General features: G+C 45.4%; 3 protein-coding genes across 4 annotated transcripts in view; 2 read left to right on the top strand and 1 right to left on the bottom strand.

The window, feature by feature from the left end:
* LOC143785923 (cytohesin-3) overlaps positions 1-1,189 on the top strand; it is a 118,313-nt gene extending 117,124 nt beyond the window's left edge. The window contains exon 13 of the mRNA XM_077275067.1: positions 1-1,189. This exon is cut by the window's left edge and continues 2,294 nt beyond it. The gene's annotated coding sequence lies outside the window, so the exon portion shown is untranslated.
* An 8,228-nt stretch (positions 1,190-9,417) lies between these two features.
* GDE1 (glycerophosphodiester phosphodiesterase 1) lies at positions 9,418-19,660 on the bottom strand. Its single transcript, XM_077275066.1, has 6 exons — positions 19,291-19,660; positions 18,491-18,666; positions 14,673-14,778; positions 12,470-12,562; positions 11,609-11,820; positions 9,418-11,230 (listed from the first exon to the last, which is right to left on the bottom strand). The coding sequence occupies exons 1-6, from the start codon at positions 19,540-19,542 to the stop codon at positions 11,083-11,085; spliced, it is 987 nt and encodes a 328-aa protein (XP_077131181.1). The 5' UTR covers positions 19,543-19,660; the 3' UTR covers positions 9,418-11,082.
* Positions 19,661-42,725: 23,065 nt separating this feature from the next.
* CCP110 (centriolar coiled-coil protein 110) lies at positions 42,726-71,296 on the top strand. Of its 2 annotated transcripts, none has more exons than XM_077275064.1 (14): positions 42,726-42,922; positions 45,393-45,545; positions 51,776-51,904; positions 57,925-59,485; positions 60,627-60,751; positions 62,341-62,491; positions 62,782-62,924; positions 63,603-63,719; positions 63,824-63,925; positions 65,462-65,578; positions 66,621-66,700; positions 67,710-67,772; positions 68,324-68,383; positions 69,749-71,296. In XM_077275064.1, the coding sequence occupies exons 2-14, from the start codon at positions 45,408-45,410 to the stop codon at positions 69,822-69,824; spliced, it is 2,862 nt and encodes a 953-aa protein (XP_077131179.1). In that variant the 5' UTR covers positions 42,726-42,922; positions 45,393-45,407; the 3' UTR covers positions 69,825-71,296. The 2 variants fall into 2 exon arrangements, with proteins under 2 accessions (XP_077131179.1, XP_077131180.1); XM_077275065.1 differs by lacking the exon at positions 42,726-42,922 and adding an exon at positions 43,261-43,455 and having other exon boundaries at positions 69,749-70,119.
* The last annotated feature ends 793 nt before the right edge of the window (positions 71,297-72,089 follow it).

Below are 72,089 nucleotides of genomic sequence, written 5' to 3'. Positions count from 1 at the left end.
TTCAATAGAAGGTATGGTAACCTGGGCACACATTTCATCCAGTTCTCTGCATGTGTGACGTTACCCTGACACACATAGTGAGCAGCTATAGACGTCCACTGGGAATTTAAAGGGACGCCCTCATTCTGTCGTGAAGTGTCAATGTTATATATTTGGGCACCAGTATATGGTGGGACATAGTCCAGATACTTGTCTGCCGTTCATCCATCTTACACTGAATTATTTGGTCACCAATGCCTGCAGATGCTTCATTAGCCCAATGGATTGGGTTGCGTACGTGTGAAATTATTTTTCATAAACTTTATATAAAGTTGGGCATGGTGTGGAATCTCTTTGCAAGCTCGGTATTAGAGAAGATCGCCATGCTATATATGTCAGTAAATAGGCCGATCAGTCAGCAAAGTGAAAACTAAAGGTGGCCGCACACATTGGCCTAGAGCTCGGCAAAACCAAAATGTTCATTCATTAATGAAACGTAACAATTTAGCCGACCGATGACAAATCGTTATCATCTGCTAAGAAATTATCTCCGTTTCCAGATTTCCATCCAATAATTGCTGGCTATAATTCTGTGAAAGAACAATCCTAGAAAGATCATCCACCAGGTCAGTGAACATATAGGGGCCAACATGGACTGAAATGTGTGCGACTACATCCGCGTAACCATCATTCACCCGAAAATCATATGGTCATTGTTTATTTACCCATCAACCTACTTCTACCTAAGTGTATGTAAGTCGGACGGGGATCGGATCGTAGTGCACGGACTGGCCGGCGGCTATCTCAACTCGCACGTGACCTCTTCATGTATTTCTGTGCAGGTGGGTAGAGCCGCCGGCCAGTCCGTACACTGCGTTCCCATCTCTGTCTGATTTATACGGCCGTCTGACTCTTACCCAGTTCCTTTAAGTGGTTCATATATGACCTCCTTCCCCCCCCCCACAAGGTTTTAGGCCGCAGACTCAACCTATATGTTCAATTATGTATCTAAATGACCAAACTCCATTGTAAGTCCTAGACCCCAATAACGAGGCGGTGTTACTGACGGCAATGTGTGTTACTCTCCCAATTGTTTCCATATACTATAGACATGTACAACACAATAGATCCTCGTTGACGGAGGTCCCGGATTCCTCTCTAGGGACTGTGGAGTTATTACTTGTACTTATAAAAGTAGTTTTAAAATGTTTTTGATTATTTGTACTTGGTGTCCTATGTAAATGGGGCAATTTGCGTTTCCACTTGGTCAATACTATGTGGATTGATGTGTCGGGATATATTCAACAGTAAAAGAAAAAAAAAGAAACTGGAAGGAAACGGGTCTGCCATCCCGAGGGAGGAAGGAAGGAGATCCCAAGTAAAGGGATGTTTGGATTCTAACGGCAGATCACTGATAAAGAAAAGATGATCTACCAAGAAATCACAGCTCCGTTCACTTCTGTGGTGTTAAACTATGGCTATTAGTGGTGTTTGAGGAAAAAGGTTTGCCGTTTAGTTTTTTATTACAACCTGTTAAAGTACTCAACCAAAAATGAGGCTTGGAGAGATGGCATGTTTTATGTTCTAGGCAGTGGGAAAATGAAGGAACAACAGTATTATGCATCCCGAGTGTAAGAGCGGCCGAAATGTGTGGCCTCTGCTCAGTAGGAGGACGTTGCTCTCCGTACACTGTGCCGCCCTCTGTTCTGTACGGTATGTTAGTTGGGTGGTAGTGACAATCTAATGGACTCCCCAACCTGACCCACTTGGTCACCGTAATAGGCGGATGTTCATCGCTTTCCGCTGATGGATCTGAACAATCCAGGTCTGACATTGACCTATGTGAAGGCATCAGCAGATCTGGAAGTGGCAAGTGCCTTCATCATTTGCTGTGAAAAACCCATTATCTGACCAAGCCGATCTGTCCAGGGTTATTGTATCAAAAATGTGGTGGTTTAATGCGGGTACCATATGTAAAGAGTTTCTTACTGAGGCTCACTGCAGATAACTTGCATCTTGCGCCGGCCATAAGATAGGCCTCCGTTATAGGCTTGTCCCGGTCTTTTGACGCCCCGTTGCTTGTGACTTGCTTCCCCAGAGGGGAATATTCCCATCTCTAAGATCCTATCCCAATATGTAGACGATCTAATAATATTAGCAAATGCAGTATAGTTCTTCTGATTCACTATATCGTTTACCCCATTTGTAGGGCATTGCAGTAGCTTAGGTATCCATGGTTACGAGCACAAACAACCAACTGTCACTGTGTGTTGAAGTAACCATGGATGCCTAAGCTGCTTTGCACATGGGGTAAACGACATAGCGAAGCTGAAGAACTATACTAAATTTCTAATTGGAATTATTTGTTAATATTATAATATTATTATTACACCTACTACCTATTGGGGTAGGATCTTGGAGATTGGAATACATCTTTAAGTCTTGGCTGCTACATCTGTGTAAGTGCCCTTGTTGCCTACATGAGTAGTGATTCTTTGAACCCATTTTATGCCATCATAGCTGACTGGACGACCATCACTGGCTTTGTAATCACATATCTAGGTTTTCTAGTACACATTATTGTATTAGGGCCCCTTCAGTGATTTTTCGTGCTCCTACATTTTTCTGTTAAATTGCTTGATGTCCATTCAAGCTGACCATGTAGACCTAGTTCAGGACGGACATTCGCTCCACGTTCAGTAGTTTGTGATATATATATATATATATATATTTGGAATCCAAAGAGGAAGGGTAAAGTTTGCATTTCGGAGAGGGGTGTCTAGCGGACGGTGCCTGCGCCTGCTGTGCATACATATGACCCTACTGTGACTAGTATTTGCAGTGACTTTTGTTACTTTTCTTGCACTGAGCAGCATTTGCTTCACATTTTCATTCCTTCTAAGAGTATACAAATCGCTAAAAAATATAAAGAAATAATAATACAAAAAAAAAAAAAAAATTACATCCAGGATTTAGCTGGCCTAAATCTTGTGTTCAGAAGAAAAATGAAGAACTTTTTTAGGTCGTGGAAGCAATTTGTGCTTTTACAATGCAACATTTATATTTTCCAGAATCATTCTCCGTTTCGGCAAATCCATTTATACGTATATCTACTTGTGCTATGGAGCGGTCTATAGGCCGCTCTTACCCTGGAGTTTATGTTGGGTATTTAGTCTTTTATTTATTTTTTAGTAAATCCAGAATGTTTCTATTTGCATTGAAATTTAATTTTAAAATGTAAATATTGTACAGTTGTATATTCCATAGATTATGTGCAAAAATGTAAACCCGATTCTTTGCATGAAGGATTCTGTATCTTTTCTGAGTATATAACTCAAAATCCAGAATAATTAGGGGGGAGGGGGGAGAATTGCAAATACTGTTACCTTTCTTGGAATATAATTAAAGGCGTATATTGTTCAAACCGGCTTGGTCTTTCTTTTTTTTGTCATTCAGCAACAGTTTCTAATGTTTTGTTTTGCAGAATACAGGCTGCTGTAAATCATGTTTGTACCGACAGTCGTTTAATGGCCTGTTTAGGCAGGCATATGGCATTTACTGTATGCCCAGAACAATCAGTAATAGATCATTGTGTGCACATAGCCGATGTGTTCTCACCAGCACGTGTCCCGTTTACAGCCTTCTCCATACAGGGCAGATACGGACAGTAATACATAGCCGGCATCTGCTTGTAAGAAGCCTTTATCGCTGCTATTTCAGTATTTAAATGCAGCTGTCAATCACTAACTGTGGCTTTGTGCTAATGAAAATCGCTAGTGCGCATGCTCATTGACTCCCCACAACGTGATCGCAGGGAGACTGATGGGTTACAATGACAGCAGGAGGCCCGCTGAAGGCTTTCTCTATTGCTGCCATCTTGCTATTCCTGGGTGATGATCAATTCCAAACATATTTCTTCATTTCTACTCCCAATGAAATTCGCCGCCGATTGTAATCGGAACCGAATTTTGAAAAATTCGCTTAACTCTATTCTTCTCAGATGAGAACAGGTTCGCACATGTGTAGTGTGTGGAGATGCCGTGGAGAATGTTCTGCTGCCTGCAACATCCTACAGCATCACCGGTTTGGCAGTGGGTCAGTAATGGTGTAGGGAGGCATTTCTTGGAGGGCCGCACAGCACTTCATGTGCTAGCCTGACTACCATTAGGGGATGAGATCCTCAGACACATTGTGAGACCATATGCATGTGTACTGGGCCGGGGTTCTTTCTGATTAGTGATGAGCGAGTATACTCGTTGCTCTGGTTTTCTCAAGCATGCTCGGGTGGTCTCCAAGTATTTTGGCGTGCTCAGAGATTGTTTTCCTCGCCTCAGCTGCATGATTTGCGACTGCTAGACAGCTTGAATACATGTGTGGAATGCCTGTTTGTTAGGGAATTCACACATGTATTCAGTCTGTCTACAAGTCGCAAATCATGCAGCTGAGACGACGAAAACTAAATCTCCGAGCATGCCAAAATACTCGGAGATCACCTGAGCATGCTCGGGGAGACCCCAGCAACAATGCTACTCACCCATCAGTACTTCTGATGCATGACAATGCTAGGCCTCGTGGCTGAAGGTTGTCTGCAGTTCCTACATGATTGAGGCATTTATGCTATGGACTAGCCTGTCCATTCCCCAGACCTGAATTCAATGCACCACAGACTGTGCAGGAATTGACTGATGCTTTAATCCAGGTCTGGGAGGAGATCCCTCAGGAGAACATCTGCCCCCTCATCAGGAACATGCCCAGGCGTTGTAGGGAGGTCATACAGGCATGTGGAGGCCACACACACTACTTAGCATCTTTTCCTTTTCTTGAGGCACTTCCATGGAGGTTGGATCCGCCTGTAATTTGATTTTCCATTTTGATTTTGATCAGCATTCCAAATCCAGACCTCCATGGGATATTAATTTTGATTTACATTGATTATTTTTATGTTTTATTCTTTAAGACATTCCACTATGTAATGAATAAAGTTTTGCAACTGGAATATTTAGTTCAGTGATATCTAGGATGTGGGATTTTAGTGTTTCCTTCTTTTTTTTTTTTTAGCAGTGTACAGTGATTCACTCTCTACTTTACCCGGAAAAATTGTTTTAACTTCTAAAAAGAAACAGCTGACCATACTACTGAAATTTGGACTGAACATAGTTTGGTTCAGAAGTGAGCATGCAATAAACCACAGCGATGAGAAAAGTCCTCATGACTAGTGGTCTCGCTGACTTGTCATCTCCACGAGAGAGACTTGCTGCACGTCGGTAGTTTGTGTGGTGCTTGCATTTCACTCTTGTCGAATTCCTTCTTTATTTCACAATCTACAGATGCAGTTTGGAGGAGCGGGCTTTGATCAAGTGAGCTTCTAAAGAAGTTTGGAGGTCGAAATTCACCGTCCAGGTTGTGTATTCTGTCATTGGTGAATAAGCTGGAACGTACAGGAATATTACCAGATAGACATTTTTGGACATCCTCCATCATGCCTGAGGAAACAATTCATTGGACATAATTTCACAATTGATGAGCGAACGTGTTCACATAAGGTGTTTTCTGAGCACACTTGAGTTCTTCGGTGTGCTCGAAAAACGTTAAAAAAAAAATCATTGGAGTTATCAATTTTTATTTTTTGCATACGACGCATGATTTGGAGCAAATCTAAAGTAGCGGGGATGTGCAGCAGTCACTAAACCAGGTGACAGCTGTAGTGATCCGCTCCATGCACACCTTACATTGGGCCTCTGCTGGAGCCAGTAATGGCTGATCGGTGAGGGTGCCAAACATCGAATCCCCGCCGAGCAATCCTGCGGATAGGTTATCAATATCAGTAGTGGAAAACCACATTACTTTTACAGCAATGGTAATAAAACTGCCTCTTATCGAGGGCCGCCTGCATTGGTGTGTAGCACTCGAGGTCAGAGTAGCGAACCAGAGGGGAGTCTCCAGTGGGCAAAGGTTCTAACAAAATAATAGGCCCCAAAGGTCCAGCAGAAGACTGTTCCATTTGGATCTAATTACTTGCCACCAGAGAGATGGGTTGATGCAATCATAAAATACACATGCTGTATAGCATAATTGCCCCTGATGGGAACCTCTGTTCTTTCCGTCTACTTCACAGTCCTAAAACCATATTTCAATATTCCTGTATTAAAGGCGGTTTCACATCTTCAGCACAAACGTACTGCTTCCCAGTCCTTCTGCTGGTCAGGTGTGGTGGGCTCATGCTAGACTGACAGTTTGGACTAGCTGCATCGCTGTTCTCTGCTGGATCAGAGGAGGGCAACCACACTGAAGACGGCCACATCGGGAGTTACCACACTGAAGCCGGCCAGATCGGGGGCTACCACACTGAAGGTGGTCAGATCGGGGGCTACCACACTGAAGTCGGCCAGATCGGGGGGCTACCACACTGAAGCCGGCCAGATCGGGGGGCTACCACACTGAAGCCGGCCAGATCGGGGGGCTACCACACTGAAGCCGGCCAGATCGGGGGGGGCTACCACACTGAAGCCGGCCAGATCGGGGGCTACCACACTGAAGGTGGTCAGATCTGGGGCTACCACACTGAAGCCGGCCAGATCTGGGGCTACCACACTGAAGCCGGCCAGATCGGGGGCTACCACACTGAAGGCGGCCAGATCGGGGGCTACCACACTGAAGGTGGTCAGATCTGGGGCTACCACACTGAAGCCGGCCAGATCGGGGGCTACCAGTGCGATCGGGCTGGATTCAGAGCCTATAGTCTATAAGCATTGCACACATTCGATCTCTGCAACTAGATTGTTCCAGTAGGCAGTAAAGTAATCGGTGAACAGAAATCAATTACGGTAAATGAAAAATCCCTCCGTTCTTCAAATGTGTAATAAAAAGTCAATTGCCAAGTTCTTTGTACTTAGAAGGACTTTACGATCTAAAGGGAACTTGTCCTGTTGTACATGCAGCCCGATCTGTGGACAACGTGGTAAAGAGGAAAAGCTGAGCAGAAGGATATATAGTTTTGTGGGAAAAGAGTCAATTTAAGGTTTATTTTATTTATTGAAATCTCTACTGTTTGTATACATAGGAGTCCAGTGGGCGGTCCTACTGGTGACTGACAGCAATCTACGCATATACAAGCATACAGGTAAGACTCAATCACTGGACTCCTATGCATCCAAACACCAGGGATTTCAATTAATAGAATCCAAGTTTTACTGGAAATTTTCCCACAAAAATGTGATTAATTCTCCCTGCTACGCAACATCCCACCTGCAGATCAGAGACCATTTTCGTCATGAGAGGTTCTCTTAAACTGATAAGCCCTGACTTTGATGCGGGCTCCGAAGCTGAGCCTGCACCTTTCCCCACACATGACAATCAGCTGTCGTGCATTTAACAGCTGTGGGTGGATCGGTGCTCCACCCACGGCTGTTAACCAGTTAAAGTCACTGACAGGCCATAAAAGTGTATCATTCTGGCCGGTCATCAGCACGCCTATCACGTGATCATGGGGCACCGATGGGCTGTCATGACATCCGGGGATCTGCAGAAGACCCCTTGCCTCACATTACGATACTCCTACAAACACCAGCTCGTTGTCAGTGTTCATAGGTCATGATTTCTGCTATACATAGCCTAAGCAATCGCACGGTCACAGCTTCAAGTCTCATAAGGAGACCATGAAATAAAGTAAAAAGTGATTTTTAAAAAAAAAAAATATTAAAAAAACCCGCAAGTTTAAGTCACGCCCCTTCTGCCCAATTTAAAATAATGAGCAACCCACATATTTAATATTGCTGCATTCACAAGTGTCCAGTCTATCAAAATATATAGTAAATTATTTCAATCGGTAAACGGCGTAATAAGGAAAAAAAAATAAAAATGCCAGAATTACGTTTTTTGGTCGCTGCAACATTGCAACAATGGTATCAATAATAACATCAGCTCAGGTCGTTTGAACAAACTGTGAAAAGTAGTCATTGTGCTGTTTGGTATCATGGCGGGTACCACACTGTACATGGAGCAAACAAAGCTAAGGAGAGAGCTGAAAAAGAGAAGAAATAAGTGACCTGAGAACAGGGTTCTTCCATGTCATCCCACAGGACAGGAATTAAATCATTTTATTAGACCGAACTTGGGCCTGTGCGAGTGAATGAAGTGTGACCCCGGCCTGCCCCCTGTTGGTGAATATTAGGTAATCTGAGAAATCATGAGATCAACTCTGGAATTGGCAAATAATTTATTTTAAGATCCAGTTACCTACAACACATATGTAGAAGTAATTGCTTACTTACAAGCACTGTTCAAGACTTCCCCCTCACAGAAGCAGCGCCCCTCTTGTTCACTGGTGGTGTTTGGTATTGCAGCTTAGAGGGGTTGTATAAGCACAGACTATTGATGACCAATCCACAACTGCTCCTATCAAAAGGACGGGACCTGTGCTGCAGCACTGCTACACAATGTCCATTCAAATAAATGGGACTAAACATGGTGTCGGTCCGGTGACACCTGGACATGTCATGGGACAAAATGAACATTGGGTGGGCATATATTGTGTGACCCTTGGCATTTAGTCAGCAACAGGGTTACACGCCGTAGCACAAGACTCATCATGGGAGAACCAGGCAGCACTAATGGTGGAGTAATAACTTTAATTGGGATTATTACGACTAATTTGCTGTAAGTTTAGATATAGACTGCTTGTTTCTGTCATGCTGTTAATAAAGTTTGTTACAAAACAAAAGTCTTGATAATATCATGTGTTTTTTTTCTTAGCTAACTTTATTAACAACATCACCTAGACACTTTTTTTTTTCCTTGTGTAACTTTATTAACAATGTCAATAATGACAGACCTGATAGAAACACTTCAGAATTTCCTTTCAAACTGCTATTCACCGGTCAGATACCTGGACGGGGTTAACTAATGATGCCAAGTTCTCCTTTGGAGGCTCTACACAGAATTATTTTTTTTTTTTAGACACCAAATGCAGCACCAGTCACAGGAAGACATGTCAGTAGAATATTAAAGGGGTATTCTCATCTCCTAGATATGTAGAAGGTGTAATAATATTAGCAAATACCTCCAATAAGAAATGTAGTATAGTTCTTCTGATTCATTATGTCTCTTTCCTCATGTACAGGCATTGCAGGACCTTAGGTATCCATGGTTACGACCACTAGCAGTCACTAGTCAGTGGTTGTAACCAAGGATACCTAAGGTCCTGCAATGCCTGCGCACGAGGAAAGAGACTTAGGGAATCAGAAGAACTATACTACATTTCTTTTTGGAGGTATTTGCTAATAGTATTATTATTACACTTACTATATATTGGGATAGGATCTTAGAGATGAGTGTACCCCTTTAAGTCCAAGCTTATCACACAAGTGAATGGTTTCCTATTCTGCGTACACATGAAATTAATCTGGGATACCTTTTAGACTTAAAGGAACAGGCAACTAGCAAAAGTGACAGATTTATTATAAAGGACAAAAACAGTGCATAAGAAATGAAGGCGGAGTGTGAACTGGCTGCTATGGGGAACATTTCCTAAAATCTTCAGCAGCTGAATGTCACTGGGTTATGCAGCTGGACAATGACCACCAGGATACGTTCCCACACACTGGGGGTCCGCTGTGGATTTTGCAGCGGATTTGTGGAAAGTCCGCATCGGCGGTCACTGATTGGGTGGATTTTCTGCAGGCTGCGCCCTGTGCAATCCATAGGGCGACGTCCATGTTGAAAATTTATGTCACAAAATGACATTCTGCAGATATCAAATCTGCACCCAAGCTGAATTTCCGCACGTGGATTCAATTTCTGGACGGAAAATCGGCAACAAATCTAACCTGGGTGAACGTATGCCTAAAGAGGTTCTGCAACAGCAATGTGAAAGACTGATCACCTCACTTAGGCCCCTTACACACATCAGTTTTTTGCCGTCAGTCATAATCCGTTGGCTCCAAGGATCGACAGATCCGTCGCAGAATGTGAAAAACTGGTGCGACGGATTCGTTTTTTCGACGGATCTGACTAGGGAGCCTGGCTAATTAGATCTGAAAAAAATCGGAGCATGCTCAGCTAAAAAAAACGGAATCCGTCAGTCATTTGATGGATCCAGCACTCATAGGCTTCCATTCTAGCAAACGACGGACGGCGACGTATCTGTCGCTGTCCGTTTTTTCGACGGAGACAAAAAACGTTACTTTGTCCGTCGTCTTCGGCCTCCAGACAAACAATTTTCGACGGATCCGGCGAACGACGGATGAAACGTGAGGCCATCCGTCACTAATACAAGTCTATGAGAAAATAAACGGATCCAGCGGCATCAGTCGCCAGATCCTTTTTTTTTCTTCCAAAATTCGACAGATTGCGACTGATGGCAAAAAACTGATGTGTGAAAGGGGCCTTAGCTGGCCATACACATTAGATAGTAGTGGAATGATCAGCTCTAGTGATGAGCGAACGTGCTTTGATATGGTATTATCTGAGCATGCTCTGGTGCTAAGAGTGTCTTCGGCGTGCTCGAAAAATGTTAACGTCCCCACGGCTGCATGTCTCACGGCTGTTCGACAGAAGCAACACATGCAGGGGTTGTCTAACAACCAGGCAATCCATGCATATCGTGTTCTCCAATTTTGTGATTTCCTAATCCTTTCTATATACATCCATAAAATCCATTCTTAAAATATGATTCTGAGGTTGTAAGACACCGATCCTGAGAGCGATCTACGGTTATGGACGGATCTCATGAAGGAGTGATTCTATGATCATGGCTGATGGAGTCCATAGATCAGATCTCTTGTATTGCACGTCTTTCCTGAGGTATTTCAGCAGATCCCAATATATATCTATTATTTCTGATTAATGGTCATCACATTCATTAACAATAAGTTTCAAGCATCACACATATTGGTGGGATTTTACCTTCTATGCCTTTACGGTGAGTCCACCTTCTCGGCAGCAGAAGGCTCCTAACCAGTGAGGTGGGCTCGGATGGACCACCCTCATAAAATCATCTTTTAAAGGCTTAAGACAAAGTGGTCAACAACATAAAATTACATAATGGATGACCCTAAAATGATTTAATATCCTTATTCTGCTGCGGGCAGCACCTTGGTGGGCGTCTCAGTAGTGAGGGTCACAATCCTCTACTAAGCTGTCACTGATGAAGTTGCTGTGCAGGACGTGGTCGCTGTGAAGCTTCTCCGTGGCTGTATTAACCGTCCACGCCACCACTTCAATGCCTCTCTTGTTCCACTTCTCCACGTAATTTCTGTAAGGTAGAGTGACATTATGTTAGGTCTCCATTCACACCATTAGGTCTCCATTCTGTCAGTCCATGAAGATCGGACCACGCTCGGTTGTCATCCGAGTGCAGTCTGATTTTTTTCATTATCGGAGGCAAATTGTGCTTGACCTCATTGATTTTCTGACGCATTTGATCTGATGGATTACACTTGGGCCAAAACTACGGTCATCTGCACGAACCCGTAGTGGGATGACTAGTCTGGAGAAAACAACAATAACCCCCTCGACTAGTCAACCAATAATTAGCACAGTTAAAAAATTGCCACACCGTGTGAATTTGGCCCTAGGCATCAATGGTCCCCTAAACGTTCACTCCCCATCATGACCAATAAAGTGACCTTACTGTGAAATGTAATTCTTCTGCATTAAGAAGGCCGACACTCCACAGAAATTCCACAGGACGTGGTGCAGCGCCCAGTCCAGCAGGACATCCATCGAGACGTAGAAGTAATGCTTCCAAATGGAGTCGAAGCGAGGCGTACCATCCCCGAGATGGCTGAGGCTCCACGGCCTGTGTGTCAGAGCGGTGACTACATTGACGTCTGCTTGTCTCATCTGCAGATTAAACAACATCGAAAGAATAAAAAGTTTGGAAGGAACAGCAGAAATGGCCATCTCATTTTGTCCTTTCTGTATCCCACAGTATATAAAGTAGAAAATAATCAATGCCGCAAATAGCGATGGGCGACCGCTCAGCTTATACTTTGCTCTAAAGCTCCACTGGTGCAATGACAACTGGTGAGAAGATATGATGATCTTCAGTGATGAAATTAGAGCAATGATCCCTTTAAGGGTAAGTCCAAATGCAGTGGATTTGGTACAAATTTTGCACCACAAATCCATAGCAAATTATAGCACATTGCACAAAGGTGGAGCTTGGATGATGCCATGCACATGATGCAGAAATTGACATGCTTTTTCTGTTACAAAACGTTCATGGACTTTAGCAGCAGCAAAATCCGCAGAAAAATCCCCATGGAATTGCTACGTCTGGACTTAGAATTAATAGACAGATACGGACGCTATTGGAAACATTGCATAAAGCACAGGACAGAATATTTGGGCCCTGTCTTAAACATTGCGCACATACTGTGAAAATGGGCACATTAGAGTGAGGCGCTGTCACTGACATCACATTCATTGGGGGCAGGTCTGAGAGGGGCAAACCTCTTATTGCAGTGAATGTTAGCAATTTGCCACTTACTTTATAAATAACACTTGGTTCAAAAGAACAGACAATGCTGCAATTGTAGAGACGTGGAAAGTCCATGTACATCTTCCTGAGAGCGTCAGCAGCCTGAAAAAGAAGAATACTCCATTATCCACAGGCAGAGGAGAGGTTAGATTATTACTGAATATGCATCCACCAGCCAGTGAAATAAGCAAAAAATAACAGAAGCAGCAGCATGTCTTCACTCCAAGAATCATGTTTCTATCACAGATTTCCAATTAAAAGCGAGAATCAATTAGGATCGGGTAGACCTGTCCTGCCACATTCATGTGAACAGTGTAATACTATAGTTTGACCACTAGATGTCAGAAGTCTATTTGCAGTCCCCACTCAATAGAACTACAGTGACCTCATCATTGGGGTTTTGTTTGGGACAGAAGTGTGAAATTAAAGGGGTTGTCCAGAGGAAACAAGTTATCACCTATCCACAGAATAAGTGATATCTTATTGATCGGGGAGGGTGCAACCATCGAGACCCACACCGATAGACAAAACAGGGCCCTTTTAACCTAGTTAGAATGAAGCGGAGGTGCACATGCTCTACCGTCACTCCATACATTCTCTATGGGGCTGCTGAGCTCGGCTTTTTCCGTCAGCCACATGGACGATGAATGGAGCAGCAGTCAGGCAACCAACCTCTGTTTTGTAACAGGGGACACAGATTTGGATTTGGTCTTTCTCAGCTGCGATCTATGTGATGTCATGGAGTATGAGGTCACTGGAGTTCACCAAGGCAGTCATAGTTACGCAGACTTCAACACAGCCACATGTGGATCTTAACAAGCACTGAACTACTGCGCCGCGAGCCGCACTGAACCACTCCGACGCGTGCCGCACTGAACCACTCCGACGCGTGCCGCACTGAACCACTCCGACGCGTGCCGCACTGAACCACTCCGACGCGTGCCGCACTGAACCACTCCGACGCGTGCCGCACTGAACCACTCCGACGCGCGCCGCACTGAACCACTCCGACGCGCGCCACCGGCCGAGACGCTGCCTGTATTTTAAATCAACTTTCTCGGAACACCCTTATTGTTCACGGTGGGCTGAAGCAATCATCTATTGGATCCAAGATACCCAGAATAACCAAGTGTCTGGACACCTACTGTACAACTAGGAAGGTTTAATCTATATTGTTTATACCATACTCTAACTACCTCACTTATTAACTGCCTCAGTGATATATGACAGCGGTGGATGGTCAGACATCTCTCTGACTACACACTATCCGACATACCAATTACCCCCCTGTATTTGTAAGTATAAAATCCCCCTTGTGCGATCTTCCCATAGCACGATTTTTTTTTTAATCTAAGGGGGATACAAATTCTGCTTTCTTCTGATCGGTGCAGGTCTCAGGTGTGGGACACCCACTGATCCTCAAGTTTATCACCTGTGATGTGGATAGGTGATAGCTTGTTTTCATAAGACAACCTCTTTAACAAACATGTATGCCCGTCTCCGCCATCTAATCACAGAATACAGATGCCAGATACGGGCCTGCATTCTGCTCATTGCACAAGGCTAGAAGCCGCTGTGACCATGAATTCTCTGCACTCTCTTACTCATAGGCCACGGTCACACGTTCAGTATTTGGTCAGTATTTTACCTCAGTATTTGTAAGCCAAAACCAGGAGGTGATAAATACAGAAGTGGTGACGTGTTACTATTATACTTTTCCTCTGATTGTTCCTCTCCTGGTTTTGGCTTACAAATACTGAGGTAAAAAACGAATCAAATACTCAACGTATGAACGTGGCCTAATAGAAACACGTCACCACTTCTGTATTTTTCACTCACTCCTTGTTTTGGCTTACTAACACTGAGGTAAAAAAATCACCAAATACTGAGAGTGTGAACGTGGCCATAAAGAGAGGGATTAGTTTAAAATGGTTGCCCCAAGATTAATCATGTGGTCACATACTACGTGTTCTTTTTGCTCCCTCTCAGGACATGCACCTAATGTGTCAAGGTCTGGTGAGAATATTAAAGGGCCGTAGACAAGACCATTAATAACCCCCCACTATTGTAATGATGATCTCTGTTATCAGCTCGCACCATGTTCATACAAGTACTCGGTGTTTTGTAGCAGTGGGGAGGACAGTGACATTAGGGATAACCCCCGGCCCTCCATATTGGTCCTCCGTGTACTGTACCATCAGGTTATTATTACCTGAGCCGCATGGCCTTTAACATCAAAGTAGATCACTAAATTGTGACGGAAACATTCCTCAACAGCTTCCTGCAGCGTTGGCACCTTCTCGTTATTATACAGATGCCTGGGAAGAATGAGAAGAACAATATATGACGATGCTACCACTATGGGTGCAACATTGCAAAGGGCTTGTAACAACAACTAACTCTACAATCTACATTCTCAAGAATGGAAGGATTTTTAATTTTAATTCAATTTGTTTTTTTATTTTAATTTTGTTTAATGCTCATTACCTAGGTTACCTACCACTTGCGCAGAATATGAGTGGTGGTCGGTCTCCTACATAAAGGAGCGCAGTGCTTACAAGCTCTTTTCTTTACAGCTTATAAGTGCTGCTCTGAAGATTGGCCGGTTCGCTGCCTCTGCTTGCTGCATTGGAGGGCGCACAATTCGGGCCAGAGGTGCAATGAAGCCACTGGTCAGAACTGTTTATCAGTCAGGAGGTCAGCGGCCCCCCGGCAAGCAGAGAGGCTGGTGCGCTCCTGAATAATGAACGTGAGACAACCCCTTCAATTTCCCAAACTCATAAAGTAATTTAGGCTTAATGAAAGTGAGACTTTAGAGACAGGACTTTACATTTTTATGATTACTTTCTTAAAGGGAATGTTTCACCAGGTTTTTGCCATGTAATCTGACAGCAGCATGATGTAGGGTTAGAAACACTGACTCCAGAAATGTATCACTTACTTTACGGGGTGCAGCAGTTTTGATAAAATCCCTGTTTTCTCTGCTGCAGATCCCAGAATGCTGAGCCCTGTATAACCCCACCCACAACAGTGATTGGACAGAACGCTGCCAATCAGTGATGGGGGCGGGGTTACACAGAGCAGTTGACTAGGAGGCACGACACACCTAGTCCTGTAAGAATAACCTCCTGATGATAAAACAGATTTTTATTGAAACAGCAGCACACAGCCCGGTAAGTGACATATCAATGGAATCGGTCTTAGACCCTACATTATGCTGCTCTCAGATTACAAAGCTATTGACAGATTCCATTTCATTGCTCTCTGTAGCAGTTATTCTCATACTGAGCTCTAAATCATTTGCATAGAGGTAGATTTTACAATTCTGAGTGTCTGTAACCGCCACTAGAGGGAGCTCACTGCATATGGAGCCCAATATATGACCAGTATATAGTACGCTCCCCCTAGTGGTTGCTTCATTCCCAGGAATGCTATAGATCGCAGAGATCGGACTTCCGTCAGTCAGAAAGTAATGGGACATCCTAGCGATAAGCCACCACTTTAGAAGACGGGAAAGTCTTTTTAAAAAACTAAGGCAAATTCCAAAGCTTCCACTACAAATTGCAGGTCGATATTTGCTGCTATGACGGCTCCGACTTTCCATGATGAATATTATTGTCGGTGTCCCGGAATGTTACGTACCAGCTGATAGCAATGCTAAGTATGGCTACACCCCTGATCAGCACCTTGATGGGCACATACCGCACATGCCAGGATGCCTGCACTAGAGAAACAGGTTCTGGGGGATCGGATCCACGTGTACACACTTCAGCTATTGTGTCACACATCTGTCTGCCGTGTCTACAAGACGAGGATGACTGGCTGCAGCGGTAATCAGTGGCGATTCTCTCTGTAAAATACGGGGGACTGGCAGCTTTACACCAGGAGAAATGCCCCAGTGTGTCATCAATATTCAGCACCGCCACACTGGTGGGAAAACGTGGCTGTCCACTGGTGGAAGGATATCCAGCACCATATTTAAGACAGGCAATCTGCATCATGTCTTAGAGGGTCCTCCGGTGCGGACCCCAGGTACAGGCGATCATGTGACCACAAGTATGTGATTTGCTACGTCTGGCCACATTCTGACTAGACGTGTCCAGCTTCCCTCAATACACTTGCATTGATCGAGGCCGCGCACGTCTAGTCGGCATGTGACTTCATGTATGCAAATCGCATACTTGCTGTTATGATCACGCAGCACCGGCACCTGAGAATCCTCATAGTGAGCAGTGAGCGCGCCGTGAGGGCTACATAGAATGACTGCAGACTTGTACCCTAAGGCCAGAGTAGTGCGTTACGTAGCGCTCTTGTAGTTTACAGATTTTTGACGACTTTCATAGCAGAGTTGGATTACGTGTCGCCATACATGCGGAGAGCGAACACTTCTGGAGACTATCTCCTTAATTTGTGACCCCTGTATTTTTAAGCTATGCAGGAGGCGAGTCCAGGCGGCCGGGGCTCGGGGTAATTTCCTACTTCTTAACAGTGTTTAGAGCGTTTTATGGCCTCCGGCAGAGCGCGGTGGATTTTACAAGCTGGGGCGGATCCCCAGACATAGGGGCTTTACACGTTATCTTTACCAGGGTCTATAAAACGCTGAAGTTTTTCTTCAATGTTAGATAAGAACTTTAATAAGAAAAAATGTTCACGAGTGCTGATAAAGGACAAGCCCCGCTATGGGGCCGCTCCATAGAACACTGCCCAGCGCACATGGGAGGCTGCGGCCATAGCCTTGATACCATACACCTCTACTAAGCCAGACTCCTGCTATGCCCAACTTTATAGGGCTCTGTATTAGGATGGCAAAACTTAGAAAGTGTTGTCAAACAATGACATGTGCAACCTGGCAGGAATCAGTAGACAGCACCATCCTGACAACTTTCCTCCAGACTGCAGCCAGGTAAAATTGCTCACACCCCATAATCACAATGGTGCCCTAATGCCACATTGTGCCCATATTTAGTATCTGCTGCCATCGTAATGGCAGGAGAGCGCACGGGTCAAGGAGAGCGCAAGGGCCAAGGAGAGCCCACGGGCAAGGGGAGCGCACGGTCCGAGGGGAGAGAACGGGCGAGGAGAGCGCACGGGCGAGGAGAGTGTACAGGCCAAGGAGAGCGCACGAGCCAAGGAGAGCGCACGAGCCAAGGAGAGCGCACGAGCCAAGGAGAGCGCACGAGCCAAGGAGAGCGCACGGGCCAAGGGGAGCGCACGGGCCAAGGGGAGCGCACGGGCCGGGGGGAGCGCACGGGCCAGGGGGAGCGCACGGGCCGGGGGGAGCGCACGGGCCGGGGGGAGAGCACGGGCCGGGGGGAGAGCACGGGCCGGGGGGAGAGCACGGGCCGGGGGGAGAGCACGGGCGAGGAGAGCGCACAGGCCAAGGAGAGCGCACGGGCCAAGGAGGGCAAAAGGGCAAGGAGAGCGCACGGGCCAAAGAGAGCGCACGGGCCGGGGGGAGAGCACGGGCCGGGGGGAGAGCACGGGCGAGGAGAGCGCACAGGCCAAGGAGAGCGCACGGGCCAAGGAGGGCAAAAGGGCAAGGAGAGCGCACGGGCCAAAGAGAGCGCGCGGGCGAGGGGAGCGCGCGGGTGAGGGGAGCGCGCGGGGCGAGGGGAGAGCTCGGGCCGGGGGGAGAGCTCGGGCCGGGGGGAGAGCTCGGGCCGGGGGGGAGAGCTCGGGCGAGGGGGGAGAGCACGGGCGAGGGGGGAGAGCACGGGCGAGGGGAGCGCACGGGCGAGGGGAGCGCACGGGTGAGGGGAGCGCACGGGCGAGGGGAGCGCACGGGCGAGGGGAGCGCACGGGCGAGGGGAGCGCACGGGCGAGGAGAGCACAAGGACAAGGGGAGCGCAAGGGCCAGGTGAGCGCACGGGCCAAGGAGAGCACACGGGCAACTTATGTCTCATCAGTGCCCCTGCGTCTAGAGGAATGGCCAAATACTGTGAACTTGTATTGTCATGCCATTAAGATTTTCCAATATGGCTGCATTACTTGTGATGTGCAGAAAATAAGATGTCAGACGTCCACACTAACCCCAAGCGATGGTTGGCAGCGGGATTCAGCTTCCTGATTTCAGCAAAAGTAAGGTCACTTAGTTTTCCGCGGCCGTCCGTCGTCCGATCTACCGTGTCGTCGTGCATGAGAATAGGAACTCCATCTTTTGTAAACTCCAGGTCCAGCTCCACCGCGACAGCGCCATTCTGTGCTGCCTGGAACAAGAAGCCATGAAACAAACGGGTAAAACAAATCCGCAAATGTCAAACTGCACCCAGAGAATTTAGCGGGGGCTCCATAAATATGGCCACGTATAAATGGCAGACATCTGCCCCAGAACATTTCTGTCCGGGTGCATCGGGCTCAGGAGCTGAACCTCTCCAAACACGGAGGGTGCCGGCTGTGATACACAGACAACACCTGCCTCTAACGGCGGCGACTGGAGCTCGCGCTGATCACTGCTGGGTAACCGCGGCTTTCAATCACTGCGCTTATTAAGTAGGGCGAGCCTGATGGCACGTATGTATGTTGGAAAAAAGTTGGATCTATTAAAATACAACATAATATAACCCTCAGGGTAAACTGGATGATAGCAGCAAAAACATTTTTTCTGCACAAAATTACAACTCCTGCAAAAAAACAAACCCAGCACTTGTATGTCTATGGAAACCTAAAGGCCATGGCCTGAGAGAGGGGAAGTGAGGAAGGAAGGGGCAAAAACAGGGCGGCTGCAAAGGGAAGAGGCTGGAAATGGATGAGGAAGCTTTCCATTCAGTGACAGCAAGCGGCGATCACTGCCGGGGTGATGGCGGCCCGTGCTACTACGGGCACATACTGACCAGGCTGATGGCGGCCAGCGTGTTCTCAGGGGCATCGTGGGCGCCTCCTCGGTGGGCGATGGGCGACACCTTCCCCCGGGGCTTCAGCACCTGCTGTGCCCGGGACTCGGGGACCGGCTGGAACCTGAACAGCACGAGCAGGAGGTAGAGGCCGCCGGTCAGGACGCCGGACACCTGGGGGCTGCGGGTGACGAGGAGCAGCAGCACGAACACGGAGCTGAAGGACAGCAGCAGACCCTCACCCCACAGCATGGCGACCACCGAGCCGGGCCGCCCCGCCCTCACCAGCCTATACCCGGTAGTGACTGAGGCGGAGAGATGGCGGCCAGGGACTCTCCCTGCACAATGGCTGATGTCACTGCACACAGTGTGTACATAGGACTAATGATAGGGGTCAGCAGGGTGGGATATATATAGTGCACTGTGTACACAGCTACAGGGGTCAGCAGGGTGGGATATATATATATATATATATATATATATATAGTGCACTGTGTACATACGGGACTAATGATAGGGGTCAGCAGGGTGGGAGATATATAGTGCACGGTGTACACAGCTACAGGGGTCAGCGGGGTGGGATATATATAGTGCACGGTGTACACAGCTACAGGGGTCAGCAGGGTGGGATATATATAGTGCACGGTGTACACAGCTACAGGGGTCAGCAGGGTGGGAGATATATAGTGCACTGTGCACACAGCTACAGGGGTCAGCAGGGTGGGATATATATATATAGTGCACTGTGCACACAGCTACAGGGGTCAGCAGGGTGGGATATATATAGTGCACTGTGCACACAGCTACAGGGGTCAGCAGGGTGGGATATATATATATAGTGCACTGTGTACACAGCTACAGGGGTCAGCAGGGTGGGATATATATATACAGTGCACGGTGTACACAGCTACAGGGGTCAGCAGGGTGGAATATATATATACAGTGCACGGTGTACACAGCTACAGGGGTCAGCAGGGTGGGAGATATATATAGTGCACTGTGCACACAGCTACAGGGGTCAGCAGGGTGGGAGATATATATATATATATATATATATATATATATATATATATATATATATATATATATATATAGTGCACCATGTACATACGGGACTAATGACAGGGGTCAGCAGGGTGGGATACATATATATATATATATATATATACACATATACAGTGCACTATGTACACAGCTACAGGGGTCAGCGGGGTGGGATATATACAGTTAGGTCCATATATATTTGGACAGAGACAACATTTTTCTAATTTTGGTTATAGACTTTACCACAATGAATTTTAAACAAAACAATTCAGATGCAGTTGAAGTTCAGACTTTCAGCTTTCATTTGAGGGTATCCACATTAAAATTGGATGAAGGGTTTAGGAGTTTCAGATCCTTAACATGTGCCACCCTGTTTTTAAAGGGACCAAAAGTAATTGGACAGAATCAATAATTTTAAATAAAATGTTCATTTCTAGTACTTGGTTGAAAACCCTTTGTTGGCAATGACTGCCTGAAGTCTTGAACTCATGGACATCATCAGACGCTGTGTTTCCTCCTTTTTGATGCTCTGCCAGGCCTTCACTGTGGTGGTTTTCAGTTGCTGTTTGTTTGTGGCCTTTCTGTCTGAAGTTTAGTCTTTAACAAGTGAAATGCTGCTCAATTGGGTTGAGATCAGGTGACTGACTTGGCCATTCAAAATATTCCACTTCTTTGCTTTAATAAACTCCTGGGTTGCTTTGGCTTTATGTTTTGGGTCATTGTCCATCTGTAGTATGAAACGACGACCAATCAGTTTGGCTGCATTTGGCTGGATCTGAGCACACAGTGTAGCTCTGAATACCTCAGAATTCATTCGGCTGCTTCTGTCCTGTGTCACATCATCAATAAACACTAGTGACCCAGTGCCACTGGCAGCCATGCATGCCCAAGCCATCACACTGCCTCCGCCGTGTTTTACAGATGATGTGGTATGCTTTGGATCATGAGCTGTACCACGCCTTCGCCATACTTTTCTCTTTCCATCATTCTGGTAGAGGTTGATCTTGGTTTAATCTGTCCAAAGAATGTTCTTCCAGAACTGTGCTGGCTTTTTTAGTTGTTTTTTTTTAGCAAAGTCCAGTCTAGCCTTTTTATTCTTGATGCTTATGAGTGGCTTGCACCGTGCAGTGAACCCTCTATATTTTCTTTCATGCAGTCTTCTCTTTATGGTAGATTTGGATATTGATACGCCGACCTCCTGGAGAGTGTTGGTCACTTGGTTGGCTGTTGTGAAGGGGTTTCTCTTCACCATGGAGATTATTCTGCGATCATCCACCACTGTTGTCTTCCATGGGCGCCCAGGTCTTTTTGCATTGATGAGTTCACCAGTGCTTTCTTTCTTTCTCAGGATGTACCAAACTGTAGATTTTGCCACTCCTAATATGGTAGCAATTCCTCAGATGGGATTTTTCTGTTTTCGCAGCTTAAGGATGGCTTGTTTCACCTGCATGGAGCGCTCCTTTGACCGCATGTATACGTCACAGCAAAACCTTCCAAATGCAAGTACCACACGTCAAATCAACTCCAGGCCTTTTATCTGCTTAATTGAGAATGACATAACGAAGGGATTGCCCACACCTGTCCATGAAATAGCCTTGGAGTCAATTGTCCAATTACTTTTGGTCCCTTTAAAAACAGGGTGGCCCATGTTAAGGAACTGAAACTCCTAAACCCTTCATCCAATTTTAATGTGGATCCCCTCAAATGAAAGCTGAAAGTCTGGACTTCAACTGCATCTGAATTGTTTTGTTTAAAATTCATTGTGGTAATGTCTATAACCAAAATTAGAAAAATGTTGTCTCTGTCCAAATATATATGGACCTAACTGTATATATATAGTGCACCATGTACATACGGGACTAATGATAGGGGTCAGCAGGGTGGGATACATTATATATATATATATATATATATATATATATATATATATATATATATATACACATATACAGTGCACTATGTACACAGCTACAGGAAGACTAATATAGGGGACGGGTCAGCAGGGTGGGATATATATAGTGCACTGTACACAGCTACAGGGGTCAGCAGGGTGGGATATATATATATATAGTGCACCATGTACATACGGGACTAATGATAGGGGTCAGCAGGGTGGGATACATTATATATATATATATATATATATATATATATATATATATATATATATATATATATATATATATACACATATACAGTGCACTATGTACACAGCTACAGGAAGACTAATATAGGGGACGGGTCAGCAGGGTGGGATATATATATATATATATATATATATATATATATATATATATATATATATATATATAGTGCACCATGTACATACGGGACTAATGATAGGGGTCATCAGGGTGGGATACATATATATATATATATATATATATACAGTGCACTATGTACACAGCTACAGGAGGACTAATGATAGGGGACGGGGTCAGCAGGGTGGGATATATATATAGTGCACGGTGTACACAGCTACAGGGGTCAGCAGGGTGGGATATATTTATATATAGTGCACTGTGTACACAGCTACAGGGGTCAGCAGGGTGGGATATATATACAGTGCACTGTGTACACAGCTACAGGGGTCAGCAGGGTGGGATATATATATATAGTGCACGGTGTACACAGCTACAGGGGTCAGCGGGGTGGGATATATATACAGTGCACTGTGTACACAGCTACAGGGGTCAGCGGGGTGGGATATATATACAGTGCACTGTGTACACAGCTACAGGGGTCAGCAGGGTGGGAGATATATATAGTGCACTGTGTACACAGCTACAGGGGTCAGCAGGGTGGGATATATATATAGTGCACGGTGTACACAGCTACAGGGGTCAGCAGGGTGGGATATATTTATATATAGTGCACTGTGTACACAGCTACAGGGGTCAGCAGGGTGGGATATATATATATAGTGCACGGTGTACACAGCTACAGGGGTCAGCGGGGTGGGATATATATACAGTGCACTGTGTACACAGCTACCGGGGTCAGCAGGGTGGGAGATATATATAGTGCACTGTGTACACAGCTACAGGGGTCAGCAGGGTGGGATATATATATAGTGCACGGTGTACACAGCTACAGGGGTCAGCAGGGTGGGATATATATATAGTGCACGGTGTACACAGCTACAGGGGTCAGCAGGGTGGGATATATTTATATATAGTGCACTGTGTACACAGCTACAGGGGTCAGCAGGGTGGGATATATATACAGTGCACTGTGTACACAGCTACAGGGGTCAGCAGGGTGGGATATATATATAGTGCACTGTGTACACAGCTACAGGGGTCAGCAGGGTGGGATATATATAGTGCACTGTGTACACAGCTACAGGGGTCAGCAGGGTGGGATATATATATAGTGCACGGTGTACACAGCTACAGGGGTCAGCAGGGTGGGATATACACTCACCGGCCACTTTATTAGGTACACCATGCTAGTAACGGGTTGGACCCCCTTTTGCCTTCAGAACTGCCTCAATTCTTCGTGGCATAGATTCAACAAGGTGCTGGAAGCATTCCTCAGAGATTTTGGTCCATATTGACATGATGGCATCACACAGTTGCCACAGATTTGTCGGCTGCACATCCCAAAGATGCTCCATACAAGGCAGGATGGATCCATGCTTTCATGTTGTTTACGCCAAATTCAGACCCTACCATCCGAATGTCGCAGCAGAAATCGAGACTCATCAGACCAAGCAACGTTTTTCCAATCTTCTACTGTCCAATTTCGATGAGCTTGTACAAATTGTAGCCTCAGTTTCCTGTTCTTAGCTGAAAGGAGTGGTACCCGGTGTGGTCTTCTGCTGCTGTAGCCCATCTGCCTCAAAGTTCGACGCACTGTGCGTTCAGAGATGCTCTTAGGCCTACCTTGGTTGTAACGGGTGGCGATTTGAGTCACTGTTGCCTTTCTATCAGCTCGAACCAGTCTGCCCATTCTCCTCTGACCTCTGGCATCAACAAGGCATTTCCGCCCACAGAACTGCCGCTCACTGGATTTTTTTTCTTTTTCGGACCATTCTCTGTAAACCCTAGAGATGGTTGTGCGTGAAAATCCCAGTAGATCAGCAGTTTCTGAAATACTCAGACCAGCCCTTCTGGCACCAACAACCATGCCACGTTCAAAGGCACTCAAATCACCTTTCTTCCCCATACTGATGCTCGGTTTGAACTGCAGGAGATTGTCTTGACCATGTCTACATGCCTAAATGCACTGAGTTGCCGCCATGTGATTGGCTGATTAGAAATTAAGTGTTAACAAGAAGTTGGACAGGTGTACCTAATAAAGTGGCCGGTGAGTGTATATATAGTGCACGGTGTACACAGCTACAGGGGTCAGCAGGGTGGGATATATATATAGTGCACTGTGTACACAGCTACAGGGGTCAGCAGGGTGGGATATATATATAGTGCACGGTGTACACAGCTACAGGGGTCAGCAGGGTGGGATATATTTATATATAGTGCACTGTGTACACAGCTACAGGGGTCAGCAGGGTGGGATATATATATAGTGCACCATGTACATACGGGACTAATGATAGGGGTCATCAGGGTGGGATATATATATATATATATATATATATATATATATATATATATACTCTCACTGGCCACTTTATTAGGTACACCTGTCCAACTTCTTGTTAACACTTAATTTCTAATCAGCCAATCACATGGCGGCAACTCAGTGCATGTAGACATGGTCAAGACAATCTCCTGCAGTTCAAACCGAGCATCAGTATGGGGAAGAAAGGTGATTTGAGTGCCTTTGAACGTGGCATGGTTGTTGGTGCCAGAAGGGCTGGTCTGAGTATTTCAGAAACTGCTGATCTACTGGGATTTTCACGCACAACCATCTCTAGGGTTTACAGAGAATGGTCCGAAAAAGAAAAAAAATCCAGTGAGCGGCAGTTCTGTGGGCGGAAATGCCTTGTTGATGCCAGAGGTCAGAGGAGAAGGGCAGACTGGTTCGAGCTGATAGAAAGGCAACAGTGACTCAAATCGCCACCCGTTACAACCAAGGTAGGCCTAAGAGCATCTCTGAACGCACAGTGCGTCGAACTTTGAGGCAGATGGGCTACAGCAGCAGAAGACCACACCGGGTACCACTCCTTTCAGCTAAGAACAGGAAACTGAGGCTACAATTTGTACAAGCTCATCGAAATTGGACAGTAGAAGATTGGAAAAACGTTGCTTGGTCTGATGAGTCTCGATTTCTGCTGCGACATTCGGATGGTAGGGTCAGAATTTGGCGTAAACAACATGAAAGCATGGATCCATCCTTCCTTGTATGGAGCATCTTTGGGATGTGCAGCCGACAAATCTGCGGCAACTGTGTGATGCCATCATGTCAACATGGACCAAAATCTCTGAGGAATGCTTCCAGCACCTTGTTGAATCTATGCCACGAAGAATTGAGGCAGTTCTGAAGGCAAAAGGGGGTCCAACCCGTTACTAGCATGGTGTACCTAATAAAGTGGCCGGTGAGTGTATATATATATATATATATATATACACACATATACAGTGCACTATGTACACAGCTACAGGAAGACTAATATAGGGGACGGGGTCAGCAGGGTGGGATATATATAGTGCACTGTACACAGCTACAGGGGTCAGCAGGGTGGGATATATATATATATATATATATAATGTACATAGCTACAGGGCTAATGATAGGGGTCAGCAGGGTGGGATATATATATATATATATATATATATAATGTACATAGCTACAGGGCTAATGATAGGGGTCAGCAGGGTGGGCTATACACTGCTCAAAAAAATAAAGGGAACACTTAAACAACAGAATATAACTCCAAGTAAATCAAACTTCTGTGAAATCAAACTTTCCACTTAGGAAGCAACACTGAATGACAATCAATTTCACATGCTGTTGTGCAAATGGAATAGACAACAGATGGAAATTATTGGCAATTATCAAGACACCCTCAATAAAGGAGTAGTTCTGCAGGTGGGGACCACAGACCACATCTCGGTACCAATGCTTTCTGGCTGATGTTTTGGTCACTTGAATGTTGGTTGTGCTTTCACACTCGTGATAGCATGAGACGGACTCTACAACCCACACAAGTGGCTCAGGTAGTGCAGCTCATCCAGGATGGCACATCAATGCGAGCTGTGGCAAGAAGGTTTGCGGTGTCTGTCAGCGTAGTGTCCAGAGGCTGGAGGCGATACCAGGAGACAGACCAGTACACCAGGAGACGTGGAGGGGGCCGTAGGAGGGCAACAACCCAGCAGCAGGACTGCTACCTCAGCCTTTGTGCAAGGAAGAACAAAAGGAGCATTGCCAGAGCCCTGCAAAATGACCTCCAGCAGGCCACAAATGTGCATGTGTCTGCACAAACGGTTACAAACCGACTCCATGAGGATGGTCTGAGTGCCCAACGTCCACAGATAGGGGTTGAGCTCACAGCCCAACACCGAGCATGATGCTTGGCATTTGCCACAGAGCACCAGGATTGGCAAATTCGCCACTGCCGCCCTGTGCTCTTCACAGATGAAAGCAGGTTCACACTGAGCACATGTGACAGAGTCTGGAAATGCCGCAGAGAGCGATCTGCCTGCAACATCCTTCAGCATGACCAATTTGGTAGTGGTCAGTAATGATGTGGGGTGGCATTTCTTTGGAGGGCTGCACAGCCCTCCATGTGCTCACCAGAGGTAGCCTGACTGCCATTAGGTACCGAGATGAGATCCTCAGACCCCTTGTGAGACCATATTTTGGTGCGGTTGGCCCTGGGTTCTTCCTAATGCAGGACAATGCCAGACCTCATGTGGCTGGAGTGTGTCAGCAGTTCCTGCAAGATGAAGGCATTGAAGCTATGGACTGACCCGCCCGTTCTCCAGACCTGAATCCGATTGAACACATCTGGGACATCATGTCTCGCACCATCCAACGTCACGTTGCACCACAGGCTGTCCAGGCATTGGCAGAGGCTTTAGTCCAGGTCTGGGAGGAGATCCCTCAGGAGACCATCTGCCGCCTAATAAGGAGCACGCTCAGGTGTTGTAGGGAAATCATACAGGCACGTGGAGGCCACGCACACTACTGAGCTTCATTTCCTTGTCTTGAGGCATTTCCAGTGCAGTTGGATCAGCCTGTAACTTCATTTTCCACTTTGATTTTGAGCATCATTCCAACGCCAGACCTCCGTGGGATAGTTGTGATTTACGTTGATAGTTGTTATGTTTTATTGTTCTCAACACATTCCACTATGTAGTGAATAAAGATTTACAACTGGAATATTTCATTCAGTGATATCTAGGATGTGGGATTTTAATGTTCCCTTTATTTTTTTGAGCAGTATGTATGTATGTATGTATGTATATATATTATATACAGTGCCTACAAGTAGTATTCAACACCCTGCAGATTTAGCAGGTTTAATAAGATGCAAATAAGTTAGAGCCTTCAAACTTCAAACAAGAGCAGGATTTATTAACAGAAGCATAAATCTTACAAACCAAAAAGTTTTGTTGCTCAGTTAAATTTTTATAAATTTTAAACATAAAAGTGTGGGTCAATTATTATTCAACCCCTAGGTTTAATATTTTGTGGAATAACCTTTGTTTGCAATTACAGCTAACAATCGTCTTTTATAAGACCTGATCAGGCCGGCACAGGTCTCTGGAGTTATCTTGGCCCACTCCTCCATGCAGATCTTCTCCAAGTTATCTAGGTTCTTTACGTGTCTCATGTGGACTTTAATGTTGAGCTCCTTCCACAAGTTTTCAATTGGGTTAAGGTCAGGAGACTGACTAGGCCACTGCAACACCTTGATTTTTTGCCTCTTGAACCAGGCCTTGGTTTTCTTGGCTGTGTGCTTTGGGTCGTTGTCTTGTTGGAAGATGAAATGATGACCCATCTTAAGATCCTTGATGGAGGAGCGGAGGTTCTTGGCCAAAATCTCCAGGTAGGCCGTGCTATCCATCTTCCCATGGATGCGGACCAGATGGCCAGGCCCCTTGGCTGAGAAACAGCCCCACAGCATGATGCTGTCACCACCATGCTTGACTGTACGGATGGTATTCTTGGGGTCGTATGCAGTGCCATCCAGTCTCCAAACGTCACGTGTGTGGTTGGCACCAAAGATCTCGATCTTGGTCTCATCAGACCAGAGAACCTTGAACCAGTCAGTCTCAGAGTCCTCCAAGTGATCATGAGCAATCTGTAGACGAGCCTTGACATGACGCTTTGAAAGTAAAGGTACCTTACGGGCTCTTCTGGAACGGAGACCATTGTGGTGGAGTACGTTACTTATGGTATTGACTGAAACCAATGTCCCCACTGCCATGAGATCTTCCCGGAGCTCCTTCCTTGTTGTCCTTGGGTTAGCCTTGACTCTTTGGACAAGCCTGGCCTCGGCACGGGAGGAAACTTTCAAAGGCTGTCCAGGCCGTGGAAGGCTAACAGTAGTTCCATAAGCCTTCCACTTCCGGATGATGCTCCCAACAGTGGAGACAGGTAGGCCCAACTCCTTGGAAAGGGTTTTGTACCCCTTGCCAGCCTTGTGACCCTCCACGATCTTGTCTCTGATGGCTTTGGAATGCTCCTTTGTCTTTCCCATGTTGACCATGTTTGAGTGCTGTTCACAAGTTTGGGGAGGGTCTTAAATAGTCAGAAAAGGCTGGAAAAAGAGATAATTAATCCAAACATGTGAAGCTCATTGTTTTTTGTGCCTGAACTACTTCTTAATACTTTAGGGGAACCAAACAGAATTCTGGGAGGTTGAGGGGTTGAATAATAAATGACCCTCTGAAAAAACTGTTCACAATTAAAAAAAAAATTAAACAAAGAAATAACATTCTTTTTCGCTGCAGTGCATTTCACACTTCCAGGCTGATCTACAGTCCAAATGTCACAATGCCAAGTTAATTCCAAATGTGTAAACCTGCTAAATCTGCAGGGGGTTGAATACTACTTGTAGGCACTGTATATATATATATATATATATATATATATATATATATATATATATAATGGGGCAAAAAAGTATTTAGTCATTCAGCAATAGTGCAAGTTCCACCACTTAAAAAGATGAGAGGCGTCTGTAATTTACATCATAGTTGGACCTCAACTATGGGAGACAAACTGAGAAAAAAAGATCCAGAAAATCACATTGTCTGTTTTTTTATCATTTTATTTGCATATTATGGTGGAAATAAGTATTTGGTCAGAAACAAACAATCAAGATTTCTGGCTCTCACAGACCTGTAACTTCTTCTTTAAGAGTCTCCTCTTTCCTCCACTCATTACCTGTAGTAATGGCACCTGTTTAAACTTGTTATCAGTATAAAAAGACACCTGTGCTCACCCTCAAACAGTCTGACTCCAAACTCCACTATGGTGAAGACCAAAGAGCTGTCAAAGGACACCAGAAACAAAATTGTAGCCCTGCACCAGGCTGGGAAGACTGAACCGGCAATAGCCAACCAGCTTGGAGTGAAGAAATCAACAGTGGGAGCAATAATTAGAAAATGGAAGACATTCAAGACCACTGATAAGCTCCCTCGATCTGGGGCTCCACGCAAAATCCCACCCCGTGGGGTCAGAATGATCACAAGAACGGTGAGCAAAAATCCCAGAACCACGCGGGGGGACCTAGTGAATGAACTGCAGAGAGCTGGGACCAATGTAACAAGGCCTACCATAAGTAACACACTACGCCACCATGGACTCAGATCCTGCAGTGCCAGACGTGTCCCACTGCTTAAGCCAGTACATGTCCGGGCCCGTCTGAAGTTTGCTAGAGAGCATTTGGATGATCCAGAGGAGTTTTGGGAGAATGTCCTATGGTCTGATGAAACCAAACTGGAATTGTTCGGTAGAAACACAACTTGTCGTGTTTGGAGGAAAAAGAATACTGAGTTGCATCCATCAAACACCATACCTACTGTAAAGCATGGTGGTGGAAACATCATGCTTTGGGGCTGTTTCTCTGCAAAGGGGCCAGGACGACTGATCCGGGTACATGATAGAATGAATGGGGCCATGTATCGTGAGATTTTGAGTGCAAACCTCTTTCCATCAGCAAGGGCATTGAAGATGAAACGTGGCTGGGTCTTTCAACATGACAATGATCCAAAGCACACCGCCAGGGCAACGAAGGAGTGGCTTCGTAAGAAGCATTTCAAGGTCCTGGAGTGGCCTAGCCAGTCTCCAGATCTCAACCCTATAGAAAACCTTTGGAGGGAGTTGAAAGTCCGTGTTGCCAAGCAAAAAGCCAAAAACATCACTGCTCTAGAGGAGATCTGCATGGAGGAATGGGCCAACATACCAACAACAGTGTGTGGCAACCTTGTGAAGACTTACAGAAAACGTTTGACCTCTGTCATTGCCAACAAAGGATATATTACAAAGTATTGAGATGAAATTTTGTTTATGACCAAATACTTATTTTCCACCATAATATGCAAATAAAATGACAAAAAAACAGACAATGTGATTTTCTGGATTTTTTTGTCTCAGTTTGTCTCCCATAGTTGAGGTCAACCTATGATGTAAATTACAGACGCCTCTCATCTTTTTAAGTGGTGGAACTTGCACTATTGCTGAATGACTGAATACTTTTTTGCCCCACTATATATATATATATATATATATATATATATATATATATATATATATATATATATATATATATATATATACACACACACAGTGCACTGTGTACATAGCTTCACGGCTAATCACAGGGGTCCGCAGGGATGGGATACATATGTACATTCTGTGCTAACATCTCCCCGGAATCCTGATTCTCCAGGTCTCGCTAATTAATTTTATACCATACTTGCATAGTTTGTTCTGTTTCGCCATTTTCCCAAATTCGTAGTATTTTTAGGGCTTTTTTTTTGCGTGATAAGCTGATGATTTTAATTTTTTTTTTAATTTTAAAAAGTTTATTTTTACTTCTATTTCTTACAAACATGCAAATGTTTGACTAATTGTTGATAAATGTCGTTCACAGACTGCAGTGTTAAAATAAATTAAAAAAGCAAACAACCCCTTAGGATACGGGATAGCTTTCCGGTCGCTGGGGTCCAACTGCTGAGACCCACACTAAGGGATCATACTCATCTACGCAGCATGAACCATCAGAATACAATAGAAGAGATACAGATAGAATTTTAAAAAAATGATGCGGGGTTCCCCATATTATTTTTAACCAGCTGAGGGAAAGCTGACAGATGTTTATAGTCTGAGAATGGGGCAATAAACATGGAGCTTCCCAGGCTATTAATATCAGCTCACAGCTGTATATTTAAGCCTTTACTACTTATTAACAAGGGGAGACCCCTATAATTAATAACCATCCAAGTCTGGGCTGACCGCTGCGGGCAGATATTAACCCCTTAACAACTGCCGATATGCCTTTTAACGGAGGCAGTTAAGGGTACTTATTCCTCCGCACCGCTTTTTAATGGCGTTGAAAAATAAGGTTATGGCACCCCACAGCGTTGGAAAATCTCCGGGGTCTCGGCTACTGGGGGTAGCGGAGACCCCGGAGAACATGATTCGAGTCAGTTTTTACCGTCCCCAGTGAATAACGGCGACCGCAAAAAAAACTAAACTCAGATTTTTCCATTTATTTCTCCTCTGATATGATCTAGCAAATCAGAGGAGAGAGAAATAGGGTCCCTTGAGCCCCCCAGTACCTCCGACTCCTTCTGCATCCACCGGTCCTGTCTCCCAGCCCTCAGCATCGTCTTGGAAAATGGTGGGCGCAGGCGCAGTGCTCCCACCGAAATCTGCTGGCCGGCAACAATAGATTTTTCCTATTGGTTCATTTTGATCACTGTGATAGACCCTATCACAGTGATCAAAATTAAAAAAATTAGTAACTCAAACCCCCCTTTATCACCCCCTTAATTAGGTAAAAATAATAAAACAAAAAATATATATTTCCATTAGGGTTGGGGCTAGTGTTAGGGTTGGGGTTAGGGTTATGGTTGTGATGAGGGTTAGGGGTGTGTTAAGGTTGGAGTTAGAATTGGGGGGTTTCCACTGTTTAGGTACATCAGGGGGTCTCCAAACACAACGATTCCAGCTAATTTTGCGTTCAAGAAGTCAAACTGTGCTCCCTCCATCTGAGCCCCGCCATGCCCCCAAACAGTAGCTTTCCCCCACATATGGGGTATCCGCGTACTCAGGAGAAATTGCACAACACATTTTGTGGTCCCTTTTCTCCTGATACCCTTGTGAAAATAAAAAAAAAGTTTGGTTCCAAAGTAATTTTTTTGTGAAAAAAAGAAAAATGTTCATTTTTTCCTTCCACATTGCTTTAGTTCTTGTGAAGCACCTGAAGGGTTAATAAACTTCTTGAATGTGGTTTTGCGTACCTGGAGGGGTGCAGTTTTTAGAATGGTGTCACTTTTGGGTATTTTCTGTTATATTGAGCCCCCAAACTCACTTCAAATGTGAGATGGTCCCTTAAAAAAATGGTTTCGTAAATTTTGTTGGAAAAGTGAGAAATCGCTGTCAACTTTTAACCCTTATAACGTCCTAACAACAACAAAAAATTGTTTCTAAAATTGTGCTGATGTAAAGCAGACAAGTGGGAAATGTAATTTATTCACTATTTTGTGCGATATGACGCTCTAATTTAAGGGCACAAAAATAAAAAGTTTGAAAATTGCGAAATTTAAAAAAAAAATTTCTACAAATTTCCATTTTTTTTTATAAACTCAAGTTATATTGAAGAAATTTTACCACTAACGTGAAGTACAATATGTCACGAAAAAACTGTCTTAGAATCAGTGGGATCCATTGAAGCGTTCCAGAGCTGTAACCTCAAAGTGACAGTGGTCAGAATCGTAAAAATTGGCCTGGTCATTAGTACAAAAATGGCTCCATCACTAAGGGGTTAAAGGGAACCTGTCAGCAGGATTGTGCTGAGTAACCTACAGTGTCAGGTTGGTGATGTTGTACTTATTAAAATGAGTCTTTATGTGGTGCTTGCTTTCATACTCATCTGTATGGCTTATGATTAGTGATAAGCGAGTGTGCTCGTTACTCGAGTTTTCCGAGCATGCTCGGGTGTTCTCCGAGTATTTTGGGCCTGCTCGTAGATTATGTTTGTGCATGATTGGCAGCTGTTAGACAACCTGATCACATGCAGGGATAGCCTGTTTGTTAGGCAATCCCGACACATATTCAGGCTGTGTAGCAGCCGCAAATCATGCAGCCCGGCATCCAGGAGACACTGAGCTGCATGTGAAGAACACAGTTTCAGCATCGAGCGCTGACATCAGTAAGGTGACTGGAGTTCATAGATGATCTCCGCTCACCTCACTGACATTACCACTTGCTGCGTGAGAAATAACAAGTAAAGGCTAAGTAGACAGATATGAGCTGATATTAATATCCTGGGAAGCGCCATGTTTTTTACCCCTTCACAGGCTATAAACATCAGCTGTCGGTTTTCCCTTAGCTGGTTAACATTTTTTTTTCTTTTATTAGCTAAATACATCTACAGTAAGCTGCACTGCACTGACTATATATCTCAATGACTATCTATACCTGTATATAAGATTGTTTTATTAGTTAGAAAACTAGCTTTAAGTGACAGAGAATTACTGTATGTAAAATCTGATGTTAAAAACGCACTGCATATGGATTTTAGGTGAGAAAAATCGCATTGTACTCGCATAACTCGTACTACTTTTTAGTAAGAACATTGAACTGATTTTTTTAACGTTGAGTGTGATTCCTAATTTTGAGAACTGAGGGTCTGAGAAGCCCTGTGTGAATGCAACAATTATCGATCATGCGGCACTGCTGTTCCATTCTCTCTGGGGTCGCCGGAGATCAGCTCAGTGCTGCAATCAGTTATCTCTGGTGGTCCCATAGAGAAGGAATTGAGAGGTATTCCAAAGGATCAACCACCACTGCATTAACACCGATTGTCAGGATCGGACCCCAGCGATCAGGATAACTTCCAAACTTGATAATATCTGCAAGCCAGGTATGTCACAATACTGCGATGCACCGCTGCCACAATCACAGGAAATTATAGTGATAAAACTGAGTTTAATCTCACTTGCCAGCAATCTGACACAATTATAAGATGACTTGCAATGTGGCTGTGCAACATTATTATGTTATATGGCCACATGTTAAGGTGCAGCCCCAGGCTAAAGCCAAGCTGTCAAAACACTCAAACAACTGCAGTTGCTGTAGGGTGATTAGCTGCTCAGTCTGACCAGGACATTCTTATCTCCACACTGGCTGACAATCCTGTGCACTCTGCCCACAAACAGCCAAGTGCTGCTCCCCTAAGGAGTCTTCCCCACCAGGGGTGAACATAGAAATTATGGGGCACCAGATCCGAAGTCCCTTTTTGGACCACCAACCCCCCCCAAAAAAAACATTATCAATCAGCAGAGTCACAGAAGAGCATATCTCACAACTTTGCAGCCTTACAAAGTCATTTTCCTCCAATTAAAGCCCTAGATTGCCCTTTCATTGCCACCATGAAGTATGATGCCAACTATAGTGTCCACCCAAAAACACAGTATGATACCTCCACAGTGAATTCTTCCACACTACCCTCCACACACACAGTATGATGACCCTACTGTACCAGCCTCCCCCGGGCAAAGTATGGTGACCCCCAACATTATGATTCCCCAATGGTGATCACCCCACTGCCATCCATATAGTATAATGGGCCTCAAGACAGTGTATAATGGACCTCACACCCCTCCACTCAGTATGATGGCCTAGCATACCTATCTTAACTGTATAATGGCCCCCACAAGCCCTCCCAATAGCATAATGGCCCCCACAAGCCCTTCAAATGGTATAATGGCCCCCACAAGCCCTCCAAATAGTATAATGGTCCCCACAAGCCCTTCAAATAGTATAATGGCCCCCACAACCCTCCACTCAGTATGAAGGCCCCAATACAACCATCCACACTGTATAATGGCCCCCACCCAGCACTCCAAACAGCATACTGATCTCCACACAGCCCTCTACACAGTATTATCGACCCCACAAAAACCTTCACTGTATAATTGCTTACATACAGAGTAGTGGCCCCCCACATAGCCCTCCTAACAGTATAATGGTCTGCACATAGCCCTCCAAACAGTATAATGGACCCCGACATAGCCATGCAAACAATATGCCACCCCACATAGTTCTGCAAACAGTATAATGCCCCCTCCCCCATAGTCATGCGAACAGTGTTACAGACACCACATACCCATCCATACAGCATTATGGGCACCACATAGTCCTCCATACAGTATTATGGGCATCACCTAGCCCTCCATACAGTATAATTGGCCCCATATAGTCCTCCATACAGTATTATGGGCCCCATATAGTCATCCATACATAAAAATTAAACAAACACTCACCTCTCCCTGTTGCGCTGGTCTTCTGATCCACTGCACAGCACAGAGGGTGCCCTGTAGTGACTTGATTGCACCCTCTGCGTGCAGACATCACATACCTCAAGCACAGATTAGGAATGATAGGAGGAGCGTCAGCTGACAGCTCCCTCTTCCACCATTGTTTTCAACTGTTTCGGCATCCAGGATCCCAATAGAGTTGAACGTACGATGCAGGGAAGGGAGGGCACCGTCCACAACTCATGGGCCCCATAGCTACCATGTGGTCTGCTGCTCTTGGTGGTACACCATTGCTCCCCACTATACCACCAAGCTTAGGAGTCCTTACTCATCAGTCTCTGTACAGTCCATTCTGACTATATGAACCAGTGATGGGTTGTCTGTGAAGAAGTCGGCACAATGAGCCAGCTCATCCTGAGAATTCAGCCTTTTTTGGGCACATATGTGACACATGCACCTTGTGTGACTGTGCACTGTAGCTAGGTTTCTGTGTCCTGTATAAATGCCTAGGGTTGACTTTATGAAATGCATGCCCCATGACTACAGACAGTTATGCTCTTTAGTCCTGGCATTCATTCATCGTCCTCTATACCCCCTGCTCCATGATAATGACAGCAGCTATCATTGGGTGTCCCCTGCAGAAGCTTCACCTCCACCATTGTTGGGTGATATCTCTAAGGAGGTGCCTGAAGGTCTTCTATGACCATACATGACCTATACTTCATGATAACCCACGAGAGCAGAGGTCAGGATTTTGCAACACCAGATGAGAGCCTTGAAATTTGTGATTTAGTGTGAAGACTAGTAAACAAAGGAAGTTTTTAAGCCAAAAGCGACTCTCTCCCGTTACTGTGCTCGGCCAGTATGATTCGGATCACAGAAAAGCCCCTCACTAATATGGACTTCTGGAAGCAGGGGTAAAAAAAAACACTCACTGCAGTGGCCAGTGATTGGCTGCAGTGGCCAGTGATTGGCTGCAGTGGCCAGTGATTGGCTGCAGTGGCCAGTGATTGGCTGCAGTGGCCAGTGATTGGCTGCAGTGGCCAGTGATTGGCTGCAGTGGCCAGTGATTGGCTGCAGTGGCCAGTGATTGGCTGCAGTGGCCAGTGATTGGCTGCAGTGGCCAGTGATTGGCTGCAGTGGCCAGTGATTGGCTGCAGTGGCCAGTGATTGGCTGCAGTGGCCAGTGATTGGCTGCAGTGGCCAGTGATTGGCTGCAGTGGCCAGTGATTGGCTGCAGTGGCCAGTGATTGGCTGCAGTGGCCAGTGATTGGCTGCAGTGGCCACATACCCATCTGATTGAAAGAACGAGAACTGGAAGAAAACTAGTGTTTGCATAAGGCAAGTATTTGTTATTTTTGTATTGACCAGTTTTGTAAGGTGAATAATCTAAAGGGGAACGTCTCCAGAAAACACCCCGTGTATACGATTTATTGGGGAATAGACATTATAAGTACAAAAGTATTTGCACACTGCAGGAGCTTTTATGAATTCCCCTTCCAAATACATAAGCATTAATATTAAGTTGGTCCCCACTTTGCAGGTAAGAGGAAAAAAAAAATCTTCTGGAAAGATTTTCCACCAAATTTTGGAGTTTCTGTGATCACTTTTGCCATTCACCTAGAAAATCATTTATGAGGTCAGATACTGATATTGGCCATGAAACTTAGAGTGTCGGAAGAAGTTGCGGTCGGGGCTCTGTGCGACCACACAGGTTTTTCTACACCAAATTCCAGCAACTGTGTCTTTATGGGCCTTGCTTTGTGCACTGGGCACAGACATCCAGAGAAGGAAAGTCCTGTGGTGGCGGCTTTACACCACTTCAGTTGAAACTCGGCATTGTGCTTGGTGATGTAAGGCTGCATACAGTTGCTCAGCCAGGGAATCCCAGGACATAAAGCTTCCAATGTTGAGCTTGTGCTGTTGTTAATACCAGAGGAAGTCTTGAGTCAGCAGTGTTAATACCAGAGGAAGTCTTGAGTCAGCAGTGCGATAGTGACTTTTCTGCCCTCTGCTCCTCAGCACTCCACTCTAACGTTACGGGGTCTCCACGGAGTTGCTGCGGTTTCTTCCACTTCTCAATAACACACAGGTGATGGGGAAGAATTAAGAGGAAGAAATGTCATGACCCGAGTTGTTACTCCGGAGGCTCCTATTACAGGACTGCGCTGGCATCAGTGAGCTCCGGACCACCAGCCATTCCGTTACATCTGATGGCATGGTGGGGGCCTGGAGGTTATACACCGGGGGCAATGCGGTCGGGTGGGATACACCGGAGGGCAAGGGGAATAAGGCTATGTGCACACGTTGCAGATTTCCTGCAGAACTGCAGCGTTTTTTTCCGCACAGAAACGCTGCAGATCTGCAAGTGATTTTACAGTACAATGTAAATAAGTGGGGAACAAAAAATGCTGTGCTAATGGTGCGGAAAATTCCGCACAGAAAACACAGTGGATTGAAAGAAGGAGCATGTCACTTCTTTTGTGCAGATCTGCTACGTTTCTGCACCCATTCCATTATAGAAATCTGCAGGGGGAAAAACGCATCAAACCCGCACAGAATCCGCAACAAAAATGCACAAAATCTGCAAGAAAAATGCATCAAATCTGCACCTGCGTTTTCTGCCAAGAGATGCAGAATCCGCACAGAAAATTCCTGAGGCAAATCCGCAACATGTGCACATAGCCTAAAGGAAAACCTCGAACTCAATGATTAAAGGTACTGTCACACTAAGCGACGCTGCAGCGATACAGACAACGATGCCGATCGCTGCAGCGTCGCTGTTTGGTCGCTGGAGAGCTGTCACACAGACCGCTCTCCAGCGACTAACGATGCCGAGGTCCCTGGCAGGGCCGCGCTTAGTAACCCGATGTTTACCCTGGCTACCAGTGTAAAATGTAAAAAAACAAACAGTACATACTTACATTCGCGTCCCCCAGCGTCCGCTTCCTGCACTGACTGAGCGCCGGCCCTAACAGCAGAGCGGTGACGTCACCGCTGTGCTGTGCTTTTTCACTTTACGGCCGGCGCTCAGTTAGTGCAGGAAGCGGATGGCGGGGGATGCGAAGGTGAGTATGTACTGTTTGTTTTTTTACATTTTACACTGGTAACCAGGGTAAACATCGGGTTACTAAGCGCGGCCCTGCGCTTAGTAACCCGACATTTACCCTGGTTACCATTGTAAAACATCGCTGGTATCGTTGCTTTTGCTGTCAAACACAACGATACACGGCGATCTAACGACCAAATAAAGTTCTGAACTTTAATCAACGACCAGCGATATCACAGCAGGATCCTGATCGCTGCTGCCTGTCAAACTAAACGATATCGCTAGCCAGGACGCTGCAACGTCACGGATCGCTAGCGATATCGTTTAGTGTGAAGGTACTTAAGGCTACTTTCACATTTCTGTCTTTTGCAGACCGTCACAATGCGTCGTTCTGTGTTAAAAACTGGATGCGTCGGTATCTGGCGGACCGTCGTATCGAAAAAACGTTCAAGGGAACGTTTTTTCATACGTCGTGTCCTGCATTTTTTACTGCGCATGCCCGGCCGGAACTCCACCCCCTGCTCCCTGGGACTTCACAATGGGCAGCGGACGCGTTGAAACACTGCGTCCGCAGCTCACGTCACTCACAAACTTCCGTCGGTACGTCGCACCGACACCTGGCGATGGCCGAGTACGGACGGACATGTGAAAGAAGCCTAAGATATATCCCAATACTTTTCTCCTAAGGGCTCATTTCCACTTGCAAGAAACACGTCCGTGTCTCGCATGTGGAAACCAAGCTCTGGCGCCGGCACTTTGGAGCGGAGCGTGCAGCTCCATGTGTTGCTGTGCGGCCGCACGCTCCGCTCTGGAGTGCCGGCGCCACAGCTTGGTTTCCACATGCGAGACACGGACGTGTTTCTCGCAAGTGGAAATGAGCCCTTAAGGCTTTGGCTACTCCGTAACATCCGGTCAGGTACAGCTGTGGTTTGTCTGGGACGGACGCTGATCTTTGAGCAAATTGCAGGTGAGCAGCAGTCCTGCTGCACTTACGTGACAAAGGCATCTACCGAAAATAACCGGGCTGTATGCCGTGCCACAGTCGCCGGATGTCATGTGACACTCATCAGATGTGATAGCGCACTCCGAAATGTTACTGCGTCACCACAACCAAACGGTGGTCTAGTATGGGACAAGCCTCTGCCCTCAGCGGCCCCTCTATACACCTCCTGCCTCTCAGTGGCCCTCAGCGGCCCCGCTATACACCTCCTGCCTCTGTGGCCCTCTATACACCTCCTGCCTCTCTGTGGCCCCTCCATACACCTCCTGCCTCTCTGTGGCCCTCAGGGGCCCCTCTGTACACCTCCTGCCTCTCTGTGGCCCCTCTATACACCTGCCTCTCTGTGGCCCTCAGCGGCCCCGCTATACACCTCCTGCCTCACAGTGGCCCTCAGCAGCCCCTCTATACACCTCCTGCCTCTCTGTGGCCCTCAGCGGCCCCTCTATACACCTCCTGCCTCTGTGGCCCTCAGCAGCCCCTCTATACACCTCCTGCCTCTCTGTGGCCCCTCTATCCACCGCCTGCCTCTCTGTGGCCCCTCTATACACCTCCTGCCTCTCTGTGGCCCCTCTATACATCTCCTGCCTCTCAGTGGCTCCTCTATACACCTCCTGCCTCTGTGGCCCTCAGCGGCCCCTCTATACACCTCCTGCCTTTCTGTGGCTCTCAGCGGCCCCTCTATACACCTCCTGCCTTTCTGTGGCCCTCAGCGGCCCCTCTATACACCTCCTGCCTCTCTGTGGCTCTCAGCGGCCCCTCTATACACCTCCTGCCTCTCTGTGGCCCCTCTATACATCTCCTTCCTCTCTGTGGCCCCTCTATACACCTCCTGCCTCTCTGTGGCCCCTCCATACACCTCCTGCCTTTCTGTGGCCCTCAGCGGCCCCTCTATACACCTCCTGCCTCTCTGTGGCCCTCAGGGGCCCCTCTGTACACCTCCTGCCACTCTGTGGCCCTCAGCGGCCCCTCTATACACCTCCTGCCTCTGTGGCCCTCAGCAGCCCCTCTATACACCTCCTGCCTCTCTGTGGCCCCTCTATCCACCGCCTGCCTCTCTGTGGCCCCTCTATACACCTCCTGCCTCTCTGTGGCCCCTCTATACATCTCCTGCCTCTCAGTGGCCCCTCTATACACCTCCTGCCTCTGTGGCCCTCAGCGGCCCCTCTATACACCTCCTGCCTTTCTGTGGCCCTCAGCGGCCCCTCTATACACCTCCTGCCTCTCTGTGGCCCTCAGCGGCCCCTCTATACACCTCCTGCCTCTCTGTGGCCCCTCTATACATCTCCTTCCTCTCTGTGGCCCCTCTATACACCTCCTGCCTCTCAGCGGCCCCTCTATACACCACCTGCCTCTCTGTGGCCCTCAGCGGCCCCTCTATACACCTCCTGCCTCTCAGTGGCCCCTCTATACACCTTCTGCCTCTCAGTGGCCCCTCTATACACCTCCTGCCTCTCAGTGGCCCCTCTATACACCTCCTGCCTCTCTGTGGCCCCTCTGTACACCTCCTGCCTCTCTGTGGCCCCTCTGTACACCTGCCTCTCTGTGGCCCTCAGGGGCCCCTCTGTACACCTCCTGCCTCTCTGTGGCCCCTCTATACACCTGCCTCTGAGGCCCTCAGCAGCCCCGCTATACACCACCTGCCTCACAGTGGCCCTCAGCGGCCCCTCTATACACCTCCTGCCTCTCAGTGGCCCCTCTATACACCTCCTGCCGCTCTGTGGCCCCTCTATACACCTCCTGCCGCTCTGTGGCCCTCAGCGGCCCCTCTGTACACCTGCCTCTCTGTGGCCCCCGGGGGCCCCTCTGTACACCTCCTGCCTCTCTGTGGCCCCTCTATACACCTGCCTCTCTGAGGCCCTCAGCGGCCCCGCTATACACCTCCTGCCTCACAGCGGCCCCTCTATACACCTCCTGCCTCACAGCGGCCCCTCTATACACCTCCTGCCTCTCTGTGGCCCTCAGTGGCCCCTATATACACTTCCTGCCTCTCTGTGGAACTCAGCAGCCCCTCTGTACACCTCCTGCCTCTCTGTGGACCTTAGCAGCCCCTCTATACACCTCCTGCCTCTCTGAGGCCCTCAGCGGCCCCGCTATACACCTCCTGCCTCACAGTGGCCCCTCTATACACCTCCTACCTCTCTGTGGCCCTCAGCGGCCCCTCTATACACCTCCTGCCTCTCTGTAGCCCCTCTATACACCGCCTGCCTCTCTGTGGCCCCTCTATACACCTCCTGCCTCTCTGTGGCCCCTCTATACACCTCCTGCCTCTCTGTGGCCCCTCTATACATCTCCTGCCTCTCTGTGGCCCCTCTATACACCTCCTTCCTCTCTGTTGCCCTCAGAGGCCCCGCTATACACCACCTGCCTCTCTGTGGCCCCTCTATACACCTCCTGCCTCACAGTGGCCCCTCTATACACCTCCTGCTTCTCTGTGGCCCCTCTATACACCTCAGCAGCCCCGTGTAGCCCATCTGTACACTTCCTGCCTCTTTGTGGCCCTCGGCGGCCCCTCTGTATACCTCCTGTCTCTCTGTGGCCCCTCTGTACACCTGTCTCTCTGGGTGGCCCTCAGCGGCCTCTCTGTACTCCTGCCTCGCAGTGTCCCCTCTGTACTCCTCTCTGTGGTCCTCCTGCCTCGCTGTGGCCCCTCTGTACTCCTCCTCTCTGTGGTCCTCCTCCCTCGCTGTGGCCCCTCTGTACTCCTCCTCTCTGTTGTTCTCCTGCCTCGCTGTGGCCCCTCTATACTCTTCCCCTCTGTGGCCCTCAGAGCCCTCTCTGTCCTCCTCCACTGACAACATTAACCTAACCTGCCCACTATCTGTGTGACACGTGACTACACTGAACCGCAGCAAGAAACAAGCCGGAAGTCTGTCTGAGGAAGTGGGCGGTGCTAAGGACGGCTGTTATTTTCGTCCTGTTGCTCCGCCCCCTTATCGGGCGGAGTTAGGGAGGAGCCAGCGGCGGCCGTTGCCAGGTGAAGTTGTTGCCGCCAGTGCCGTGAAATATGGCGGCGGCGAGGAGGGGGCGGGGCTGAGCTGTCATCTGTTCGGGGCTTTGTTATTATATTAACGGCCGGCCGCCGCTGAGGAGCGGAGTGTGAGGAGATGTGTGCGTGACGGTCCGGCCGGTGAGGTGAGTGTGCTGCCGGGCTGTGGCCGGGGACGAGGTGCCGAGCCGTGCTGCCAGTGATAGACAGGAGCATTGTGGCCGTAGTGAGGAGAATCAGTCACATTGTCTCCTGTGGCGCGGGCGGCCCTGTACTGGTAGTGCTGGAGGATGGCAGTCACCTCGTGTAGTGGTCGCTGTGCAGGTCCCATTCCTACCAGCGTCTCATGTCAGTGTGATCTTATACTGATGTGTCTCCATCCCTGACCTATAGATCTGTGACTTTGCTCCCCAATGTGAGGCTCTGCTAGGAAGACCCTCAATGGGGAGGATAAGAAAAGTCTGGACGTTATTTATTATTTTTTTTTATATGTTTTCAACAGTCTCTGCGCTCCCACTCATGTAATGCCGTGTGCAATCTGCCTGTAGTGCAGGGAGTATGCCGAGACCCCAGATCTCGGACCCCTGAGTATTTCTTAAAGGGGTATTCCAGCTCTGCTGCCGTCCACAACAGGAGACGAGCGAGGCCAGTAACTTCACATCCCCTGATACCTGCTATGGTACGCAGTCCTGTCCTAATATTAGGTTGTCCCCCTCTTCATAGATGGATCGTTCTGGTAAACAAGCAGTTTTGCTAATTAACGCTAATTACATTTTCAGCCGTTCTTCAGATATTAACACTAGGCTGCTGGTAAGCACTAGCCGGGATTAAGAGGTAACAGTGCTCTCCAGCGACTCCATAGTCAACTTATAAGAACTGCCCATAGTGATCTGCTGACTAGCAGCAGTGGTCGGTCTCCATGGTAACGACTGGCAGAGTGTTAATATCGGTGCTTTGTGCTCTGATCCTCATGCATGAGAGAGTCACAACACAGGTGCGGAGGAGACGGAGAAAGTAATTTCTCCATCTCCTCCATGGCCTGTCTCGGCGTATATTCGACTGCACTGGGATGACATCCGAGTGCAGTCCGATGTTTCACCCGCACCCATAGACTTGTAAGGGTGTGAGTGAGCAGAGTCTCGCTGCCAATAGTTTTCTCATGCTGCATCGGCATGAGAAAATATTAGTTGATTTGCTCTGCTCTGTAGTATAACACTGGTCCGAGGGCCATCCGATAAAGCATTGAGTAGCACGCAGACGTGTTATACGCTCGTGTAAGTGAGGCTTGAACATTGGACTGCACTCAGATGTCATCCGAATGTGATCCGATTTTTTTATTTTTTATTTTTTTTCTTCCCACGTACTCGTAGACCTGAATGGTCAACCGCGGATCCGATTATTGGATGCAACTCGTGCATTCTGCGATTTATTTATTTACTTGGAGGAAAAAATTGGACGTGTGCCCGACCCTATAGGATAACATGGGGACTGTCCGTCACATTGTCAGACAGCGCTCGACCAATTTTTATGATCGTCTGCACGAGTCCTTTTAAAGAGAAGTCTTGTTCCATAGCTCAGTATGATGGCACAAACCATGACTGACCCCATTTTATCAATATGATATGGGGGGGGGGTGCTGTGGTGTTCATATCATCTGTTAGGCTACGTTCACACTAGCGTTGTGCGCCGTTGCGTCGGCGGCACAACGCACGCAAAAACGCTGCGTTTTGCGACGCATGCGTCGGTTTTTGCCGAAAATCGGACGCAAGAAAAATGCAACTTGTTGCGTTTTCTTGGTCTGATGCTTGCGGCAAAAAAGACGCATGTGTCGCACAACGCAACAAAAAAAACCGCATGCGTCCCCCATGTTAAGTATAGGGGCGCATGACGCATGCGTCGCCGCTGCGTCGCCGACGCAAACCCGACGCACATTAGCTTAACGCTAATGTGAACGTAGCCTTACACACTTTTTTTTTTTTTTTTTTTACACTTTCCTATGATGGCCCATAAAACTGGCAATGACCACTCAATGTGAACTGAGCCGCTGCTGTCACCTGCCCCCGATCTGTAGGGTACAGAGGGTTCCTGAGCCCGCTCCCCCCAGACGCACGGTACTATACAGCCTTGGTAATACGCCGTAACTGTATTTACTACTCTCAGGACCTGGCCCGACACACCCAAAGGCTTACTACTATAGCAGAAGGAGCCGCCGGCCTGAACCCCACGTTACCCAGGCCTCGCTCCTATTTCTGGAAACTGAAATAAACCACAACACTCTGTCCGGATTCCGGCTGATACATTGTTGCTGTTGTGACCTAATATTATTGTCATTGTGTTTAGTGACTGTTTATAGCTTTTGCTGTGTAATACATGAGATCCGGGCTGCGTATCCTCCGCACTGTCCCCTCTCATTATCTGCCATTGTGTCAGTACCTGCTCAGTGTTTGTCTCTGGGGTATTTGGATCCCGTAGTCAGTAGGGACGCGCTGAGCGTACACAAAGCCTGTGAATACAATGATCAAAATAACCAGGAATCTGAGCGATGGCTGCAGGCGATCGTGTGTGATGCACAGCCCTTCTTACGATCAGATGGTAACATTATGCCCTTTATACCAGTCTTGTTACAGCGCAATGGAGCCGTATGAAGAGTTTTGCAAGAAGCAGCTTGCCAGGTTACAAGGGCCGGCGATGAGCAGCGAGCCAGCGTCTGCCGCTCCGCAGAAGGTGTCGGTCATTCAGTTTCATGGCGTCGCCGTCCTCTCTCCATTGGTGAGTAATTGTTTTCTGCGCTCATTAATTATTCATGACAGATAATTAGGATCGTCCTGATTGTGATTTCATTGTAATGCCTCACCTTGTGGATTTAGGGCTCGGTTGTTTTTACATCTTTGATCCACATTTGTTCTCATGCAAATTGTAGTCAAAATATCTGACCGTGCGTCAGCAAAATGGAATTGTCTGATGTCAGGAACGTGGACTTGTAGTTTGTGGAGTTTTATATTGTAGCGACAGATACAGGTTGACTTGTATGATGGATTTAGATGAAATCATAATTCAATTAATAGTTGATAGTTATCGCGCTCATCCTTTAAAATGTGAGTCCTGATCACCTGCGGCTCAACGGGGGACCTGGAACCTGTGAAACCATTTATCACATATACTATATATGTCTTTGCAAGATACCCTGCCGTTGCTTAGATCATAAAAAATATTCCGGTAAAATCTGACCTGTTTAAAGGGGTTGTCTAGGTTTGAGAACTGTGTGTGACAGCGTGCAGAGCGCATGCTGTTTTGCCTCCCCAGTACTGTATGTATTCGATTTGAGGTCAAGTGCCGTCTAGACACGTTCAGCCTGATGAGACTAGTCTGCATGTGACCACATACATGTAGTCATGTGACCGCGCTCTCTTGCCAGAAATCGAAACGTGGGACGCGCACTATCAAGAGTCAGAGGTTTGCAGTCACGTTGAGTGTCTACAGATTTTTATTTTCAAACCTGGAAAACCCCTTTTAATATTGACCAATGCTCACCCATTGGATGTCAGCAGGGCCCTGAAACCTAATCACTGACAGGATGGGTCCAAATCCACCAAATTCAATGAGATTGTGCCCAAAAAATGTCTGTGGCACAAGCTGGACAAATCCTAGCAGCCATATAGCCAGTGCATCTAGATACATGGTGTCCGACCTTTTTATATTGTTTTCTATCACTACCTGAAAGTTCTCATTTTTATGCCACCTAAAAAAAAGTCCACTTGGCTCCTGAAGTCCCTTATTGGCTAGTAAAGTCTGCAATATTTCCTGCATCTGTGCCCAATAAGCACATAAGGTGTGTAACATCTGAATGCCCCACTTAGGCTTTATTATGTAAAGAGTGGGGGAAAACGCTGACTTATCTGTCTAGAGAACAAAAGGATCACCCAATTCTTATCCAACATTTTCTGACATGGCAAAATTGTGACCAGACCCTCGAAAAACAGCAGGTTTCTCCGACCCTTATGTGGGCCTTAATGCTTTTTCACCTTTGATCCTTTATACCCGGCCCTTTATCTTCGGGCCTTTATCCACAGCAGTTCATTATAGACATTTAGAGCAGTAATTAAAATGACTCTCCCTTCTCAGGATTATGTTGTTACTTTGTCAAGAGCTTGTCTTCTTCTCTAATTTCTGGTAGGTGAGAAGGTACATTCTCTCATTCCTGGAAGAAGAGAACGAACGTTCAAGTATTTCTTGAAGAATTCTAATAATGTTTTTGTCACTGTTCTCCGTTGTACAGCCTACATGTAGACGGTATGAAGGCCAAGAATAGTCTGTCGGGTCATCACATGCAGGGCACTATCTTATTATACCCAGGGCGCACTTACTTGTGAGGCAGATCATGTGGATAATATGAGTCCTCTGGAATGAGGGGCCAAGACCACTGCCTTTTTAATAGGTGGTAAAAGCCTAGATCTGATCATTTCGATTAAGCAGATTTTCTCTCCTTTTTTATATACATACCATATTTGTCAGCATAAGTCAAATTCCCAACAGTGGTCATTTATGCCAAATTGGATCTTCTCTGGGGTGAGCAGAGATTTTTTGACAATACCCATCAGTACACTTTGGCAGCCCCTCTGACAACCTCTCGTCTGCACTGCCCCTGGCTTTAACTTGCCCCAGCACCTAATAACTGTTGACCCCTGGTAAGCTGGATGTCACTTTGATTGTTACATGATATATTTTTACCTGACTGCTCCTGTCGGAGCTGGAAAAACAAGCTTTTACCTGCCATGTGTTGACCTTTTTCCCTTCCTAATGTATACCGGGATTTACAATCATTGTTCGAAGATCTTTCTGGAATTTAGAATCGTTGTATAGTAATATTTACAGAGAACTTCAGGTTCACAGAGGTGCGTTATTATTCTCGTGGTAGACTCTCATTGGTACTAGATGGGGGCGAATCTGCAAAAATAAGATCTTACAACAATCAGGGCTGTGGAGTTGGAGTCATGGAGTCGGAGCACATCTTGGTGAAGTCGGTGTCATGGAAAATGAGGAGTCGGAGGTTTGGCTTACCGACTCCACAGCCCTGACACATGCATGACCATGGTGGCTTCATGCCAACAAGTAACATGGACCATAGTTTCAAGATTGGAAGATGTTGCAGCTGTGGAGCCCCCAGTGGTCCTACACCCATCACCCACCCTGTGGATAGAAGGTCAATATTGGTAGCATGCCAACTTCTTCATGTACACTGATCTGTACCAGGGAGGCTTGGGTGCTCCTTCCGGCATCCTAATAAGAAGCTATGCATGAAATGTACCGTATGTATGTGGACACTGAGGGGGCTCCGAGGTATCTGCCCGTTCTGATGGATCAGATGAAATTCTATCATTGGAATCTGGTTATAGAAGGAAGACGTAGCGAGGGGATTGTCCACTAACGGCCTCCTCCAAGCCATTACAAGGAAAAACCAAAACTAGTCTTACCTTCTGGACTGGCGTTCGTTTTCCACTGTCCAACATTGACATATACAATGACACGTGAACGCTGATTGGGCATGCAGCCTTCACATTTATGTCTGAAAATAAGAAACACTGTTTCTCTGCTACAATGGAAGCTGCAGTGATTAGCCGCAGCGGTCACATGAGACCAGTGGAGGACATAGGGCTGAGAACGGATCAAACACTACAAATTATGGAGCTGTTGGGGTTGTGGCCTCGACACCTTCTAACAGCTGATCGGTAGGGGCGCTGACTGTCTGCCTGCACCAATCTGATGTCAGTGACTTGTCCTAAGGATAGGATGGGCCATCAGTATCATAATCCTGGACAACCCTTTAAAGGGATCCTGTCAGCAGGTTTTTGCCATGTAAACTGAGAGCAGCATGATGTATTGACTTGGTTAAAATACTGATTTTACTGAAACAGGAACACACAACTTAGTAAGTGACACATCACTGGAAACAGGGTCTCTGCCTCTACATCTTGCTGCTATGAAATTAAATAGCAAAAAGCTGCTGACAGATTCCCTTTAATGACTATTGATTTATTGCTTAAATTGCATGTCATTTTTTTTCTATCCCTCCTGGCAGTAAATGGTGTGGGTAGGGTGTCTACTGTATATTTTTGTCTGACAGGTCTTTTGTCAAAAACATTGCTGAATTATCTAAAGTAAATGTAATGGTCTCACAGTATTTGCTACCTGCAATTAGGCTGTAACATGTAATCGAGGTTTAGTGTGACCCTTCCACCCCCCCGGTGAGATTCACCATTAGTGTTCTAGGCAATTATGCGAACACTCGGATATTGTACCTTTGTGGTGTAGAGGACAATTAGTTTTTCCCTTAAGCATACTTTGGCAAATAGGTTTTGCAAATGTAGTAGATTTGCCCTTGTTTTGGGGTGGTCGTGTCTGCAGGGCAGGGATCAGTTTGCTGATCTCATGTTTTATGGGTGGTCCTAACACAATATTTGGTGGCGGCACTTTTGGGTGAAAAAGGGGATGTTCTCCTGCCAGTATGAAAATATGGGGACCAAGTGCCATACAGTTTACACCAGTCCATGTAACACGTCCTTTAAACAAGCGCCGATCAGATCAACTTGTCACAGGGTTAATCACCGCTCGCTCTGAATGGTCTTCTGCATTAGGGATATTTCACAAGTGCAGAATTATAAGATTTTCAGGCTTACTTGTGTCACAGTTCACTGGATATGGATGAAGTTCTGCATATGTCGGCTCCGCCGGTGCTGGAGGCTTCCTATAGACTACACTGTAGAGTCATATGACACTGTCCGGGTGACAATGAGGAGATGGGATAATTACACCTTTGTGAGAACATGCGTTTACTAGCTGTTAGGTCCTAGCCCGGCCGTCCCTGGCAATAGTACACAAAGCGCCCTGCGTTGCTGTAACGGCTGCTGGTTTTGCCTGCTCGCCTTGTTCCCCGCTCTGGTAGTAAACTGTCTGTACTACTGCCTGCTGCTAGATTACTCTATTGCTGGGAGATCTACAGGATTTGTGATCTATAGGATGCTGCACATCCACACTTCACTGCTCAGCTTTCATTTCATTGTATGACAGGTAAGTGATCGGTAGGACGGGAATGTTCTCTGAAGAATTGTTTTAGTAAAAGCATTATAATAGAGATGTTTATTTAGAATATAATTTGGATTGGTACAGTGTTGGGATTATTCCAACACTTCTCCTCCTTTCTTCGCTTCTCTCTTCTTCTTCTTCTTTCTTTTCTTTTCTCTCTCTTCTTCCTTCTTCCTTGTTCTCCTCTTCTCTTCTTCCTTGTTCTCCTCTTCTCTTCTTCCTTGTTCTCCTCTTCTCTTCTCTTCTTGTTCCTTCTCTTCTTGTTCCTCCTTCTCTTCTTGTTCCTCCTTCTCTTCTTGTTCCTCCTTCTCTTCTTGTTCCTTCTTCTCTTCTTGTTCCTTCTTCTCTTCTTGTTCCTTCTTCTCTTCTTGTTCCTTCTTCTCTTCTTGTTCCTTCTTCTCTTCTTGTTCCTTCTTCTCTTCTTGTTCCTTCTTCTCTTCTTGTTCCTTCTTCTCTTCTTGTTCCTTCTTCTCTTCTTGTTCCTTCTTCTCTTCTTGTTCCTTCTTCTCTTCTTGTTCCTTCTTCTCTTCTTGTTCCTTCTTCTCTTCTTGTTCCTTCTTCTCTTCTTGTTCCTTCTTCTCTTCTTGTTCCTTCTTCTCTTCTTGTTCCTTCTTCTCTTCTTGTTCCTTCTTCTCTTCTTGTTCCTTCTTCTCTTCTTGTTCCTTCTTCTCTTCTCCTCTTCTCCGCTTCCCTCTTCTTCTTCTCCTCTTCTCTGCTTTCCTCTTCTTCTTCTCCTCTTCTCTTCTTTTCCTCTTCTTCTTCTCCTCTTCTTTTCCTCTTTTCTTTCTTGGTCTTTCACACTGCCATTATATATGCACTATGATTTAGATCCCTAAATCTATCTATCTTTCTTTCTTTCTTTCTTTCTTTCTTTCTTTCTTTCTTTCTTTCTTTCTTTCTTTCTTTCTTTCTTTCTTTCTTTCTTTCTTTCTTTCTTTCTTTCTTTCTTTCTTTCTTTCTTTCTTATCTGTCTAGGACTTGGTATTCCTATTTTAAATCTCTTTATCTCCTAATGCTGTTGTTTGTCTGTGTGTGTGTGTGTATATATATATATATATATATATATATATATATATATATATATATATATATATATATATATATATATATATTAAATTATTTATTTTTTATTTTGTGGAGACTGAGCAGGGGAGAATTACATGCATGATGTCTGGCTTGTGATTGTCAAAGTCCACATAAAAGAGGACCAAGCGTCATGTCACAGCAGAATACGTCAGAACAGTGTAGATATGATTAAAAAGTCTTCTCATTAGGTTACCTAAAATCACAAACCACTGATTGCATTTGATCATATCTTAATTCACACATCCGTTTTCTACTTACATATATTTTCTGTGTTTTCCACTTATAGAACACATTATAGACTGGCGCTGTTCACATTTCCCTGTTTTGTTATGTGATCGTGTGCCTGCAAAAAAATAGTTACGGAGGACTGTTTGAGTGATTTTGATCAATAGCTTGGATTAAAAAAAAAAAATCCTACAAGTCTGTGGGCCTGTGTTAATCGCAGATGGTGTAATGGGCAGGAGATGCTTTGCAAATTTTTGTTTTTGGACTGGCATGTGAAAAGGAAAAAAAAAAACACTGATAGAAATGGACACACCGGCCAAACACTCTGAAAATCTGAAATCGGCACATTGATGGAAATTGGTTGTCGTGTTTTTTTTTTTTTTCTTGCCACCGGCATGAGACTTGGTGTTTTCTGCCTATGACATTAGTGCAAAGGATTGCTAACACTCTGATATCCCTGGTGCCACTAGTGCACAATGGTACCCAACAATGAGGACATGTGGGGGGGTCTGAGGCATTGGTTGGGAAATCCTGACTTGTGACCTAGAGCTATGATTCACTCTCTACAATAACATCCCAAATTACTCATGAAAACTTTTACTTTGCAGCTCACGGTGGAGAAAAGGCAAGAAATGCAGCAATATCGCCAGAAGGCCATAGAGCTGAATGAGAAGAAACTGAGCAACAAGAAGAAGTTCTTACTGAATCGTGTGCATGAGATCCTTGACACCGTTCAGGTAATTCATGGGACCTATAGGATTTCCGTTCTGTCCAATCTGCCATAAATCATGTAACCTCTCACTAAGGCCATGTTCACACGCTGCGGTTTTTACCGCGGAACCGCCGCGATTTTGATGCTGCGGGTCCGCAGCAGTTTCCATAGCGTTTACATTAACATGTAAACCCTATGGAAACCGCAAACCGCAGTGCACATGCTGCGGGAAAAACCGCGCAGAAACGCAGCGGTTTACAACCCGCAGCATGTCACTTCTTTGTGCAGAATCGCTGCGATTCTGCACCCATAGAAATGCATTGAACCGCTTACTTCCCGCATGGGGCTGTGCCCACGTTGCGGGAAGTAAGCGGATAATGTGCGGGTGGTACCCGGGGTGGAGGAGAGGAGACTCTCCTCCAGGCCCTGGGAACCATAAAATAGTGTAAAAAAAAGAATTAAAATAAAAAATGAAGCTATACTCACCTCTCAGCGCTGCCCGCGGCCGTCCGGTCTCAGTTGCTGTGCCGAACAGGACCTGTGGTGACGTCGCGGTCACATGACCGTGATGACGCCGCGGTCACATGACCGTGACGTCACGAAGGTCCTTGTCGGCACAGCCGCTTGCAGCGCCGGGGAGATCGCGACGTCAGAGGGTGAGTATATAACCAATTTTTATTATTTTTTACATTAATATTGATGCTGCATATTGCTGCATATGCAGCATCAATAGTACAGCAGTAATCCCGCAGCGGAAACCGCGGAACAAACCGCGATAAATCTGCAGGGATAACCACAGCGGTTTTGCCCTGCAGATTTTCAATTCCGCTGCGGGATTAACCCGCAGAGGAACCCGCAGCGTGTGAACATGGCCTAACAGTGTCATCGTGCTTCACCGGCTGTACTGATAATTGCGGATTGCAAGAATTGATAATTGCTGCTTGTGTGAGAGAAATGAATTGAGCTTTGTGTATGGACCGAGGTGATAATGACCTTGTTAACCTCTCGCCCTTGCGGTGATTTAGCTCTGAGTGTATTTGCGATCTCAGTGGGGCAAGGGGGGATACGCTGCTGCTAGGATGTCGAGGTGTCTCGACAGTTCGGGCGACTTCGCACTAATGTTTTTGGGCGTCTTCTTGATTGGCCGGGCACTAATTAATTATTAAAAAATGTAAAGGATTTGATCTGTCAATTACCAGTGGATCGGCCTTGGAAGGTAAAGTTAAAGTCATCTGTGACCTAGTGAGATGTCGTCGTTTATGCGACTGTTGTAGAAAGACGAGTGCGATCTCTGACCGTCCTGGTCGGCCGAGGACTATGTGTCTTAGAAGACAGTCCAAAGGAGGTCCCAGCACGGGGGAGACCTGTCGGTCAAAGGGAGCAGGGGCTTTTTCAAGTATCTTTTATCTGACACGCTGCAGCATTTCAGAGTAAAGTCTACACTACTGCAATAATGCCGCTAAGGTCTGATTCACGGTGCCCATGGATCGGCAGCATGAATCCACTGCCAAGTTCCCTTTAAAGAGGTCAAAAAGTTGCTGGTCCCTGCGTATTTATTTTTTTAAATCATTACTGGGCAACCCCTGCTGCATCAATCAAGGACCCCACGTAAAAAAATAAAACATTCAATGCTCCTCTTCTGCCGCCATCAAGCCACCTATTCTGACCCATCGGCCGGCACAATGTTATAATTTCATCGCGCCATATCTGCTAATCAAACGATGCTCAGGTTGTTTCGGTAGGAGGAGGTTCTCTGGACTCAAGACCAATGGCCATGGGCTACCAATGTGGCCACTGTATCAGCATCCTGCAAATCCCTTTTTTTTATCATGGAATTGAAGCAGTAGTGTTCCTGTCTTACATGAAGCAAGGCGCAGTAGACTATTTTGGCTACTTTAATTGGTGTGATTTAACCTGAGGGATCGGTTATTTCCCAGTATGACTCTTAAGCAGCGCACATCTCCAGAGACCGAGATGTTTCTTAGGAAGTTTACTGCACGAGGCCAAAAATATAGCATAGATAGGCCATAAATGACTGAGCGATGCATGTTCCTCCACTGAGACCTTCATCGACCTCAAGATGGAGGCCCCATAGTACACCACTTGGTACTGAGTGTGCCACATATTTGGGTCTTTCTCCACTTTCTTGAATGGGAGTTGTGAAAATCGGCACTGATTGGACTGGAGCGGATTGTGTCCAGACAATACTGAAGATTTGTAACAACCAGTTGTCTGTTTATACAGTTCCAGGTAGAATAACAGAGGAACAACACAGAGGTTCTGCAATAATGATCCAGAATTGTTACTGCATGGTAGTTGTGTCAGGAGACGTGACCAGCGATGGGGGCTTCTAGTAGCTCAGGGATGTCAAACTCAAATACCCAGAGGGACAAAATGAAAAGCTTGGACAAGGTTGTGGGCCATCCCTGATCTTTTATTAAAAAAGTCTAAAGTTGAGAAAGTTTTTACTTATCAAATACTAACGATTAAACTTTTATATGGAAACAAACTTAAAGAGGTTGTCCCACGAACTAAGTACATTTTAATTAATAGATCTTTAGAATAAAATATTGGACTAACTTATGTTTTGTAAGAGCAGTAAAAGCCATATGGCCCAATTACCTTATTTAAATATGTAGTAGCAAAGTATAAAAAACCTTGAATAATAGAGATAATAAAGTATGATGCCAACAAAAGTGCCCCCAAACACAGTAAGAAACCCCCACAGTGAATTCCTCCACATGCACGATATGATGACCCTACTGTACCACCCTCCTTCAGCCCCCCCCCGACAACCAATGGTGACCCCATCACAGTATGATTCTCTAACTGTAATCCCCACACAGCCCTCCAGCAGTATAATGGCCACAAAAAGTGCTCCATACAGTATAATGGACTCACATAGTCCTCCATACAGTATAATGGCCTCATAATCCTCCATACAGCATAATGGCCTCACATAGTCCTCTATACAGTATAATGGCATCACATAGTGCTCCATACAGTATAATGGCCCCACATAGTCCTCCATACAGTATAATGGCCTCATAATCCTCCATACAGTATAATGGCCTCACATAGTCCTCTATACAGTATAATGGCATCACATAGTGCTCCATACAGTATAATGGCCTCATAATCCTCCATACAGTGTAATGGCCTCACATAGTCCTCTATACAGTATAATGGCATCACATAGTGCTCCATACAGTATAATGGCCCCACATAGTCCTCTATACAGTATAATGGAACCATATAGTGCTCCATACAGTGTAATGGCTCCATGTAATCCTCTACAGTATAATGGCTCCACATAGTCATGGGCCATGAAGAGCCCACTATTAGAAAAAAAAAAGTCCAGGGTCTGTTTGAATAAAATAGCGAACACTTACTTCTTGAATGGTTATAATTGCAAAGTGCGTATAAAAACAAATTACTTTGCAGGATACTTCTTTAAAAAAAAAAAAAAAAAACCCTCTCTGATCTCAAGCACAGAGTGATTTTTAATTCTATAGTTTCTGCCGGTCTCCATTGTAAGGAGTACAGCGCTTACAAGCTCTTTGCTGTACAGCTTGCAAGCGCTTCTCTGATGGGTCCAGATCGCTGGATGCGGCCAGCATGGGAACCTAGCGCTCCTCTATTGCTGCAGAGGTAAAAGAGCCTCTGCTTTCACCACAGGAGAGTGCACAGGACAGGTCAGACTCAACAACACGCTGGTCCAAACAGCCAGCGTCAGAAGCGCACCTTTTCCTGGCAGTGAGGAAGTGGAGAGGCAGCAGAACGTTGCGCTCCTGGTGACCCATTACAAGAATCGCCCTTTAAATGCAAAAAAATGTAAATAACTAAAGGATTAATCCTCCTCTGATAAATCTGCCATCTCTTCAGTGTTTACCTTACTGTAGTGAATGATGTCTCGTCCCACAGGACCGCTGAAGCCAGTGATTGACTGCCTGCAGCGGTCACATGGGTATACGTGGACGTCATGACTGCAGCAAGGTAAACAAATAGGCGGGGAGCACCAGAGATGTGTCGTTTTTGTTATTTTAAGCCTTTTACTTAATTTGACCAAATTTTTTTTCAGCACTTGGAGAACTTTTATATACTTGTAGCTTTGTATAGAAATTTACGGTTATGATATCAGAGCCGCCACATAAATTTGTAAATCCTCTCCATGGCATCGGAGCTTTCTGTTCACCTACCTATGTTTTATCATGGGGAACTAATCATTCCATTCTACTTTAACCCATTCACATCCTGGTCATTGTTGGCATTGACTTTTTAGTTTTTTTTCCATCCCCCACCTTCTAATACTACTTTTTGCACCATTTAATATACCCAGTACATTATATCTGATATATTGTGAAACTCGAAGAAAAAAAAAAATCTTTGTACGGAATGGAGAAATAAAACTGCAAAGCATATTTTTGCTTTTACTAAGCAGCTGATGAGACTGAAATGAGTCCATCCCTAGAGGGACAAGACGGCTGCGGGGAAACCTGCTGGAAAACATTACTAATGACTGAGGGAAGAGGTAATGAAACTACTAGATTGCTTAATATCTGCTCAGGATTTATTGATGTTTTGTTCCAATGATAAACTCTGCACGGCTGCAGTAACCGCCAGCTCCGCTGTGCAGCCGGTAAGTGATCAGCTTATCGGACGTGATCTCACCGCCGTACACCTCGACATTGACTGACCTTACAATCACATGGAGGACTCCAGTGCTCGCCTCCTGTTTACTACGTGTCACCTGGATACCATCACATGGCTTGGGAATACACAGCCCATAGACAGGGCATAAGGAAACAAACACTAATCTCTGTGCCCCCTGCAGCCAAGTTACTATTCATACTGTGCTCAATAACCGGCCCGCCTGCCTCACACCAGAGAGCAACAGCCTGGGAGCTGCATGGCCTGGGTATCAGTAGGTATTATTTCTTAGCTGTGTTTTATTTTTGCTGTTATAATGTATGGTGTTTGCTGAACAGTTGCACTAAATTATAAATGTGTTTATTTTTTATATATATATAATATAGCTGTAATACAATGCTTAGAAAAATGGGGACTGACCATCTGATCCCATCTCATCTGATGTCACCTCATCTGTTCCGATCCCACCTCATCTGTTATGATCCCCTCTCATGTGATCCCGCCACATCTGTTCGGATCTCATCTGTCCTGATCCCCTGTCATCTGTCCTGATCCCTCCAATCTGATCCCACCTCATCTGATCTGATCCCATCTCAGCTGATCCCATACCATCTGATCTAACTGTCTCGATCAATATCTTAGTGGAGAGCTGATCTGTGTTAGATCGCTGGGGGTCTCATCGCTGGGTGCTCCCCAGTCAGGTGCACAGGGGACCCATAGATAGGATTTAGCTCTTATCACTCGTATGACTGGAGCTTGCAGTCCTATTAATTGTTGGGGGGGCGGCTTTTTTTTAAATCCAAGTCTTCCAGGTTTTTTTTTTTTTCTGCATGAGTTCTGATTTTCAAGACTACAATTTTTGGGAACCTATAACCTATCTGTTACCTTGTATTATTTCTTTTGGGCGGTGGTGATGGGGGGGGGGGGAAACACATGCAATTTTAGTATTTTTTTTTTTTTTTATTATTATTATTTTTATTTAAAGTTTGTGCCTTTCGCCGTGTGGTATATAAATCTTGGCTTTTTATTTTCTAGGTGATTATTCTGGTGATACAGTACCGAGTATTTCTGTATTTTACTACTTTTTAACAACAAGCACTTTACAGACTCTGCTGTTCATTTGATACTATTTTGTAGTGAATGACTTTTTGATTATTCTTCGTTCCTTTTTTTTGTTTTTCTTTTATTTATATTGTAGTTGATTATCAAATGGGGGGAAAAAAGCTATAACAATGTACCGTATATCAGCTCAATGGAGACCAAAAGCGAAGCTTCCTGTATTTATAGATCAATGTAATCTATACATTATGAATTGATGGCGGTATATTTGCTTGTAAACCTATTCTAAACCACAAATTTTAATTTTATTTTTTTAATATTCCTTATTGAATACAGGTAAGGACAGTTTCAAGTTTTGCACCCAATGCAGAGAATGAAACCATAGATCAAAGCTCCCACCTGAAAAACATGAATGGCTTTGCAATTCTTCCTAATACACCGAACTTTCCAGTGTTCTCATCCCAAAATGGGCCAATGAAGTTTGAGAAATCAACGAAGCATCTGATTTCCAAAAAAGAGCTAAAACCCACAGAAAATATCCCTACTAAAGAATGTAAAGACTGCGTCACACAGAACAATGCAAAGGTTATATCCACGGAGAGTGCCGACCGCTCCGTTCCAGAAACCTCACCATGCGATTTACCACCTTCTACCAAGGATGCTCCGGATCCATATGTAATGAGCTTACAAAACCTCTTGAAGAAGTCTCGTGAGTATATTGAGCAAAGTAGAAGAAGCATGAAAGTCACCTCGAAGGCAAGTTCTTCTGAAAGTCACTCGGACAAGGAAAACGATACCATTAAAATTAGTGACTCGGTCAAAGAAAAGACCAGGCTTGCACACAGAAGTAGAAGTTCCAGCCCATTACTGGTTGACAAGCCAACACTTAATAAGTCCAATACCTTGTTACAAGCGGCTTCATCCCAAAGTCCGAACTCAGGTTCTCTGCCAACTTTTTCTAAAGTGGACATTGCTTCCAGATCAGAAACATCTTCTGGTGCCGACAATGAGTCAGACGAAGAACTTCGAGATGGATATATGCTAGAGTATGAAAGGAACATGATTAGAAGCCTTACTGGTTCTTATGCCAAACTTCCAAGTCCTGAGCCAAGTTTAAGCCCCAAAATGCACAGACGGAGGCCCAGACCCTTATCGGCAGGAAACATTGTAATAAACCATCCAGTTAATGCCTACGATCTAAGCCCCAAAGAAAAGGGGAAAATGGTGGAGCTGACAGGTCTGGAAACAAATGAAAAAACCTCACTTTCTGAATTTGTGCCAAAAGATGTGGATAAAGTAATGGTTTCTTCCATGAAAAGACATTCCTTCAGTGAAAATATTGACTTTGTCCCCAATTCGAATAGACACTCAAAAAGTAATCTTATCAGTTCAAAGATGGACCCTGACAATAGGGTTAATAAGTTACGAGCAGTCACTGATGACCCTTACAGTCCAATGCGCAAAGGCGTCCAATGTACAAGTCCTGGCTCTACCAACACCTTGGAGGGCAATGCCTTAAGCCAGCAGGCCCACCTTCCAACCATAACGTCAGACAATAGACACAAGCCATATGGGCCTTCAGAGGTGGTAAAGCGCAACTCACCTGCTGAACTTAATAAGTCTTACGATGTAGAGACCCCATCTCCTATTTTAATGCAAAGCCACAATCCGAATCAATCATCCGACACTCCTAACGTGTCCTCCGGGAGGGCACAGCTCATCGAGAACAACCTTGACCTTCAGGTGAAGCGCCGACTTGATCTGGATCTAGAAAGTATGCAGAGCGAACACTCGGCAGTGCCAAACGAGGAAGAGCTGAGGTGGCTTCATGAGAGAAGAGGTCGCAGCTGGTCCCTCAACGCACCCAAGAGCGAGATGTTACTGACTAGTACCTTAGGTAGGAAAATTAACTCTCTACATATGGATTCCTTATAGCTGAATTTTTAACGACTGACGAGACAACTTAGATGAAAGTGATATATTTGGATGTGGAGATGAAGCCCTGTGACCTCAGTCTTGACAGCTCCATTTCTGGCTGGTGATTGACATAGGAAAGCACTTTGATGCATTTTGTGAAGGGGACTGGCTGGCTAAGCCAGCCCCCTTCTCTGTTATGACTGGTTCTGTGTCAGACACACATAAGGCAATAAAATGAAGTGGTGGGCACGGGACCTTCCATTCTTCCAACAGTGGGACGCTCGTCAGTTGAGTCACCAGCTATTAGACTATGCATAGGTCATCAATCTCCTTTAAAAACTCCTTCCCCGAATTCATACTGTTCCTGCTCCACCAGTGTGCTCGGTCCACCGTGCCACATAGGCTATAATTATCTTTAGTGACCACACATCACAGCCTACAGTTGTGACCTTTTATACATAGTCACCAGAATTTACCACTGTACCGCTTATAGACTTAAAGGGAGCCTGTCACCCCCAAAATCGATGATGAGCTAAGTCCACCATCATCAGGGGCTTATCTACAGCATTCTGGAATGCTGTAGATAAGCCCCCAATGTTACCTAAAACAGGAGAAAAAGGCATTAGATTATACTCACCCAGGGGCGGTCCCGCTACAGAATGCTGTAGATAAGCCCCTGATGACGGTGAGCTTGCCTCACCATCGATTTTGGGGGTGACAGGTTCCCTTTAAAGGAGCTGTCTTGTCTTCTATATTCAAGAGCACACCTCCCCTCTGCTTGCCAGCTGGCAGTCAGCTCCTGAAGACTGACCATCCGGACCAGCGGCATAGTCATGCCATTGGTTTTAACTATTTGCCACCCCCCACACTGATGCTGCAAGTAGAGGCAGACAAACCAGCCAGTTTTAGAGCAGCGCTATAGAAAGGTGCTTGAAAGCACAAGCTCCTTATCTAGCAGACCAACCACCGCTGATAGACTGCAGAGGTGGCAGGTAAAGTAGACAATAAGCAGTGCCCGCTTTCTAATAAACAGTTACCCGCTTTTCACGCACTTTGCCATGTTACTCATTTAACAACTCCTTTTAAGTAAAGTGTACAAAGACTCCATCTCTTATGTTTAGAGGACAACCTGAAGAAGAAGGTGCTGGCTTTTGAAGAGATGAGGAAGAAGCTGGAGGAGCAGCACGCTTATCAGCTGTCACTACTGATTGCCGAACAAGAACGGGAGCAAGAGCGACTTCACCAGGTAATCCAATATCCTGAGGAGTGAAGCAGATCAGCGCGCTCCTCAGACCTGGCACATGTACACGGCATTCCTTCCGGACTATCACTTACAGGATGACAATGGACAGAACTTCTCAAGAAGCTCTATCTAAATTGCACTTCCACTTAGCGTGTCACCATATTCTTTGTGATTTCTTTTAGTATACATTTCCTATAAAGTGCAGTGTCCTTCATTTAGGAACCTAAAGGTTTTTGCGGCATCATAGTTCGGATGAATTTGTCTTCATATCAGTACTATGTTTTCCAAACTACGAGCTGCTTTATTAAAGGGGCTCTGTCACCAAGTGTTAGAAACCTGATCTTAGAGCAGCATAATAAAGGGACAGAGACCCAGCTTGTGTCACTTACTGAGATACTTGCTGTAGTTTTGACAAAATCACGCAGGAGATTATGACTAGAGGACTAGTAAACTTGCTGCCAGGTAGTCCTCCATATTCATAAGCCCTGTATAACCCTGCCCCCACCACTGATGGGCTTACTACGTATGCACAGTGCACACAGCTGCCAATCGGGTGTGGGAGGGGTTATACACAAAGCTGCCAATCGGGTGTGAGAGGGGTTATACACAAAGCTGCCAATCAGTGGTGTGGGAGGGGTTAAACACAGAAAGCTGCCAATCAGCGATGTGGGAGGGGTTATACACAGCTCAGCATTCTGAGAACTGCTACATCTACAGCAGAGAAAACAGTGATATTATCAAAATGACTGCAAGCAGCCCAGTAAGTGACATATCACTGAAATCGGGGTCTCTTCCCCTACATCATGCTGCTCTCAGATCATACAGTAGAAACATGGCGACAATTCCCTTTAAATTTCATCCAACCAGCAGTCATTTTGGATGAATCTGTCCTTTACACTATTGTGAAGTTTTACCCTCACACATACCTGAGTTTAAAGGGGGCATGGCATCAGAGCATTTTGGTCTACTGATTGGTGGCCACTTCTGCTTTCGATATTTTGAAGCTCCATTTCTAGTTTTTGGGATAGTTCTACCAGTGTCGAGGAATTCCGGCTCGTTTTTTTCTATGGACCCATTATGTTAAAGGATTGTTGACAAGATGTATCTCCAAGAGCACACCGGTCCCTGGCATCCTGCTTTGCCGGGGGGGGGGGGGTGCGCCCCAGAATTTGACATATCGGACTAGCGGCATGGTTGTTCCGCTGGTCTATACTTCCATGCTGCCAACAGTGGAGCTCTGCAGCATGGGAGCAGTGCAGGAGAATGAAGTTGGCCAGATTCAGAGCCTGTAATCAAAGCAACAAGCTGAAGATTATGAAGCTAAAAATTCTTCCGCTCTGGAAAATGGAGAGGATTTACAATATTGGTTATATTGCAAAGTACTAATTTCTGAACTTGCCCCTTTTAAGTAATTGCTGCAAATGGGTAGTCCTAGCAAATTGCCTATTTTGGTCCACCTCTAGTTTTTCTGTCTAAACGGTGAGAAGGCCGAATAATATCCTATCTGCATCATCTATGAAAGAATAACAGAAAATAGGTCACCACTGTGATCGCTGCCGGTCTGATCAGTTTATTTTCTTCTTCTATTTCAGGAGTTTGAAGACGAAGGGAGAAGACTAAGGTTCAAAGATGTCGAGCTGCCTTCTGTACAAGAGGGTTTGGATATGAGGCCTGACTGGGTCAGGAGAAGTGACATCAGTCCGCCTGAGAGTCAGTTGGACAAGTGCCCCTCGGCCAGTACAGGTACACCTTGTTTTGGGGCACAGTTGGACATCCGATGTGGGTCGCTGTGTGTTATGCAGCCTGCATTATTCATGGTGCAGTTGTTCACTGAATTCGTTACTGGCACAAAAAAAATCTTTGAAGATGTAATCTAAATTTAATGAAGGTTGAAAATGCAAGGAGACCATAGCAATTCCTAAAATAAGAAGCTGATGACTGATCGTTTGTTTGCCTCTTGCATAATAGTTGGCACGACTTTGTTGATGACTTCTTCTGGTCCCCGTGGCCACTTTTGTTCTCTATTTTTACAGTCGGATCATTCGTTGCTCCTTCGCAGCATAGTTATGGATCCACAGTGGAGTCGTCGTTCAGTCTTTGGGGACCAGCAGAGATGAGAGCACCAAAAATATCAGCCTCAAGGTCCCTTAACAGACCGAAAACCAGATGGTCTCAGGTGACTTGTTTATTGGAATCTTTTGTGTAAACTTTCTCCTATGTCATTAAAACTACTTTCCCGGCTACACAGGGAGCACTTTAATTGTTGTTGACACTGACATGGCGTTGAACTTTATAGGGTTCTCCGTTCTTTCGAAGCGATATGCAAATGGTAAAGATTACTTACATACTGTCTGTAGCTGTAAGATTTGCAGTGTTATCCCCATTCTATTAGTATTTAGTGTACTGAACTTCAAACTTCTAGATAATAAAGTGGATATCTTTTGTCCCCCTCGCTTTAGTACATGATGTCACTCATCCACTGATCCCTGACTTTCCACTTTCTCTCCCTGTCTCTTGGGGGTGGGATTGTGTTTCTCATGCTGAGCAGCAGATAGAAGAATAATTTCAGCACTACTTTACAATTTGTAAAAGAGGGATATGCAGGAAAGCCTCTAAAAAGGAAGAAGTATTTTGGGAACTGTAGTCCTTCACATTAGTAATTCCTAGCGGCATAAAAACAAAGGTACTGCACAGAGCCGGTCAAGATAATGAAAATAACATCAGGTTATAATATCCCTTTCCTGTTTTATTTCTCATCTTTTTCCTCTGTGTTTTGCTTCTGGACTCTATAGTTTCTACTACTGTCACCAGTACAGCTGTGGTGCGGATTGATATTTGTCGTTTCTCATTCAAGGTTTACAGTCCCCAAATGCAAAGAAAATTTAGTAAAGTAACTGCGCTGGCCAAAGGATTCCTGACCCGGAGAATAATGCAGACGGAGAAGCTGAAGAATCTAAAGCAAACAGTGAAGGCAGGTGTCACTTTATCCACCGCTCTATATGTGGATTTTATACCAAATCGGTTAATTTTTGCAGTAAGCTGTATAACTTGTTTATTGGCTTTTTTGGGTACTAGGATACTGCTGAATTTATTAAAACCTTTCACACGGAAGTTCAGCCAAGCCGAGGACTTGTGTCGGCACAGGACGTTTCTCTGCAGGAACGAGTCGTCGCTCAGGTAAGTGGCGGCCAATGCTTTGATCCAAGTTTATTTCATTCAAATCCATCTGTGGCATTTCAGATTTCTGTTTTTTTGGTTTTTTTTTTTCCTCCACTTTCCTCACCTAATGTTATTACACTGATATTTAAAAGGTTGTCATACTCCATACACCTGAATTTGGGACATCAGAAAAGATGTACATGATATATTTGGCTGATTTGTTGTAAGGCACATACCCAGTTGGCGGGGCTGTCAGACTTGGCCAAATGATCACGTTTGGGTAATTCTGATGCCCCAGTCAAGTTTTAGATGCAAGTTGGCGTATGATCATTATGCTCTGTAACTAAGAACAGAGAAGGAGAGACCCTCAGTTCTTGGCAGTGGTGGAGGTCTCAAAGTTCAGGCAAGCTGTTAAAGTAAAGTAATATCCTCACTCCATTCCATGTAGTGTCTAAATAATCTAGCCCTGTTCAAACAATTGTGCACTTGATCACCACTCTTGTGCCTTGCACCCATCAGACGGACATTGTCACCAGAGGAGACATGTGAACCGTACTATATACAGTGCTGACAGAGCCATGCCGAAGGTTGACCTGCTTTATGGCCTCACCTTAGCAGATCCTTGGAGGGCGCAGAGTCATATACAGTGCTTACAGAGCCATGCCAAAGGTTGAGCTGCTTTATGGCCTCACCTTAGCAGATCCTTGGAGGACGCAGAGTCATATACAGTGCTTACAAAGGCATGCCGAAGGTTGACCTGCTTTATGGCTTCACCGTAGCAGATCCTTGGAGGGTGCAGAGTCATATACAGTGCTTACAGAGCCATGCCGAAGGTTGACCTGCTTTATGGCCTCACCTTAGCAGATCCTTGGAGGGCGCAGAGTCATATACAGAGCCATGCCAAAGGTTGACCTGCTTTATGGCCTCACCTTAGCAGATCCTTGGAGGGCGCAGAGTCATATACAGTGCTTACAGAGCCATGCCGAAGGTTGACCTGCTTTATGGCCTCACCTTAGCAGATCCTTGGAGGGCGCAGAGTCATATACAGAGCCATGCCGAAGGTTGACCTGCTTTATGGCCTCACCTTAGCAGATCCTTGGAGGGCGCAGAGTCATATACTGTGCTTACAAAGCCATGCCGAAGGTTAACCTGCTTTATGGCCTCACCTTAGCAGATCCTTGGAGGGCGCAGAGTCATATACTGTGCTTACAAAGCCATGCCGAAGGTTGAGCTGCTTTATGGCCTCACCTTAGCAGATCCTTGGAGGGCGCAGAGTCATATACAGTGCTTACAGAGCCATGCCGAAGGTTGAGCTGCTTTATGGCCTCACCTTAGCAGATCCTTGGAGGATTCAGAGTCACTAAGGACAGACCAGAATAGATACATGAGGCTGAGCCAGATAGTAAGAACTCTGGCACCATATGGTCAAGGCCGCCTGTCCGTTATATTAGCCGAGCAGCCGTCTGTCTCACCCAAATGCTGTCCGTAATTTGCAGATCTTTGGTTGTGATGATGAGCGTGCCAACTAATGTAGAACTTTTGCATTGTTTGAAGCTGCGGGCGGCCCTGTATGAAATCCACGATATCTTCTTTGCAATGGATGCCGCAGAACGGATGACTATTCTGGCTCACGACCGAGAACTAAGGCGAGAAAAGATGCTCAGACAGATGGTAATTACTAAATCGTCCAATGATGTTAAACAATTAGCATTGCTTATTTCAGTATCTAGTCACTCTGCAAAGACAGGATTCATGCTCTAAATGCCTGTTAAAGGGGTGGTCCTAACTCCTAAAGTGACTGCTTATCATTAGGAAATGGTTGGACCCCAGCGACCCTGTGAATAGGTTATAACCTGATAAGGAGGGAATAACCCCTTTAAAGGGATATTCCCATCTCTAAGATCCTACCCCAATATGTAGTAGGGATAATAAGAATATTTGCAAATGCCTCCAATTAGAAATATAGTATAGTTCTTCTGATTTGCGATATCGCTTACCCCATTTGTAGAGCATTGCAGCAGCTTGGGTATCCATGGTTACGACCACTCATAGTGTCTGTAACCATGGATACCTAAGGTACTACATTGCCCTGCACATGGGGTGGCAACATAGTGAATCAGATGAACTATACTACATTTCTAATTGGAGGTATTTGCTAATTAATAATTAGCAAATAATAATTATTATAATACCTGCTACATATTGGGAGCAGCTGGTGCCTCCAATGGGAGAATGAACAGGAAAGGTGATGGTGCATGAGCGACCTCCTCTCCATTTACTTTCTTACTGGATCTGGTTGTCGCCTCACTTTAACTATTATTGATAATTAACCATAAGGTAGAGTAACAGGAGTAGATTGACTAGGTGATGCCACGTCATGGGACGTCCCAGTTAATTCACCAAACAATAACCTGGTGATATAGTCTGTTTTAAAGGGGATCATGGACTTTAGTTAAAAGTAGTTGAATAGTTAAGCAGCCATTGAACACATGATCGTCTGGCATGCTGCCGTGAATAAGCAGAGTTTAGGCCATATTGCCGGTTAGTCAATCAAGCTCAATTTTCCATATGACGAATTCTTTACAATGAAGATGTCCGGCTGACTACTATGATAGTTACTGACCGTACAGTATATGCAGACACCTCTCTGTGTATTATTATATAAATGACTGCTGATTTACTGATTCAAGATGTTTTTGCTTTCCAACAATAGGAAAAAATAAAGAGCCCTCGGGATAGGGTGGCCTTATCATCGGCAACTCAGAAGTCTCTGGATAGGAAAAAGCTTACCAGGTAATCTGTGTACACACAAACACTATAGAAGCCTGACCTGTGTTATATCACATAGTAAGCCATCTAAGGTGCACACGGCGGATTTTTCAGAAGGATTTTGCATGAAATCCATCTGAAAAAGCACTTAAAAAAATGCAGAAAAGAATAAACCTATACACTGCAAAGTCAAAATAACATGCAGGGTATAAGTGTAGGCCTTTGGAACCTTTTTTTTTTTTTTTCACTGATTACATGAATCATATTTGCTATGCCCAGGCTTGTGGTACAGACCCTGCTATTATGTAATCCTTGAATATTAGAAGTAACGTCTGTCTATCATGGCACTTAATTCATGCAGTATTCAGGGGTGTAGGTCATCCAGGCCCGAGGTTTTGTCCTCTTATATTGTTTTTGAGGAGACGTTGTACTTCCTGCCGGGCAAAGCAGGTCACATTTATTGGGCTTTGGTATGGACACGATTTGTGTAACTCTCCTATAAATGTCTGTTTCAGATTTTGGTCATAATGTCTACTCTGCTTCCCTAGTCATGAGACAAGAATATTTTTGGCACTTTCTGCAACTTCATGAAGTCTCGCATGCGGATCAATGGGTTACTCGCCTGCTAGTCCCATCCCTCTCAGATGGAGATCCGTTTTGATGTTGCCTCCTGTGGAGTCGGGGCCATCATGTCACTTGATCCAGCTGAGTTGGATGGCCCTTTCTTCAGGCACAGATGCAATGTGTCCCTCGCCTTTCTGGGACTAGCAGGAGAGTAGCCAATGTGATCCGCAGACAGGACCTGATGGCATCATTCTTGTCTTGTGACTAGGGGAAAAGGGCATTTGGTAACCAACATTTTTAAACAAACTCCTATTGATGAGTTACCCATGCGAGCCACTTAATGCAGAGGACCAATATTGGGGATCAGTCTGCGTTTAGATAATCACTACACCTATTACCCTGTTTTTTTATATACTGTATTCTAACTCAAACCATTTGCTTATCCTCTATCTGTCTGTATTTCTTTTAGGGCAGTAGAAATTGGAATGTCAAATCGGAAACCTATCCCAAAACCCAAGGCCCTGGAGTCCAGGTGAATGAGAACTACATACATAGGGTTTCTACATTTGTATGCATCCTCTTAGTCATGGTGTACAGATCGTCTCGCCTCTCTGCCCAAATACCTTCTCTTCTTGGTCTCTGTCTATGATGCCACTGCTCCACAGATTCTGTAATGGATTTTATTTCCCTTCTGTGCCCTTCCATTCCAAAGTTATACCCTCCTGAAATAATTGTGCAAATTTTCCCTCCAACCAATCCTTTGTGTACCACATAACTTCTCTGTGGGCGTTTTCTTTTTCTCCTCTACGACACTGGCCAATTAAAACACAGCCACACCCACAATGGAATCCTGTTGCATACACCTGGTTAGTTGAAGAGCAAATTTGCACTTTTATTACTTCGGAGCATAACTTTGCATGGGAGGGGCACAGAAGAAAAACAAAAGCTGTTCCAGAATCAGTGTAGCAGTGGTAATTGGAGGAGTTAGTCAGTATAAATGTAAAATATCCAATGAAAGGTCCTGTTGAAGTATACCTTCTAAAGTGCAACACCGCTTCACCCCTCCATGTTTGTTTCTAACAGAATCCTGCAGCCAAGCCAAGGACAAAATGCACCAGTCAATAAACTACTTTCCAGGCAAGGGTAAGCAAAACTCGGCAAGGGCCTCTTCTGAAATTACCAGGGATCTGTCTGGGTGCTTTGGGGCAAGTAGCTGATTTGTTACTCACTTTCTGCCTCTGAGCTGTCCCTACATATACACTTATATACTCTGCTTGCATCCTGCTTAGACATGGACCCAACATTGACAGAGAATTCCTATTTAATATGTACGATCATGGGTTTCGGCAACAAGGGTCTCCATTCTTATTATGTGGCCCTTGTGGATCACATTCTGTAGTGTAGTTGGGCCTGTCGCTGCCTTCCAGTGAGGAGGAATTACTATATGATAAGCTATGAGCATGGATCCAAAGATAACTTTTCTTTATACAAGATTGGTATGCAAAATCGTAAGGCCATCCGAAGAGGAGGTGCAATTTGCCTTCCTGTCTAGAGGATCTGTAATGTAAAAAAGGCCTTCCAAAAGCTTTTGGGTAGAGGAAAGCCGCACCGTCTGCGGAGCATTGTCTCTACTCATTGCAGATTCTGTGGGGTGCATGACATGATGGATGTCTGTACATTTGCACCAACTAGAGAAAATCTTAAAATTTTTCTCTTTAGCTTGGCATACGACTAGCATTTTCTTCCGAAAGCTGAGAACCAAACTCAAATTTCAGTTTTAAAAAATATAGGGAAAGTGCATGGACGCCTCCAAAAAAAGTTAATTATGGAAAGGAAGGGTAGGCTCTGCAAAAGGAGTATCACCTCTCCGGCTTTGGGTTTGGATGGAAGTTATTCCAGTGGCATCACCTTGCCAGCATGAAGGAACCATCTTTTTTTTATCCCAAACAATCCTTTTTAATATTTGAAAACACAAAACTTTATAACTTTCCAAGAAAATGTGATCCTCAGGGGTTCGCTTTTTCCAAATGTGTGTTTGCTTGGACATCTTTGGGTCACCCAAGTCCTACAGCCTAGTCTCTGAGATCTTGGCTCGAGGACCATATTCATACAACCAGATTCTGACAAAAGATTCATTCTTTGGACACTAGACAGTTAAATAAACTGAGCTTTACATAAATTCCCCAGGTAAGTAAAACCTCGCTGAGCTCAGCGGCTAATTGGCTGCAGCGCTGTAGACGTAATGTAACTGCTGCAGACGATCAACAAAGAATGGGACAGCAGTGGATGGGCAGCACTGAGCCTGTAAGAGTAAGTAAAGCTTAGTTTATCGGGATATAAATGGGTGAAGAGGGATAAACCCTATCATTTACAGCTCAGTCCATTTTGAAGTCTCCAAAATGTGTATCTAAAGCCTACAAAGTAACAGAACCAAGCGCAATATTACACAGATATGACTTGTAGTATTGTGGCATATTTAACCTTCTCCTTCTGTCTGGTTATTTCCAGGAGCATCTGCAAAAAAAATCCCAAAAAAGAAGCCAAGTGTTGTGACAATTTACGAAGACAGCATTCTCTGGGATGAAGGAGCAGGAAGCGGCCATTCTTATTGTGTCACTTTAGGTTTCGCTGTCGGTGGACTTGGATCATCACCACACACCGCACGCTCCATCCCATCTTGCACGTTAATGCTAATCACATTACTCCAGAGTTTTGTTTTTTACTTTTGCTTTTATTTAGCATGATGGGCAACGCTCGCTGTACACCCTCTCCAAGATGAGCACATTTACACTTGTACGACTGTTGGTAGGTGCTTTACTGATTTGACTGTGAAGTTAGAAAATGACGAATGTTCTGATGCCTTGAGTCTGATCCCAATTGAAAAAAAAATGTGTTCTTGGCCATCCTATATGATGCATGAACCATAAAAATGGGAAAAGGATCATATCCTGCTTTCTAATATTCTACATTTGCTTATAGTTGTGTTCTACAAAGCAAAGTTACATGTAATAAGATATTTGTTGCTGCATTTTTCTGGGGCACAATTGACAGTAGAATACCGCAGGAGAAAAATCAGCCTGTTTGGAGAAATCTGCGAGTACCTTGGTAGGACACACTGAGGAAGACGCGCGTGCATACAGTACAATTTGTAAATTATCGATCGAAATTGCAGCTTTTGACTGGTTAAGTCTGAAGGGTCGGTTTCTTTTAATGATTGACAGCAGGCGTATGGAGGAAGGCGGTGAATCGTTGATATGAGGCCACCCTTTAGGGCGCAGTGAGATGGTCGTATAACACGGACTACGATCACGACGCAATGCTCGGACTGGCTGGAACATGACGGCGTCCATTTCTATGCTCTGCTCAAGAGAGCTGCCAGCCAGTCCAAGCATTGTGATGCAATTGTCGTCCATGTTATATGGCCGTCTGACTGCGCCCATAGACTTGTAGACCCGACAGAAGCAGAAATTTTGAGGTTGTACTGAATCTATATTATCCAGCTCCTCCTGCACGAATTCAAGCTGCACGTAGCACAGTCTGCCTACAGACCTACCTATTAAGGAGCCGGTTACTTGGTCAGACCCTTTTAATTTGATCATCTATTACGAACTCTTTTTAGGTAAACTTCCCACTTCCCTTCTAAACCACACACAGGTGTGACGCCCATTCACTTTAGTTGCTGTGTGTAAATCAAGGTGCCCCTTTGTCTGGACTTAAAGGCACCACAAATTCACACAAGACATTAACAGCCCTGATATGCTTTCCTAGGAGATGCTGCAAACTAAAAGGGTCTGTGCCTCACCATATATACCTTCCCATCTCGGTAAGTGGCGCGCTTGGGAGTAATGATCGCTTGGCTTCCAACCTCTGGGTCCCGCATAGCATTGCATTGTCCTCTGTACTGTACTAGACCATCCCTGGCTGCAAAGAGGGAAAAACTGAAGGACGTGCAGTATTGGGGGTCACAGAGGTCGGACCACTACTAATCATTGTGATGGATATGCCTTCACTTTTCCATTATTCCTCCTGGGGAAAAAAATAAATATATATATATATATATATATAATAAATATAAATATATATATATATATATATATATATATATATATATATATATATATATATATATATATATATATATATATATATATATATATATATATATATATATACATATACACACAAACATCCTTTCATACAGACACTATCTAAGCAGTGTAAGGGCACATTATATTGAAGGGAATGCAGAGGAGGGGTTAAAACCTAACAGCCAGTGTCAAGATGTAATCTATGGAAAAGTAATATATATGCCCAAAGAGAATTATACACATCTGCAAAAAAAAAAAAAACCGGGGGCGAAAATACAAGTAGAAAAAAAAGTTTCATTAAGAAGATAAAGGTTTAGAAGCAAGAAGAAGGAAAAAAATAATAAGCAACTTAACTGGAGGAATATAGAGCATTGCATAAATGTATAGTGGACATTACAATAAATAGTCAAAGTTGTAAAGATATAAAGGGCGTGGGTGGCATATTGAATGTAAAACGACAGTGGGATGAGAGAATCGGACAAAGCACATGTGAAAGCCTGCTAGAGGCTGGACTGGTAATGGCACAGGTACTGAATCTCCATAATTAGTGACCTATAGTGATCTGTAGTACGGAGGCAAGAACAGCCAAAGACTGATACTTATTTATATATACACTCAATATATGACCAGGTAAATTGCAGTACACGATGGGATAAGGTCTAAGGTTAGTCAATGAATAGCCATGCTGAAGATTAAAACTGAGCCCTCCGGGAAGGCGCCAGCCCCGACGCACGTCACACTTGTATCTGGAGGAATCGCCA

This window comes from Ranitomeya variabilis, chromosome 7 (genome assembly GCF_051348905.1).
Source record: "Ranitomeya variabilis isolate aRanVar5 chromosome 7, aRanVar5.hap1, whole genome shotgun sequence".
NCBI lineage: Eukaryota > Metazoa > Chordata > Amphibia > Anura > Dendrobatidae > Ranitomeya > Ranitomeya variabilis.
This window is presented reverse-complemented; position numbering and strand designations above follow the sequence as displayed.

Coding starts and splice junctions, on each gene's coding strand:
- GDE1 (XM_077275066.1), bottom strand. CDS start 19,542: ATGCTGTGGGGTGAGGGTCTGCTGCTGTCCTTCAGCTCCGTGTTCGTG. Junction 12,563..14,672: donor TTAAAGGCCATGCGGCTCAG/GTAATAATAACC, acceptor CTTCTTTTTCAG/GCTGCTGACGCTCTCAGGAA. Junction 11,231..11,608: donor CAGAAGAATTACATTTCACA/GTAAGGTCACTT, acceptor TCTACCTTACAG/AAATTACGTGGAGAAGTGGA.
- CCP110 (XM_077275065.1), top strand. Junction 51,905..57,924: donor AGATCCTTGACACCGTTCAG/GTAATTCATGGG, acceptor TATTGAATACAG/GTAAGGACAGTTTCAAGTTT. Junction 65,579..66,620: donor AAAAGATGCTCAGACAGATG/GTAATTACTAAA, acceptor TTCCAACAATAG/GAAAAAATAAAGAGCCCTCG.